Source organism: Scleropages formosus, chromosome 19 (genome assembly GCF_900964775.1).
Source record: "Scleropages formosus chromosome 19, fSclFor1.1, whole genome shotgun sequence".
Classification (NCBI taxonomy): Eukaryota; Metazoa; Chordata; class Actinopteri; order Osteoglossiformes; family Osteoglossidae; genus Scleropages; species Scleropages formosus.
The window spans coordinates 6,112,186-6,170,210 of NC_041824.1; the positions used below are offsets into that span (position 1 = coordinate 6,112,186).

The 58,025-nt window shown below is 43.8% G+C and overlaps 2 protein-coding genes across 2 annotated transcripts; one reads left to right on the forward strand and one right to left on the reverse strand.

The window, feature by feature from the left end:
* The first annotated feature begins 24,198 nt into the window (after positions 1 to 24,198).
* On the forward strand, positions 24,199 to 33,152 carry pcolce2b (procollagen C-endopeptidase enhancer 2b). Its single transcript, XM_018741033.1, has 9 exons — positions 24,199 to 24,281; positions 25,158 to 25,266; positions 25,493 to 25,748; positions 27,772 to 27,896; positions 28,085 to 28,221; positions 28,367 to 28,530; positions 29,346 to 29,429; positions 31,115 to 31,282; positions 32,584 to 33,152. The coding sequence occupies exons 1-9, from the start codon at positions 24,199 to 24,201 to the stop codon at positions 32,712 to 32,714; spliced, it is 1,257 nt and encodes a 418-aa protein (XP_018596549.1). The 3' UTR covers positions 32,715 to 33,152.
* Positions 33,153 to 34,595: 1,443 nt separating this feature from the next.
* Positions 34,596 to 55,278, reverse strand: trpc1 (transient receptor potential cation channel, subfamily C, member 1). The gene is made up of 13 exons (XM_018741368.2): positions 54,749 to 55,278; positions 52,700 to 52,854; positions 51,493 to 51,594; positions 50,596 to 50,798; positions 50,020 to 50,151; positions 48,204 to 48,399; positions 45,158 to 45,494; positions 41,895 to 42,034; positions 41,375 to 41,524; positions 38,603 to 38,787; positions 38,318 to 38,519; positions 35,573 to 35,767; positions 34,596 to 35,053 (listed from the first exon to the last, which is right to left on the reverse strand). The coding sequence occupies exons 1-13, from the start codon at positions 54,912 to 54,914 to the stop codon at positions 34,826 to 34,828; spliced, it is 2,391 nt and encodes a 796-aa protein (XP_018596884.1). The 5' UTR covers positions 54,915 to 55,278; the 3' UTR covers positions 34,596 to 34,825.
* Between the last annotated feature and the right edge of the window lie 2,747 nt (positions 55,279 to 58,025).

The window sequence follows — 58,025 nt, forward strand, 5'->3', positions numbered from 1 at the left end:
GCATGGAAAAGGGTCTCCAAGGGTCTCCAGACTCTTTTCACCAGGATCTGACACAAACGTTTTTCTGCAGACCCCCAACTGCACACGTTTCCACAGGAAACTCATTAAACGTGGAGTAATTAAGTGTCCATACCTCCATTTACATTAAAAAAGAGGTTTTGAGTGTGGTCCAAGTAAGGGCACTAAACCATATGCAAAGCATCTTCACTCCTTGTTCTCCTCCTAAGACATGAGTTGGAACATGGGAACTGTATTGTCTTCTTCTAAAAGAGTACAATTCATTCAATATATTTATTATGTATTTTTCTCAAATTAGACATTCTTTATCTTGTTTACAAAAAAGAATCACTCTCTGGGTCAATACTTCAGAGACAGGCTGTCTTATGAGCAGTTGCAGATCAGAATCTCCTGAGATATGTCTCTGTGAGTTTTGCACAGCCTTCCGGCATTTTCCGTGCGTCATGTAAACTTACTCCAACTCTGACAAGGTGGACGGAGCGTGTCCATGCGGCTGAGTCATACACTGTCAATGAGATTCAAGCTTGGGGCATTTCAGAACATTGACCTTCTGAGGTTCAAGCCATTCCATTGCAGCAATCCGCCAGTGGGTTACTGCCAACACCTTACTTGATGGTACAGATGGCGTTGCCTTGGCAATGAATCGTTTTGGATTGTAGTACTATGCTTCACTTTCATGCCAAAGTGATAAAATTCAGCTTAATAAAACTGCAAAATGTTTTTCTTGCAGGTCTCAGGACCTGTTACATGGCTTCTTGCAACCTGCAGGAATGACATCATGTTGGCATTCAGTCCAGCCATTGTCCTGAAGAAGTCAAACCTATGTATCGTAGATGAGATTTTTCATTTCTGAACCATGGTCAAGTTGGGGTTGGGCTACAGGGCTGGTGACTTGTCAGATACATCTACAATCCGTACAGCTGATGTAACCTGTGAGTCAACAGAATTCAGAGATGGTGTGAAATGAGCCTGTGACAGGAGCCGCCCATCAGTCTTCCACATGGTTGACCTTAAACTGTTTGGTATATACATCGAAGGAACGTTTACGGCTCAAAGACCGTTGAGAGGTTACAAAAACATTGCTGAAAGACCATTACTAGTCAAAAAAGCAAGAGTGCAAAGGTAAATAGAAATACGACAGTTAAGGGCGAGAGACCATGGAGAATGCAGACTGGAGGCAGATAAATATAATGTGGACCTAGATGTCAATCACACTTGTGAACCACCAGAATAGCAATAATCCACAATAACAAAAAACGAGAAGCCAAACTGGATCGTCCTTCAGAGCGGCTGTGGTCACAGCTCGCTCTAACCTCTGACCCCTGCGGGCCATCATAATTAGAGCTTTAAAAAAACTGGCCAAGGCTAAAAGAGATCGGCTGGGAAATGACTAGAAAAGGGTGCAGTTAAAGTCAATTTATCTATCTTTATTCAACCTTCAGGGGAAATGTTGCAAATGTACGACCACACCTAATCTTTTTATAACCTTGGCACCTTCATTACATCACTGAAAATTATTTTTTGAAGGAGCTTCAAGAGTTGCTATTATGGCTGCAAAATATAAAAGTTTAACTTTATAAGGTCTGCCAACTCTCATTTACACGCACATAGGACAGAGAGCGTTGTAAAATGTGTATTCTGTTCATCGGCTGTTCATCGCCTGTGTCCCGCCATGCTGTGCAGGTGAATAAGGTTTGAATTTCACTAAGTCCATCTGACTGAAACTAGTAGTAGAACAATGATGCTTTTTGGTCGCTCAAGCTTGTGTGGTTTGTCCTTGCACCAGAACTAAAGCATTCAGATAAAGGAGCCTTTTACAAATTACTTCTAAAGTTTGGGTATTTTAATCAACTTTGATTTATATTCCTTTATTTATTTAAAATGGTATTTTAAATAATTCCTCATGCCATGAAAGATGCCCGAAAGACTAGGTATATTTTTTTCAATCTTGAAACAATCAATCCTGGGGAAATTTTCTATAAACATCCCTAGAACCTGTGCAACCACCTTTGAATGTTCCCTGAAGATCAGTAAAATATTACTGCAATGTCAAGAAATCCTGGGACATCAGGAAAATGACCATTACATCTGTTATCTGTTTATTTAACAGGCAGAAAGTGTCAGAATGTTCCAAGAATTGGATAGTTAACTTGGTCAAATGTCAGAAATGTTATGTTGGAATAGTTAATATTGGTGGGACAGAACATTCATGGTTCTAGAGCTGAAAATTATTATAAGGTATTGCCCCATCACCATATATCAGCATAAGCATAACCCAAATGACACAGTTAGCAAATCAGCCAAGTCCTAAAATTCCCCAGCAGAATAACCTTGGTATCCAGATAATAACCTAACTTCAAAAAAAGCATATAAAGGTGATCTGCTCTCTTGACTGCTTCTGATTTCCATTTTATTATAACATTTGAAATTATCTGCTTATATTCAAAATCATTCTGAATACATATGAATGATTAGCTTCTTTTGCTATTTGAAGCATTTTCCAGAATAAACTTCTTAGGATCTACACAAAATTAATTATTTAAAACATTGAAATTTCATTTATCTACCACAGAAAAAAATATTGTGGAAAACTTATGAAAGGATTGCGATTGGGATTTAACTCCCACCTGACCCTGGAAATAATCAAAGTTAAATTGTGTTTTTTCTACACACACACACACACACACACACATATATATATATATATATATATATAGGGCTCAAATCATCACTTAAAAATGGTAAAAATGGTCTTACAGCTTGGCAGACCACCATGAATCCAAGAGAGAAAAGTACTGGCAGGCACTATGAAAGTCGCACTGGCAAGGAAAACTGCAACCTGGGCCCGCTGGCCGAGCGTCCTTCCAGATGCATGGTTGCCGGAGGGAAGTCGGCTCATCACCAGCAACCAAGGCAACTCAAATGTGCTGCTTTAGCCTGCTTCAGAAAGCAATGCCAAGGCACACCATGCGCATGCACATACACATCTTGAAAGTTTAGATCCCTTATTCCACGATTTAAACTAGACTAAGGACTCATGCTGAGGGCAAATCATTTTTGCAAGTTCTTGATTCCAGTTGCTCCAGCCCTCTAATCAAAATTCACACAACTGCTGAAAAAAGGGCCAGTGATACCACACTACAGTGACCATGGGAAACGAAAATCTCCCATGTTAGGGGTGCCTGAAAATTTAGAAGTAGCAAAATAGCAGAGCTGTGGACTAATAGGCATGTATTACATGATGCTCCTTTCAGAAGATGTCTGTCTCCCATCATGGAATGCTTGAAGGGGAAAATGTACTCTGTGAAGCTGGGCCTCTCTGCCAGTTACAAGTTTCCCTCACATAACCAGCATAATTTGTTCCTGAAGATTCCTTGTAAAGAAAATCCTTGTAAAAACGGCTCTTTGTTACTGTTAATTTAAATGGGAAACACAGATGCATTCCTGTGCCACAAAAGGTTCACCCTTTCTTCCAGAAAACATGTAAAATTCCTACCTTATCTTTTAAAAATGGAGAAAACATTCTTAAAAACAAAGTCCAGAATATCAGGAGTTCTCTGGGCACCTTTAAATCCAGGATCAAGACCCATGTGTTGAGAATAGCTTTTCATTTTCCTTACTATTATTTTCTCTTTTTATTTTCACAGTGGATCAGTTCTGTTGTTCTTTTATGCTTGTAATACTTTTCAGTATTGATATGTTTTGTAAATTGTTTTATGGTTGTAATCCGTATATCGTTCACACGCTCACTCATTCAGCCCTGGTAACTGCTTGTCTAAGTCTGAGTCACGGTAGTCCAGGGCTTATTAATTTAAAATTAATTCGTACAAATATTTTTTTTTTTGACGTCAAAGAGTATTTTTCTGTTACAACAATTTCACACACACACACACACACACCCACACCATCTGAAACCACTTGTCCCATACGGGGTTGCGGGGAGCTGGAGCCTAACCCAGCAACACAGGGCGTAAGGCTGGAGGGCGAGGGGACACACCCAGGACAGGACACCAGTCCATCACAAGGCAACCCAAGCAGGACTCAAATCCCAGACCCACCAGAGAGCAGGACCCGGTCCAACCCATTGCTCCACCGTACCCCTTTTCCAACAATTTCAAAATATCTAATTAAATCCACTGTGACTCAATGTTGTGAAATATGAAAAAGTTCAAAGGGAGTTGGGGGGTGAATATTTTTTGCATGTACTGTAAATCCTGACCCTAGCAGGATGCAAGGAACAAGTGAACTCATGAATGCAACTCTTGATATTTGGACGAGTTTATATTGAAAAAAATTAGGAAAGAATGAAGCCTTCCTTGACTTTCCTGGCAATTATTAAGCCCTAATTGAATTGTATTACTTTTGCTTGCAATCACTAGAATGAACTATTTTTAAAATTAGATATTAAACTCATCTAACTGTGCATGTGGGGAAAAAAATGAAGCGAGCAGGTGTTCCAGTAGCTGCAGGGCTGAAACCTGTTGTCACCTGTCAATAGCGTCACAGGCTGAACACGGCAGATCGTCAGTGTGTGACTCGCAGCGGTGATGACATAAAGTCAAATTAGACTGTCAGTGGGAAATTAAAGTGCACATTCCTCTGCTGAGGAAAGTGGTTGGAGCTGTTGTCTTTGGACTTGGCGTCACAGGTTTGAATCCCACCTCTTGCTGTAGTAACTTTTGTCAAAGTACTCAGCTTGGATTCATACAGTATAAACCACCCGATTTTAAGACTAAATTTTATGAGCAAATCCAAGTAAGTAGCTTAACAGTATAAACTGCTTTGAAGAAATGCTTCAGCTACATAAATGAACAAAAAGTTTCAGACAACAGTGAAATTGCTGGTCACAAGCCATCTATAATTCTAAGGGTATAAGAAAGAAAACCCTATGCTACTGAAGGCCAGTGTTTGATTTATGCTTAGAGAAGGCAACTACTGTTGAAATACTTTAGCAGTTATCATTATTTATTTCCCCATTAGATCCCTTCCTTCGGGGGGAAAAGAAATCTAAAAGAAGCATGCTGCTGTGCAAAGTCGAGGAACAGGTCACACACATTACTGTACACAAACAGCACATCGCTCCCTCTTTGCAATTTTTTTTTATTTGAACTGATGTGGTTTCCAGGCATTTTGAGGAGCACTGGAGGAATTTAACCCTTTACATGGCTCAGCGCCGTTGCAAGGGTCACGGACAGACCTCTCATTGTATACGAAGGGAGCTTTTTAAAGCTTGTACCCACGCGGAGAGATTTACATTGGCAGGATCTATCTCCATGGAAAAAAAAAAACAAGAAAAAAAAAAAAACAAGCTCACTGTGGACGGGGGCTGCAGGTTCAACCCAGGGTCAGGGATGATGGGGGCAGATTACACTCCTCGCTCTGTGCACAACAGTGGAAACAGTAAGAGGTTTTCAAATGTCTCAGAGTTTGTGTCGAAAATTGTACACCGCTTTGACCCTGTCTTATCATACTAGGGAGAGATTTCAGCAGTTTGACCAACAGGATTTATTCACATGAATTCAGTCTGGCAATACAGTACGAGCCTCTTCATCATAGTTTAAGAAATGAAATGCACAGTAAATATTGAAGAATATCTAACCAGTCAGATAAAGTGGGAAACTACCATATGGTGACACACTGACTATGAATGAATGCTGAGAGTTTGACAGAACAGAAGGGCTGATCCAGCTGTTTGTTTAAACCTGTCCTTATGACAAGGGACAGCTGGTGGTGTCAGCTACCCAACAGAACAGGAACATACAGTCAAGGGTTTTTCCATTCATTTCCGTTTGACAGACGAAAGGAAAAACGAGCAACTTTGTATTATGCGAAAGCTGGCGACGTAATGAAAGCAACTGAACATATTGTCAGGCTCAGTGTTTGCCAGAGAGGCAGAGATGAGCTCAGAGTTTTCATATAATTTCTCACAATTTTCACCAAAGCGCTCGTGTTCCTCGGTGAAGTCGGACGGCGTTTCCAAAGCCCCGGGTAAAATTTCAAAAGATTTTCAACATTTTCAAAACACCGATTCCATCATCATTGGGGACTTGCCCGACCCACTTGTGTGGCCACGCTTGGCTTGCTTTCGTTTCTGGGTTTGTGGATGTTTATTCCTTCATACTTTCTGCTTTTGCTGATGTTCTGAACTTGAGACGATCGACTCGCACCCGTGCCGTCAACTAGGAGGCTGAGGAAAGAGGGTTTGACATGTGAACCCAATCTCTCCCCAGCTCCATTCCCCACCCCCCACTGTGCTGCCCCCTCCTTTTATGACCCTCCGTCTGTCCCTAGGTGTTTTCGGCAATAAAGCCTCATGAGGAAGGGTTTAGGTAAAAGACAACAAGCGGGGAGCCTACAGTTATGATACACACACACACACAGGTAGAGGCGACAGGACTCAAGTGCTGTAATCAGCTGTACTTTGTGTCCCATGTTTTACCTCATTTACTGTCTCTGAAACTGTGCTAATGGATTTTACACACCTAGACACCCTTTACTTATCCTCCAATCATACGTTTGACTACGTGGAGCTGCTCAAAAGAAACCCAGACCAGAAAGGCCGGTGTCTGTGTAACTCCTTCCCCAGGTATAAAGAGGGTAAGTCACTGGCACGGCTTACACTGCAGATGAGGCGGAACACACCGTTAGGCCTGTGGCGCTGAACAAACAAACAGGACAGAGACACAAAACCCACAGATCTCACTAAGCCTGCTGTTAAAATGTGGAATTTCACGTGCAGCGAACGCACAGGTAATGGCGCAGAGGCAGGGCGGCGGGGACAAGACGGGACTTGACAAGGCGGACTGAACAAGTCCTTTCACGCCGCACCCCAGGATGTCATTTCAAGAAAAATAATGAGACAGGAACCAGGTCAACGGTATTTGGCGTCACAAAATCCGTCCTCCGCATTTTTTAGAACTGTCTTCCGGTGATTAGCGTTTGGAAATAGTTGTCAAATTTCTCTGAATTTTCCAAGATTTCCCTCTTATTTTAAAATGTGGTGTATTTCTTCACTGGAAAAACTTGAACCCTTCGAACTCAGGAGAAGACAGCTTTTACCGTCCCCATCCATAAACAAGTTGTCAATAAATAGGACACAAATAGAAGATGCCGAGTCCTTTGCACTGGAATACAGTGGATGGCACAGTGGCACAGTGAGTAGCACTGCTATTTCACAGCCCCTGGGTGGTGTGTGAGGGCATGGATTCGATCCCTGCTCAGTCTGTGTGGCGTTTGCATGCTCTCCCCAAGTCTGTGTGGGTTTCCTCTGGGTGCTCTGGTTTCCTCCCACAGTCCAAAGACATGCTGTTCAGGTTCACCCATAGCGTGCGAGTGTGTTCATCTGATGTATGGATGAGTGACCCATTGTAAGTAGTGTATCTAGCAGTGTAAGTCACCACGGTGAATAAGGTGTGTGGGCTGGTAACACTACATAGAGTTCGTTGAAAGTCGCTTTGGGAGAAAAGCATCTGCTAAATAAATTAATGTAAACGTGATGAATAAAGGCGCTCAGCGGCTACTGCACAAACACAAGTTAGCCGATGCACTTTCTATGCTCTCACCACACAAATTTGTCCATAAACTGCTGGCAGTGACAATGAGAAGAACAAAGCAAAGCTGTTCCTGAGAAAAGGATGAAAAAGCCGTTCGCTGCCACCTTCCGGAGGGATTAATGCTATAGAGGACTGTGGCTCTTTCTCAAAAGCAGCTGCATAGTGGTGCTGAAGGTTAAAAGCACGTAATCAGGCAGGTTCGAACCCGTACGCTTGCTCAGTAGGTATCCAGCAGTCCTTGCTCAGTAAAGCACCCGGTGCATGAGCAACTACTGCATCTCTCAGAGCGTTTGTATCAATTCTTCTGGAACTCTTTAAAACAGGTGTGTCTTTGGTGCTCAGATGCTAGGAAAGGTGACAGTGTGGAAAAAATACAATGATCTATCAAAGCTCTTTTTACCTTTTTTTTTTTTTTTACTTTGGATTACATTTCCTGCTGTCACAGAACCCATAATAACATATAATAAAGTGAAGAACAAGCAGACGCAGAACAATATCACACACACACACACACACACACACTTTCAGAACCGCTTGTCCCATACGGGGTCACGGGGAACCGGAGCCTACCCGGCAACACAGGGCGTAAGGCCGGAGGGGGAGGGGACATACCCAGGACGGGACGCCAGTCCATCACAAGGCACCCCAAGCGGGACTCGAACCCCAGACCCACCGGAGAGCAGGACTGCGGTCCAACCCACTGCGCCACCGCACCCCCCAGAACAATATCATTGAAGCACTTTTTCTAGACCACTTCCTCTCACTTTTCTGAATGAAATAAGTTTTCAATTTAATTTCGCATGAGAAACATTCTTCTAGATTCCGAAAAGAAAATTGCTCAGAAAAAAAACAAAAAACAATCGCACACACTCACACCCACGCTAAAGTGAAGAGGAAATCCTTGCTTACCCGTCGTGCGGGAGGCGAGCACCTCAGCCTCTGTGACAACAGAAAGAAGAAAAAGAAAAATGTTGAAGACAAAAAAATTCACAGTGATACTAAGGTGTGTTCAGCTCTGCAATCTCTCCCTTTAGACACGTCCTTCCAAAACATGACACGCGCCCAACCTCCTCCCAGTGCAGTCTCCTATTAAATTAACTTTCCATGAAATAAAACTATTACCCTCATTTAATAATAACTATGCAAGTAGCACTTTCAGTAGAGAGCAATATCACTGCAGAACATCCATAGGCTTAATATCATCTGCCATGGCTTTAAAATATCTTCCTTTGAAAGATCAGTAACTATTAATTTTACATTTTTATTTGAAATGTGTCATTTTATTGTGATTGAGATTCTTTAAATTAGGTTCTTCTATTTGAACTTCTAAACACTGGTTTGATAGTTGTACTGCTGGTTGCATGACAGTGGAATGCAAATATCTCCATGTGAATGAAGTGAAAGTACAGTTTCATAACTGTCACTATATAAGAAATCATCAGGATATGTCCTGTAGGAGATTTTAACTGTGGATTGTTCTACATTTCCTTGAAAGAAGAATAAACATTTACTTTAGTTTTTCGACTCTGAATTACAATTAAAAAGGGATTGAAACTATTACTCTTTATTACAACAAGACATCGTGTAAAAGGAATGGGATCTGACCCAGCTAATTTGAGACAAGTTGACAGTGGTTATCATGCAAGAACAGTTGCTCAGTAATGTTGAATAATAAGCTAAGGGAAGCCCAAAGTCACTTCCCTTATGATATATAATGTATATTACTATATATTATATTAATGTATATTGGAAGGTGTAAATGTTCATGCACCGTAACTTTAAGATGATGTCCGGATAAACCTTTACACAGCTACTCCTGTGATGTAACGTGAATGTTTGCATATAATGTAAAAAAAAAAAAAAAAAGTTACTAGGAAGGTGATTTGGAATCATGGATATTTGGATGAAGTTTTATGCAGGTACTCATGCGATGAACATTGGTTTCTATGGTGGAAAGAAACAAATTAACTGTATTTAGGAATTACACGTCTGCATCTAAGCGTCTCTTTCTGCTAATGTAATGAACACACTGTATTTTCTATGAGATGTACGTGGCTTCGAAGAAAAGTGCTAAATGAGTGAATGTAAATGCAAATATAATGTTTTCTTTTATAAAATTATAATAAAGTACTAGGTAGACTGTGTCTGAGAAAAGTAACAGCATATTATGAGTCATGTACTGTTCAAGACAAGGACTCAGAGCTCCTGTTGCAGATGTAACTCTGACATCACATATGAATCATGTGCTTTCTGGAGCGGTTCTGATGGGTGTGTTGGCACCCAGTCACACCTGACAAGTTTGAGCACACCTGTCAACTCAGATACAAGTGTGAGGTTCACATGGGTCTGCTGCAGGGGAGAAAGAGGGAGAGAGCTGCACAACACACCGCTTGTGAAAGGCCATCGTGGGTCATGACTGATTCCTCCAGTAATATAAAATTTAAAAAATTAAAAAAACAAACAAACAAAATCTTTCTCTGCACTTTAAAAAGCCACTATGTGTGCTTATGTGTGTTCATATGTAAGGGCCACAAAACAAGGACTGTCCATAGCAGGAACATGTTCAAGCATCTCTGCATGTTTATTAAGGACCAAATCTGTTTAATACATAAGTGACATCAGTGAAACGTGGTTTATGACTGTTTTGGTGGGTGTTACAGAATCTCCAAACAAGCTTAATGCCTCTTTACATACCAGGTTGTCACAGTTTTTGGCAGATTCAATATTCCCTCTGCAAAACCTCACAAGGAGGTGAATTTGGAATTTTTTTTATTAGTATCATGTTTATTCAAACAAGAAGAAGAGTGTGAAAGAGAGGAAGACTTATTCTACTATATAGAGCTTCTTTATGCATTGTGATGCAACAGAGGCCAGACAAAATAACTGCTATATCTGCGCTGTGATTTTTTTTTAATTGTTATTGAAAAACTGAATATCGACAGCAAATGTTATGGAAAATGTTCACCTTAAAATTGAAAAGAGTTTATATTTTGTAACAACTTTCATATATCTAGAGGACAAATTTTGAGGTTTAGAGATTTACTTTACCATTCCGTTAAACACGGACTAAAACAATCCAAACCTTCTCATGGCTGTGTCACGGTACTAATAGGAGCTGACATAATCTGTGGCGAAACAATAAACAAACATTTGTTCTACTCCAGGATTGGAGGGAAGTGCTGTTTGCAGGTCTGTGCTCTGCGCTCTGCTCAGAAGTGGAATGCGATGTTCGGTAGAATTTGTAATTAGGGGCCCAAAGGATCTTTCTGAATGCTCAGCACCCGGCAAAACAAACTGAAGCCAGTTACCATAGAAATCAATTGTGTGTCTCCATGCTGTCCACTTGAGGAAAGGAATAAAGACAGAAAGCAAAAGGCCTGCTATTGCTAGGCGATGAGAAAGACAGAATGAGAAAAATTCTTCTGAGGAAGCCTCATAACTTTGCTTTTGAATTGTTTCAAGGTTTGCATAACTCACAAGTATCTGATGAAGACTGTTAGACGTGAACCCATGACTTCTCCAGTCAAGTATTTATCCAAATAGCCTCACTTTCCCACATGAGGTCTGTTCCTCTGAGATGTAGGACTGCATGTATTTTTAAGCTTTATCCAAGGATCATCTTTGCCTAAAACAGCTTATACTGTTTGACAGTAAGTACTAGATGTATTGTGTGGGAGCCTTATTACTGCATCAGCTCAGGATAAGTGCCTTGATAGAGCAGGCATGAGATTCTACCCAAAAATCACAGCCTTAAGCAGAATGCTGCCTACTACTCCTTGCATGTAACTTTTGGCAAAAATCCATTTGAAGATCATTTTGCCAATAAGAGGCAAATTAGATGGATTCCAAAAGGTTCAACAAGTGCCTGAATTTATCTGCCTTTAATCCGCTTACCACTCAACATACACATAGATAATGGCATTGTGTTACTAAATAGAAATAAATCTGGTAAAGAAGAATAGAATAGAATAGAATAGAATAGAATAGAATAGAATAGAAAGGCTGCACTTGGCGCACGTGGTACCTGACACAGTTTGAGGACAGTCCAGCACATGATGTATGCAGACAAGGTGAACTTGGCCCCCAGGTAGGTGTCCGGCGCACAGGTGAGGCTCCCCTGCGCTCCATCCAGACCCCCCGTAGTCATGGAGACGCGGTTCTCCCCCGCATCCGCGCGCGACTCCTTTCGGTCCGCGCTGCGCTCGCGCCGCTCCATAATCCCGAGATCACTTCTCCGCATGAATGAACGGCTCCATCGGCGGGTCTCACATGCGCTCCTCCGGTTGCCCTCGGGTCCCGTTACTTCTACTTACTTGTGCTTTAACTTTAAGCTGCTGGAGCGAGCGGAAGGTCCAGCAGAGCTGTGCCCCCGGGTGCGAAGTGCCTACATGTGCAGCTGGAACCGGGCGTTGGGTGACAGATGAAGCGCGTGACAAGAAGTCCGAGAGTCGCGCGCGTCGCCTCCGGCTGCGCTGAGATCCAGCGGTCCGGGATCATGGAGCTCCGGCTCTGCAGCAAAGTCCCTCCCCGCGCTGGTGCTGAGCCAAGGGTCCGACCGACATCGCGCTCAGATCCCCGAACCGGCACCCCCACCCCCCAACCACCCCCACCCTGGGAAAGTTGCGCGAAGTTGTTTCATGAGGAGCGCGCGCTGCTCTAAGGCTCAGTTTTACCGTGATGTGTGTCACGCAAGTTAAACATCGTCATCATGTTACCTGAGGCTGAGCTGGGGTACAAACTGCGCAAAGTGTCTCCCTCCCAGCAGGGTCATCGTGTGTTACACTGTTACCATGTTCAGCAGGTATTTACCTGGTGTGTGTAATTCACTCCAGTGAACGGTGGAATACATTTAAAATGCAAAAATAAGAAAAACACTTTCGAATCACTAAGACAACTCGGATTCCCCGCATCTCCCTATGAATCATGCTATTTATGGATGTATTTGTATCCATAAATGCAAATACACATTTATTCATCTAGCTGATGCTCGTCTCCAAATCGACTTATCATTATTTACCCCTTTATACAACCTAGCAACTTTTTACTGGAACACTTTAGGGTAAGTACCTTGCACAAGGGCAGGACAGCTGGAGGGGAGGCTTGAACCCGTGACCTTTGGGTGCAAAGGCAGCAGTTCTAACCAGGACATACTAGCTGTCCCATATGCATGTAAGATTTCAATGCACATAAGATATTTTATATTTATTAGTGCATTCATTACTTAGATTTCTCACTTATGCTGATGTATTTAAAAGTGACCAAACGGAGACTTGCTTTGGTCAGCGGAGGAGCGCTTGACACATATCAGACCCACTTGAAATAAATAGTCTAAAAAGGAGGGAACACTTAAATGCAGCACAGAGATAATGATGTCCTTTATTTGCTTAATGTTTATCATCATTTTAATGCAATTTATTGCTCATTGCAGACTTGCATGGCACACAGGAAAATACTGTATTTTTCATAATTATTCGGGGTGTTAGGTTTCCAAATAATGAGCTGTGCAGTACTGCTTTGTTCGGATGCTGTGCGGCGATCACGGAAATAACAGGATATAGAGCAGGAATTCGTGACACAAGTGTGTGTCCCCGCTGGAATCCATTCCTATTGTCGAATCTCCAGACAAAATAGCTGGGAGTGTCTGCAACCTAATTCCACTCTTTCATTAACCGCCAGCTTTTGGCTGAATGTCATGCCTCTGCTGTTGGCTCTGTGTGTGTGTTTCTTCATCTGTTAATAACAGCACACACACCAGAGTCTGACACTGAGGTGTCATCTGAAAGACCCCATTAATAACAAGGGCCCTGAAAATATACAGTAACACACTGCTGAATAACAGTATAGTTCCCCCCAAAATGCATACCTAAAAATATTACATATCCCGCCCGGTCAGATCAGATTTCACTAAGAATAAAATAATTAAGCATGAATATCTGTCTGAAATGAGTGTCTGACTTCATGGTAAACATTTGCTTCTCCTTAGGAGGTCATTGGTACACAACGTTTATTGAAGAGCATATCAGTAGGAGGCTTGGAGATCTACTGCTGAACTGCTTTAGGAGCTCCTTTCCACCAATGAATATGCAATATTACTTTGTCACATTATTGTTGCAATAATAATAATAATAATAATAATAATAAGAAGAAGAAGAAGAAGAAGAAGAAGAAGAAGAATATTGTTGTTCTTCTTGATAACTGTAGTAATAGCAGTAGCAAACACACACACACACACACACACACACACACACACACACACACACACACACACACATTTTCAGAACCGCTTGTCCCATACGGGGTCACGGGGAACCGGAGCCTAACCCGAAACACTTTTATTAAAACTAACTTGCTATTTTAAGCAGTTTAAAATTATTTTATTTCTATTTGACACAATGACATGAATCTGTAAGTTTCCAGTTCATGATGAAAGAAACTAGGACTGATGCTCCTCATCTGCACATGCACACACAAGCACACACACACTCAAGCTCAGTGACGCTTAGGGTTCTTGTGCTGCATGTGAGTTGTCCCTCACATCATGGGAGAGCCCACTGGAGAGCTGTAGACACAGGCATTCTGGGAAACAGGACACAAATTATTTGGTCGAGATACATAGAAATCAAACTATCTGTCAGTCAGCATGGATTTTGGCAGAAATAAAGATCAGTTTAAGGTTATTTCTTTTAAGTTATTCAGAGACACAGATTATTAATTCCACAGCTGGGGAAGACAAATGTAGTCCTGTTTCCTTTTGGTTTAATGTTTCTCTTGTGCACTGGGACTTATAAAACAAGTCCAAGAAAACATTTACTGTTGCCTTGACACTGAAGAACAGGGAGAACAGATTTATTGCGCAATGGATGCAAAATACTGTACTGACTTCATACAGAACATGGTAACTGACACCTCATGGGGTCAGTAATTAAAACTATGATGGCACAGTGAGTAGTGCTGGTACCTCACAGGTTTTTGGTTCGGACATGGGTTCAGATCTGACTCTGTCCGTGTGGAGTCTGCAGTTTCTCCGTGTTTTTGAGTGGGTTTCCCCCAGGTGCTCTGGTTTCCTCCCATAGATGTGTCTCAGACGAAATGGTTTCTCTGGATTACCCTTAGCGTGTGTGTGTGAGATCGCCCTGTGATGGACTTGTATCCTGTCCAGGGTGCAGCCTGCCTTATGCCCTATGCCTCCAGGATAGGATGTGGACCACCATGACCCTGCACTGGATAAGCAGTTACGGATAATGAAATTATAACATTTAGTCACAAAGAGCAAGAGTGTAAACACATACTGCCACCTTCTGGCTATAGAGTCAAGTACAGACAGAATCATGTAAATTCTGCTTATTGCTGAGATTATTTCCGTATCAATGTCTGTGAATAATGTATATGTTTACTTCAAAAGGTGAAAGAAATGCTGAAAGATGAAATGAAGCCATCCTGAGGCTGTATTAGTGAGGAAGGCCTTTAGATAGAATAAATGCAATACATATTTCCAGCTGAAGAAGCAGACGAAGTAAAATGTAAGTAACGGGTGCGTTTTTCGTATAATATTTTATTGTCTTCCACAGAATGGATATAATAACGAAACTATTTATGACAGCTGCTCCCCACAGCTACAGATTACCGTTACAGCTAAAGAACAGCAGAGGGAAGGTCCTCCCCTTTCAGGCAGAAGATGAAGATGCCCAAGTATGGGAAGCCTCCAATAAGATCCAGATGTGGAAACAGCTGTTTTCCAGTAAGGAATCCAGAGGACGACCCATGTCAGTGAATGCCAGGAGACACGCCGGAGCTGCTTGAAGTAATAGGAGAAGGATGTTGGTTCTGTAACCTAAATAAATTTGGACTACAGGAGATAATCCTTAGTCTCTAACCTGAACCCCAACCCGTAGCCCTAACCATAGCCCTAATCATAACCCTAACCCTAAGCTAACCTTAACCCTAACCCTACATCCTAGCCCCTAACTCTAATCATAACCGTAACACTAACCTCTAACTCCAACAATAAGCTTAACCCATAAGAGACTTTCTTAGTCTCTAACCCTTATCTAAATCCTAAATATGGCTCTTAACCCTAACCCTAACCCTTAGTCTCTAACCCTAACCTCTAACCCTAATCTTGATCCTAACCTCTAACCCCAACCCTTAAGAGCCATCTTTAGTCGCTAACCCTTACCAAAATCCTAACACTAACTCTAACCCTAAAAATAATACTAGTCCTAACCCTAACTTCACCAAAGGCCAAGCAGTCTTAGTGCTCGTTATGAGATGATTCACAGTGCCTGCAGTTCTGTGCCTGAATCGTGCTGTAAAACCACAGGTATTATAATGTTAATTTTCACCATTGAGGCGGTAGGCAGGAATGAGTGAAACTGTGTTGACCCTCCTGTTTTCATTCAGAGCATCTAAAAACAGAGTAACTGAACTGGCATTTTCAAAGTTCCCTTGAGGGATGAACTCCCTAAACCGTCCCTCAACCGTTGTGTCGGTTTCCTCCCACCCATTTGGACACCCAGAGAGGCAACCGCAGCCTCTCCCACAGTAATTACTTCACCGCTACACAACTTTCAATCAGCTGTTACACAAACCCTTTCAAGAGAACCTCCAGTTATTCCGTTGTGGCTGTTGCTATTTTTGTTCACACAAGAGGAAGAGGGAGAAAAAAGAAAACAGCGAGAAGCAGTACAGGATTTGTTCTTGGCAAAGCGAGCTGTCAAACGCTTGTGTTGGCCCACACTGAGAGTCTTTCAAAGCACAGATTAATGTGCCGGAACAATCCGCAGAGGGCGGAGCTGCATGGGGGTTCCGCACAGTTAGGTTTCGAAAATAGTTCTGCAACAGACTCAGCAGATCTTAATTCTGCTACCTGCATTTTACTTCATTGCAGCCCCGGGGTTTACCGTGATTGTCTTTAATAGCTGGCCGCAGGCGTATTGATAAATGCAGTAAATTTATGTCTGATGTCAGCATATATAAAAGGAGATCAAAAGGCACAATGAAATCGGATGTCTGAGATTGTTGTCACAAGTGAAATCCCAGTTAATATGTTCTAGCTGATAGTTATGCAGAATAATGGAATAAACTGAACATGACACAGCTCACACGTGTAGTTATGTGTTAATTAATGCTGTACTGCTACTGTGTACTTTATAGAGGTCTGCAAGTCCTGTTGAGTCATGTCACCCCCAATTCTAACTCCAACCCGAATCCCTACCCTAACCCTAACCCAACTCTAACCCCAACCCTTATACTAACCCTACCCCTAATCCTATCTCCAACCCTAACCCTAATCCTATCCTATCCTCCAACTACATCCACAAGAGAGAGACATAACCCCAAAAGAGATAAAAAAAACAATTCTCCAACAACACGGGGAATCTTGGTCCACCTCTCTCCCACAACCGGATACCCCATACGCAAACCCACACACACAACGCTTTTACGCATCTTCCAGCAACACTTCTTCTACCAGCATCACTCCACCACATACAAACATACTTAAAACAAAAGAGACACGTTACAAACTGAAGGAGAACACAGTGTTGCCAGAGTAAACCCATAATTTTCCTCAACCCAGTCCTAACCCTATCTCCAATCCTAATCCTAACCACATCACTAATCCTAAAACTAATTCCATCACTAACCCCAACCCTAACCTTAACCCTATCGCTATCCCTAACCCAAACCCCAACCCTCACTCTAACCCCTTCCTATCCCCAACTCTAACACTAACCCTAACCCCAACTGCAACCCTAATCCCAACACTAATCCTTTCCCCATCTTTAACCTCTATCCCTATCCCCAACCCCCAAGGTTAGCCTTAACCCCAATTTTATCCCTAACCCTAACCATAACTCAACCCCAACTGCAACTCTAACTCTTCTACAGCTCAAATAATTTCTGCCTAGTCCGGTTCAGTCAAGTCGCCCCAATCATAACCCTGATCCTAACTCTAACCCCAACCGTGACATTAACTGCAGCCCTAACCCACATTCAGAAGTGTGTTTGTCATTATGCCAGGGAGGATACAACTCTCTCTTATATTTAAAATACAACACCAAAAGATCGAAAACCATATCTTCTCAAAATGAAGAAGGGAGTCTTTTTCTGCTCATTCATTGAATACTTTTCTGCTGCTTTATTGAAACAGCCTACCCAGCAGTATTCACTTGTTCCTTGATTCTCTGTCCGAATTTTCTGGATTTGTTCTCTGAGTCAATCTCACCCTAAACCTTAATTTCTGAGTATGTGACTTGTGGCCGAAGGCAGATTTGCTTGTTTATTGTGTGTAGGTGTGTGTCGGAATATTAAATATAATCAGATCTGAGTCTTCAACTCACCATGACGACAGGGATCAGATGATGTCTCCTGCTAGAAAGAACCTATGCAGTCACTTGCATACATGCATACATACTGTGTATGACATAATTAATGTGGGGCGTAAAGACGATAATCACTCAGTTTCTTCAACATATTACAGGATATTTTTCCGTAAACTTGCACTTTGGGTAAAAAGGGGAAAATAAAAAATGTTAAAAAGTACAATTCAAATGAGTTGTGGGCATCTAGACACTAAAAATTTCCCCACTCGCCCCCTTTTTTGCGGGCGGTCTTACTCCTTTAAGCTCGGGTCCTCTGCCAGAGGCCTGGGAGCTTGAGGGTTCTGCGCAGTATCTTAGCTGTTCGTAGGACCACGCTCTTCTGGACAGAGATCTCAGATGTTGTTCCCGGGATCTACTGGAGCCACTCTCCCAGCTGAGGGGTCACAGCCCCAAGCGTTCCGATTACCACGGGGACCACTGTTGCCTTCACCTTCCACATCTTTTCTAGCTCCTCTCTCAGTCCTTGGTATTTCTCAAGCTTCTCATGTTCTTTCTGATGTTGCCATCGCTTGGGATGGCGACATCTATCACTACGGCTTTCTTCTTCTGTTTGTCCACCACTACTATGTCCGGTTGGTTAGCCATTACCAGTTTGTCGTCTGGATCTGGAAGTCCCACAGGATCTTAGCTTGGTCATTCTCGACCACCCTTGCGGGTGTATCCCACTTTGATCCTGGGACTTCCAGCCCATACTCGGCACAGATGTTCCTGTACACTATGCCAGCCACTTGGTTATGGCGTTCCATGTATGCCTTGCCTGCTAGCATCTTACACCCTGCAGTTATGTGCTGGATTGTCTCAGGGGCATCTTTGCACAGCCTGCACCTGGGGTCCTGCCTGGTGCGGTAGACCCCGGCCTCTATTGGTCTTGTACTTAAAGCTTGTTCCTGTGCTGCTATGATTAGTGCCTCTGCGCTGTCTTTCAGTCCAGCTTTGTCCAGCCACTGGTATGATTTTTCGATATCAGCCACTTCTTCAATCTGCCGATGGTACATACCGTGTAGGGGTTTGTCCTTCCATGACGGTTCCTGTTCTTCCTCGCCCTCCTTCTCGGGTTTCTGCTGCCTGAGGTGTTCACTAAGCATCTCATCAGTCGGGGCCATCTTCCTGATGTAGTCAAGGATCTTTGTTGTTTCATCCTGGATAGTGGCTCTGACGCTCACTAGTCCTCGGCCTCCTTCTTTCCGCTTAGTGTACAGCCTCAGGGTGCTGGATTTGAGGTAAAACCCTCTATGCATTGTCAGGAGCTTCCTTGTCTTGATGTCAGTGGCTTTCATCTCCTCTTTTGGCCAGCTTATTATGCCAGCGGGGTATCTGATGACCGGCAGGGCGTAGGTGTTGACAGCCCGGACCTTGTTCTTCCCATTCAGCTGACTTCTCAGGACTTGCCTTACTCTCTGCAGGTATTTGGCGGTTGCTGCTTTCCTTGTGGCCTCTTCATGATTCCCATGCGCCTGCGGGATTCCAAGGTACTTGTAGCTGTCCTCAACATCTGCTGTGTTGCCTTCTGGTAGTACAATCCCCTCAGTTCTGACTATCCCTCTCTTTGTTACCATCCGACTACACTTATCCAATCCGAATGACATTTCGATGTCCTTGCTGTAGATCCTGGTGGTGTGGATCAGGGAATCGGTGTCCCGTTCACTCCTGCCATACAGCTTGATGTCATCCATGTAGAGGAGGTGACTGATGTTTACTCCATTCCATAGTCGGTATCCGTAGCCAGTCTTGGTGATGATCTGGCTGAGGGGGTTCAGGCCTGTGCAGAACAGCAGTGGGGACAACGCATCTTCTTGGTAGATGCTGCACTTGATGGTGACTTGCACAGTTTACTTGGAGTTGGCCTCTAGGGTTGTTTTCCACTGCCCCATTGAGTTCCTGATGAAGGCTCTTAGTGTCCTGTTGATCTTGTATAGTTCTAAGCATTCCAGGATCCATGAGTGAGGCATCGAGTCATAGGCTTTCTTGTAGTCAATCCAGGCACTGCACAGGTTGGTCTGTCTGGTCTTGCAGTCTCGACTGACTGTTCTGTCTACCAGTAGCTGGTGTTTCTACCAATTCCTTTCTGGACCCCACTCATGTATTGAGCCATATGCCTGTTCATCTTAGCCGCTATGATACCCGAGAGCAGCTTCCATGTTGTGCAGAGGCAGGTTATCGGGCGATAGTTGGATGGGACTGCTCCTCTCTGGGGGTCCTTCAGGATCAGGACTGTCCGGCCTTCTGTTAACCATTCAGGGTGGGTCCCATCCATTAGCAGCTGGTTCATTTGTGTTGCCAAGTGCTCATGGAGTGCAGTTAGCTTCTTTAGCCAGAAGGCATGGATCCTGTCAGGGCCTGGTGCTGTCCAGTTCTTCATACTTGAGACTCTTTCTTGGATGTCTGCCACTGTGATGGTTACTGGATCCTGTTCAGGGAGGTTGCTGTGGTCTGCTCTTAGATCCACTAGCCACTAGGCTTTGTTGTTATGTGATGCCTCCTTCTCCCATATGTTTTTCCAGTATTGCTCAGTCTCCAACCTTGGTGGGTCTGCTCTCATGTTATTACCCTGCCACTGAGAGTACACTTTGGATGGTTCTGTGGAGAACATCTGGTTTATTTTTCTGCCCTCTATCTCTCTTGTGTACCTCTTCAGGCAGGTAGCTAAGGCTATGAGTCTTTGCTTGGCAGTTTCTAAGGCCTCAGGTATAGACAGCTTGCTGTACTTCTTAGGCAGGGTCTTCATCACACCTTTCTACAGTTCCAATAGCTGGCTAACTTCCCTTCATGCTGCCTTCATCTTGGCCTCTAGCCTTCTTTTCTATGGTATTCATCTTATATCCAATCATCTCACGGATCACTGTTGCTGTGTTGTACATCAGCTGGTTGGTCTCAGTAGAGATTGTTCATAGTGCTACATTCACATCTTCTAGTAGACTTTTAGTAGGTACTTCACTTGGTCTTGGTAATCAGCCACAGGAGCTCCAGGTGTCCTTCTTAGCCATGATCTTATCTCTTAGGTCAGCTGCTCTTGCATTCAGCTTACAAGGGCTCATTGTTCTTGGGGCTTGGTACCTAATCTTGGAGTGTGAGGATGATGACATCTCCCCCCAACCTGTTGTCCTGGCTCCCTCTTGCCATAACATTTGTGTTGTACCTCATCAGTCTCTAGTTGTGATAGCAGTTGTTGTAACACTGAACTACTAGTTGTTTAGGCATTAGTCTTGATGTTGGGTTTCAAAGTATCCATAGGTCCCACATCTTCTTCATGTAACCTCTTTCACTGGGGTTACTTGTGTAGTAGCATTCCAGCAGTTCCCTATTCTCATCTCTTGTCCATGCATGCCTTGTTCTAGTTCCAGCAGCCCACTTATCATCAGTATGTCCTGGTTCCCCAACATCTGGCACAGACCTTGTTAATCCAGGCAACATCTGAGCCAGCATGACTCTCTTTGTTTCATTCTCATATCCAAGGTAGGCAGAGCCAAGCATAAGGAGGTCTTGCCTAACCCCAGTTTCCCAGGTGAAAGGCAGCAATCTTACCACTACACTATCCAGCCACTGTACATACATACATATAGGTACACTCTATATATATATATACAGCGCTACCCTCTTTTTATATATATATGTATAAAAAACTAATTCAATATAATTCCAATATATACATAGAAAGGGGGGGAGTCATGCGGTATATCCGAGACCTCATAAATAAAACAGGCGTTAAATGCGTCTATATGGGAAAAAAAAAAACAAATGTTAAATTTTTCCACTAGATGGAGACATTTACAACTAAATAGTCTTCTGTATAAAACGGGTGACTCATTATTATATTTATTAAATATAAATAACATTACCTTTACATTAATTCATTTAGCGGATGCTATTTTCCAGTGTTGAGATATTCGCAATGATTTACCCAATTATATAGCTGGGTGACTTACTGCACTTTCCTCAAGACTACTACAGCTGGAGATGAAACTCAAACCTATAACCATTGGGTTCAAAGGCAGCAGCTTTAATCACTACTCTACCAATTGCCTCGCAAAAAAAAAAAAAAAACTGTTCGGGGCAGCACATCTGTCCGACGCAACATATTAAATCGTTCAGTTGACACATTTCTTTGAAGAAACTTACAATGTGAAGTTACTAACAGTGGTTGAACCATTTAGCTGGGCAATTTTTACTGGACACCTTTAAATCCAAGCTTAATGCCCACATGTTCACAATTACTTATAATTGACTCATTAGTACATTTACTTCCTTTGTTTCTCTTACAGTCTCATACGTTCACCTGTATTATTATCTGTTTGTTTTAGGGCAGCGGTGGCGCAGTGGGTTGGACCGGGTCCTGCTCTCCAGTGGGTTTCGGGTTTGAGTCCCGCTTGGGGTGCCTTGCGACAGACTGGCATCACGTCCTGGGTGTGTCCCCTCCCCCTCCAGCCTTTCGCCTGGTGTTGCTGGGTTAGGCTCCGGCTTGCCGTGTCCCCGTTTGGGCCAAGTGGTGTGTGTGTGTGTGTGTGTGTGTGTTCTACGGTAAGTACCATGCTCAAGAGTGCTATTCGGTGGGAATTGCATCTGTGACCTTTAGCGCTAAAGGCAAGTAGCTTAAATCACTACACTACTAGCTGACTAGTAGTTAGTGACGAGCTTTACTGACCTGTAAAAATCAGACGTTTACACATGATAAAATATTTCAATTCCTTTTTAGTGCTGTGTTTCCTTTCACAACCAGTACGTAAATATGTCAATTGTCTGTGTGTCATTTTAAGCACGAAACCGGATGGAATAAAGCGAAACATCTTACTTAACCAGGTGCTACAGCATCTCCCGCAGATGTAAGCGCAAAGTAACCGAGGACACGCTGAAAATGTGTCCCAAACGGACAGAGTCAGTGTGGTAAAAGCAGCCTTGGGGGGTGGGGGGCATCACTACATCAGGGTGAGGAAACCACAGGAGACAGGGAGGGAGAAGGTGTCTTATTACCATTTCTTTAGCGGGCCATCTAAGGTAACTTAGAGTGCAAAGTAGACACAGAAACAGTAAGTGGGGTTCAAACCCAAGTCCGATCGCGCGACTGGGGGGGGGGCGGTACGGTGGCAAAGCGAGTAGCGCTGCTGTCTCGCAGCGTTTGGGTGCTGTGAGAGGATGTGGGTTTGACCCCCGCTCACTCTGTGTGGAGTTCGCATGTTCTCCCGTGTCTTTGTGGGTTTCCTCCAGGTGCTCCGGTTTCCTCCCACAGTCCAAAGAGATGCTGTTCAGGCTCTTCCACAGTGTGTGAGTGACAGAGAGAGAGTGCGTTCCACTGGTGTATGGATGAGTGACCCATTGTAAGTAGTGTATCTAGCACTGTAAGTCACCCTGCGTGTGTGGGCTGATAACACTACATAGAGTTCTTTGGAAGTCGCTTTGGAGAAAAGTGGGGCACCAGCGCTACCCTCTTTTTGTGGGCTCTGACGTGAAAAACTCCCGCTAAAAACACAAATCATGTAAACGCAGTTTCATATTTGCCCTTTTGTATATTTGTGATATTTACACTCTTAATGTAAATATTATATGCCCCAGCTGTCCGTTGATATAAATAATATCCATCCATCACCAAGAGCCGCTTGTCCTGAGCGGGGGTCGCGGCAGGCCAGGGTACACACCCAGGTCTTGGCACTTGTCCGCCGCAGGGCACCCCAAGCAGGGCTCGAACCCAACACCACCCACACTCAGCAGGCACCAGCTGAACCCACCGCGCCCCCCCGAATATATAATATATAATGTTTAAACACTGTAAACTTAAAATTGGAGAAAAGCGTCAGCTCAATGAATAAATAATATTGATTTATTATACAATGCGATATTTACACAGATATTAATGCGACATTTATTCTCGTCGTTATGATCTATATTTTACTGTGTCTTTATATGCGATATTGATTTATTCCGGTGTCTGCTGTCACGTGCGCTCTTCTGCACTTTCCGCGGGGCCCAGTAAACTTGCTGTCCTTTACACGGTTTCTTTCTACCGAGTCAGGTGTGGGAGGGCGAAGCCCCGCAGCGCCCCCCCCCCCCGGCCGCGCGCCTCCCACTCCTCGACGACTCATATTCATGATCCAGTGCAGCTGCGCTCCGGTTTTCCCCCGCTCCACCGCCGACAACCGGGACTTGAACCCGCGCACAGCCGGAGCCGCCGCCGTTGGTTGCTGGAAGGACTGGAGGACTGGAAGGAAGGGGCGCTCCGAACTCCCGCAGCAACCCCCGCAACCGACGCTGCCGCCATGCGGAGTGCGAACGTGGCGCTCTGCGCTCTGTCTCTGTTCGCGCTCGTGCTCGCGGCGGTCCGCGCGCACTCCCAGCGCAGGTACCGCGCTCTCTTACACCTTTTCTACACAGCGCAAAAAGAACACGGGGGCGCGCCGATACGGGGGTGTGAGGGACGGGTGACAGGTGTCATAATTGGGGGTTTTAGAATATGGAGCGGCAACAGCGCAGAAACTATAGATTACGGTACAGTTTATGGTACAGATCACGGTGCATGATCATATTGCGCTACAGTTTTAGGTATAGATTATGGTACAAATTACGGTATAGATGCCATGGTACAGTTTATGGAACAGATTATGGTACAGATTAGGCAGATAGTACGACGTCCCGATACGATCTTTCGCAGATACATCGCTCCTTTCCTCGTGTCTCGATATACAGACTCCCAGAAGGGCACATTTTATACTTTGAAATATACAAAAACTTAAAATATTTTTGTGCGACCCCAATTTCAAAAGCAACACTGTTGTTTGTCTGAAATATTTATGCTTATTTGGGGGACCCACTGATTACACCGTTTAGGGCCAGAGTAAAGTATTAAAGCCACAAAGAATAACAAGTGTTAAAAGTTACAAAACAAATAAAAAAATGTTGTATTTGTTATTGAAAAACTGTTCACTATTGTTGTTGTTATTCTTCTTATTATTATATATTTGACTTTGGCGGAAAATATTTTACATATCTTTTACAGTAGAGTACTATATGTGCAGTAACTCCCTGCTACTCCTGTCGGTAAAAAACCTTCTTATTTGTGTAAAATATTTATGTTTTTTTTGGGTACCCACTGATAACACTGTACAGTGCCATACTGGGATACTCAGTCTGCATAAACAACATTTTCCATAACTGTTCCTCAACATGTGCCCTTATGTTACATATAAGGATGTATAAGACTAATAACAATTTTTTTCAGGCCTGTATTCACTTGTGGTGGAAACATCACGGGGGATTCCGGGGTCATTGGTAGTCAGGGCTATCCAGGCGTGTACCCCCCAAATACCAAGTGTGTTTGGAGAATCACGGTAAGGAGAAAAACATCCTTGTTGAGTGTTTTTAAATCCTTTATGTAATTAGAATTATTAAAGATGAAATACTGTAGATACATTTAAGGAATTAATAATGACAAAGTGAAATCTCCGATGTGTTTGGTCCATGGGGTTAGATGAAGGTTGTTGTGTCCTAATATGTAAAACCATAGGAGTGGAAAGGGCTGAATCTCCCTTTAACAGCACTGTATGTGAACTGCAGGTTCCCGAAGGAAAAGTGGTCATCCTGTCGTTTCGCTCCATCGACCTGGAAAACGACAACCTTTGCAGGTATGACTTTGTGGACGTCTACAGCGGGCACACGCACGGCCACCGGCTCGGCCGCTTCTGTGGGACCTACAGACCGGGTGCCCTCGTGTCCACCAGCAACAAGATGATGGTGCAGATGGTGTCCGATGCCAACACGGCTGGGAGCGGCTTCATGGCCGTTTTCTCCGCTGGCAAGCCCCATGAACGAGGTGAGGACACCTCTGTACCTCTCTGACCTTCTTCCAGTCCGTTTCCCTCCTCACAACCTGCATTTGTCTCACTCCCATCATTTTCATGCTGGAATTGCTTCCCCGGGAACATCTGGGCATCTGCTCCACTGGACACCTTTAAATCCGGGCTTAAAGCCCACATGTTCAGAATTCCTTACAATAGATTCACTAGTACATTTACTTCCTTTCTTTCCATCTCAATGTCATACGTTTCCTACTCTCAGCTGTATTATTATCTCTTTGTTTTGTGTATGCTGTTTCATTTTGTTGACGCTTTGTTGCAGTTTTCTTGCCAGCTCAATGTGAATTTGTTCTCGTAATTTTATTATTGAACCGTTTATTTTCTTTCTAGTGTGAAGTGCTTTGAGAAGCTGCTTTTAAAGGTGCTATATAAAATATGACATTATTTTTATTATTACTGTTGTTGTTGTTGTATGGGGATTGATGTTCTTTCTTTACATCTCCTTGTCATGTGGCAAACATGGTTTCCATTAAATGAACTAATGCTAGGTAGACAGGCTTAGACAGTGGTCCTCCGTGTGTTATGATTTTGACATAACCAGCATTTTTTAATATAATACAGAGCAGTTAGTTCTGCTCTGTGTTAAAATATTGACTTTATTGTTATGATGTTACATTTTAGGTGTATAGTACTGTATGTAAGATACATGAGGTCGTTCATTTATGTAATATAGCAAAAAGAAGGGAAAAACTGAGGGGGCAGGTGGTAACTTTGGGCTAGCTAGTAGCATAGTGGTAAGAGTTACTATCTTTGGGTCCAAAGGTTGCAGGTTTAATCCCCACATCGGGCTGTAGTACCTTTGAGCAACATACTTATCCTAAAAATTACCCAGCTATGTGAATAGTTGTAATAATTGTAGTCTTAACATTGTAAGTTGCTTTGGAAGAAAGTGTCAGCTAAACGTGTAGATGTGAAAAGGCCTATTAACATCTGAAGAATTGATCTTATCTTGGTCCGGAAAGCAGGAGTCTGAAAGCCCCAGTGTGGCAAAATGGATTTGGTGAAGTCATCAGTGTGTCAATTTAAAAATAAAAGTGCTAATTTGGGAAGTCTGTTAAGTTTCAGCAGTAAGAGTCTAGGAGCAGCATGTCAGGGTGCGATGTGGAACTTCTCATAACTATTTTCATGGTTTCCTGGTGAGAAGACAGAGCCGTGTACCATGATCTACCAGCGTGGCGTTTCGGACACAGATTTCCTGAAATTTTTGCGGTCTAATTTACCTTCTATTTATACATCGCAGCACAGCCTGTGTGAATACAACCACTTTGTTATTCATACTCTGCGTTCCTTTATTCTTCAGGTTCATAATGTTCTGCTCATGTAGATGTTCCTCGCCGCTTTCTGCTGTGTTTGTGTCTCGGACGATGCCGCTATTTCAGGCTTCAAATGACTGCTTTGGTTATGAGAAACAGCCGTGATTTAGTCGTCCCTCTGCGGTTGCCGAGTGCCGTGTGCTGGCCAACACGTGTGCTCCCTCTTCCAAACGTGCCCTGCGCCGGGCTACCACGAGAAGCTCTTTACGAGAGGGATTAATTACAGGGGCCGCTTGAGAGCACAAATTAAAAGTTCGCCCTTCAGAAGTACAGAGCGATACCGTGTCTAATCGCTGGGCCTTTAATTACAACCAACACAGTAAATGTGATGTAATGTGAGTTACTGCGGTTCTCAGGAATGTTTCACTAGACAGGAAGGTTCTCGGGACTCACTCCTCTGTTGCAGTTATGCATACGTATTCATGTATCTGACACCTTTCTCTAAAGCAATTTACACCGTAAAGCTGCTTAAAGTGACTTACTCATTTGTACAGCGTGGTAATTTTTACTATTGATTCAGGGTAAGTACCTTAATCAAGGCTGCTACAGCAGGAGCTGGGTTTCAAACCTGGATCTTTCAAGTGACAAGCAGAAGCTGTAGCCAGTATGCCACCTGCTGGCCCCTTGGAAATGGTCTGTCAATTGGAAGTGTGAATGTGTGTAACAGGGGACCAGTACTGCGGTGGCCGTCTGCAGAAGCCATCGGGGTCCTTCAAGACACCTAACTGGCCAGAGAAGGACTACCCAGCAGGTGTCACCTGCTCCTGGCACATTGTGGCTCCTAAAAACCAGGTGATCAGTTGAGCTAAAACATGGAAAGTAATTATGTAGTCTTCAGTGCAGTAATGTAGGCGATCTCGAAGAAGAGTATTTATTGCACAAGTTATTTATTATTAATACTTATTGTTTACTGGGATTGATATAATACACCAGCTGCCTGGTCACTACTCTTCAGTTAAACTGTTTTCCCTCCTGAACAGATCATTGAAGTGAAGTTTGAGAAGTTTGACGTGGAGCGAGATAACTACTGCCGATACGACTACGTGGCGATTTTCAACGGGGCAGAAGTAAACGACGCGAAAAGAATCGGCAAATATTGCGGGGATAGTCCTCCGACGTAAGCTGCAGTTTCTCGCCACGAGGCGGTGGCCGGTGGCACCAGGCCGTGATGATTAGATTGCGACCCATCTGCCAGCGCACTTTTTGGGTGCTTCATTCATTACATTGTTTCTTGAATGTTACTGATGTTAAGTTCTTCTCAGGCCAGTGTTCTCTGATGGGAACCAGCTCTTCATTCAGTTCCTCTCGGATCTGAGTCTGACAGCGGATGGTTTTATTGGCCATTACAAGTTCAGGCCCAAGAAGTTCCCCACCACAACCGCGCCTCCAGCCACCACAACCGCATCGGCTGCAACGAGAACGACAAGTAAGAGGCGTCTGCTCATTCTCCGCGACTCTCTGATGCATCTCAGTCAGCTGTGGTTGTTTGCGGTTTGCACGCCATTGTATTTTTCCATGTCGAACATAGTGAAGTGAGTGAAACTTGGTTGATCGCATCTGTTGTGCACAGCAAACATGGTCCCTTTTACCTTTTGTAGATTTAATGTTTGCTTTGGCCACACTGCTGCTACATAACTGGCTTCTGATTCTGGAGCCAAGTGAGGTTGTACACAAAAACGGGGGGGGGGGGGGGGGGGGGTCATGTGACTGCTCTATAACCAATGAGAAAGCTGAAAAAAAAAACAGACCAATGGCAAAGCAGTAAAGGAGAGGTGGAAGAAATGGCTGCCCATATAACACACGGTCTTCTTCTTTCTTCCCCTCTTGGGGAACTGTACCTCACTGCACCCAAACCAAATGAAAGTCATTGCTTGGGAAGTGTTTTAAATGGGGTGTTTAACTTTTGTTTAGTAAAAAATAGCAAAAGATTTTGAATTATTTGGCCACCAGTAAAAGCGCCGTACAATGTAATCCTACACGAACGTACGGGGTGCCGGGTCCTCGGCTGACAGTGGGGTTCCGTTCCTACAACCCTTTTGAAATTCGACTTCGCTGCAAGTCGAAAATCTTCTGTACGTTACATGAACCATAAAGGTGTAGAAACAATTAACATGAATTAAATTCTAAACTCTATATTAAGGCTTTGCTCCTCCTCTGACCACTCTTAGCGTTGAGCGTCACCTCACTGGTTAAAAAAAAAAAAAAAGCGCTGCCACATTGCGGCACTGTGTCTTTCCCCAGCGTTGAAGTACTCGGCTGCGCTCTGTCAGCAGAAGTGCAAGAGAAATGGGACCCTGGAAAGCCATTACTGCGCCAGCAACTTTGGTAAGAACTCCTCCGGCTTCTTCGGCCCAGAGCGTGCGGCCATGGGTGAGAGGGGCAACCGGGCTCTCGCTCACGTCGGCCCCAGACTGCCCTCGCAGCTTGAACAAGACCCTGTTTTTACGCTTCCCGCACCACCGCTATCTATGGCTCTTCTGGTTTATCTCAGCACTCCTCAAAAGATTCCTTGAGGATGCGGAAAGGGAGCGGAGAGAAGGGGGTTGTGTACGGTACACAGCTCCCTTAGTGTGAGGCAGTCCGGTCAAACTGTAAGCAAACTGTTGGTAAATGAAAGTGTTGATTCAGTGAGCTTTCGGCTTGGTTTCTAATCCCGGGGCAAATTTATATGTTTGTCTCAAGCAGAAGTTTGCGCAATGAAGCTTCATTGAGATTCTGTTTTGCTTGAACTTACGAATGGAAGAAAAGAGTTATAAATAGCGTTTAGTGTCTCTCGCTACTTCTGAACTGAGTGTTGTTTTATGAACCTGGATTAAAGTCTTTAGAAGTCATCCAGTTTTCAGGTTGAAATTTTTATGTTATTTTGTTGTTTTTCTACCTAAAAACACCGTCAGAAGCCCAAACTGGGGTCGCGGCAAACCGGAGCCTAATCCGGCAACACAGGGCGCAAGGCTGGAGGGGGAGGGGACACACCCAGGACGGAACGCCAGTCCATCACAAGGCACCCCAAGCAGGACTTGAACCCCAGACCCACCGGAGAGCAGGACCCGGCCAAACCTGCTGCACCCCCACACACCTAAACACCTGACACCTAAAACATAATTTTTTGCAGATACAGTGTAATGTTGGGGGTTATGTGACAGGGGGAGCTGGTAGTGTATTGGTTAGAGCTGCTGCCTTTGGACCCAAAGGTTGCAGATTTGATTCCTACCTGTGGCTGTAGTACCCTTGAGCAAGGCACTTACCATAAATTGCTCCAGAGAAAATTGCCCAGTTGTATAAATGGGTAGTTGTGAATACCTTAACATTGTATGGGGGGGGGGGTGCGGTGGCGCAATGGATTTTGGCGTGTATCTGCTCTTAGGTGGATTTGGGGTTCAAGTCCTGCTTGGGGTGTCTTGCAATTGACTGGCATCCTGTCCTGGGTGTGCCCCTCCCCCCCCAGCCTTATGCCCTGTGTTGCTGGGTTTAGGCTCTGGCTTCCCCGACCCCATTGGGACAAGCAGTTTCAGTCAGTGTGTGTGTGTGTTAACATTGTATGTTGCTTTGGAGAAAAGTGTCAACTAATTGAATAAATGTATATGGAAAATAAGGTTGTGACTTATTGTTCTATTGTCTGGAAAAAAAAAGGTCTCTGTTTGACTCCATTGTAGTGGAATGAACTCACTCTGTCCCACAGAGCTACTGAATCCCTCTCAATGTTCAAGAGGGTCTCAAAACACATCTCTCGTATGCACTTCTCTCCAGACTTTGGAAATGATCCAAAAACTTCCATTGCATCACCTTTCATGATTGCATTTTAATTCAAGAATCTGTCAGTTTCTATATGCTGCTTATTTCATTAATGAGCACCGGCAAAAAGCACAAAAATGGCGTATCACTTGGTGATGGACACTTTTGTTAACTCTGAGTTTTACATTGCTTTGGAGAAAAGCACCTGCCAAATGAACGCATCTTCATGTAAATTCTGAGGTCAGCATAACATGTTTTACTCCTGTTTCCTTTGCCAGTGATAACGGGCACAGCCATCACCGCAGTCACACGTGGTGGGAGCACTTACGCCACCATCTCCATCATCACCATCTACAAACAGGGTGGTCTTGCCATCCAGCAGGCAGGCAAGACCATGATCACCAAAATTATCGTTTTGTGCAAGAAATGCCCCTTCATCAGACGAGGTAGGCTGCCGCTCTGTGACGATTCCTTTTGGGCCTTGTTGGGCTGTCGTGGGTCTGCACACAACTGTAGGATGTCTGAACAAAGCAGGAGGACCTTGGTTCCAGACTCAGCAAGCAGGACACACCAGAAAAAGGTGCCCGATAACATTGAAGGTGTGTCTTGGCAGATACATGTCCGAACATCATATTTTAATACTTTTTTGGAGAGATTGTTTGAAAGTATTAGCATCTTGTATAAATGTACCCTTCTGATTATAAATGAGTTATAAAATGTTCAAAGGTAGCTTATAAAACATCAGACGTGCTGTACTTTCTGTAGGATAAGCTAGCATGTATCAAAATTTTTATAGAATGTGTGTAGAATTTGTAAGAAAAATTGCAAAGAGTCTTCACTGGGACTGATGGAACATGCATTTGTGTTCAGAAGGCCTTCATGCCGTCATATATTCGTTGTATATGTCATCAATGGACATGTCACACATGAATAAAGAGTTGACTTCAGAGTAGAAATGAATGCCTGCATCTTACAGTAAACTAGAATTGGTAGGAGCTCTCGCTCGGTTGGATTTTCCCTTTATCCAGTTAGCTGTGTGGTACTTTTCACAGCCTCATTGTGCGCTCATTTGTGTGGTTTCCATAGATTCAGACAGGCACACTGCTGATCATACAGGGATCGAGTGTTTTCCCCATCCCAGTGCATGGGTCACTGATGGGGTTCTGCTCTGAAGACTATATACAAACATGAGGTTTATATTCCCTCAGTTAAATCAATACAGTTAACATAACCCTAAACTTAACCCTAACCCTGTCCCCTAACACTAACCCTCTTCTCTAATCCTAACCTTGTCCAGTAACCTTGAATCTAGCCCTCAACCATATTCCTATCCTCTAACCCCAAACCCAACTCTAACCCTATCCCCTATCCCTAGACTTAAAGATAACCTTATCCCTAAACCTAAGGCTAATCCTAACTGTAACCCCTAACCCTAATCTTTATCCCTAAACTGAAACCTAACCCTAACCCAAACCTAAACTCTAAGTCTGAAATGCACTTATACCTGTGGGTTTGTGTCCATGACCGTTCTATGGAATATTACAACAAATGCTGTATTGGTCCAAAAGTTGCTTATATCTGTGTCATTTGTGCTGCGCTGTGTGTGTTTACACGCTCCCGTTTCAGACGAGGTGCGCTAAACACAACAGAGCAGCGGTGATCTATTCCTAGACTTTGACATTACCCCCCGTGATGTTTCTGCTGTCCCAGCGACTGAATTCACACTCCGTTTGTGTTATTTCCCCAGGTCTGAGCTACATCCTCATGGGCCAGGCAGATGAGGACGGTCGCGGGAGGGTGGCCCCGCACCACTTTACGACTCCTCTCAGGGCCAAGAGTCAGAAAAGCCTGAACGTGCTGAAGAACAAGCGCTGCTGAGCTGACCACCCACGGGCTCTTCCGTCTGTCCCGGCGCACTTCAGAAACACGTCTCCTCTCCTCTCCTTTCCTTCAGCCGCCTCTGAGGAGACTCCCTGCAGAATAGTGCCTGCGCCACTAGGGTAACTAAAACATGTCATCCGATGGGTATAAGCAGTTTGGGTGGCATTAGAAATTAGGCTCATCGTTACGAGCAGAACAGATCATGTTAGTCAGCTTGGAATCCGTCTCTGTGCTGTATGTCCTGTAGCGCTTCTTCAGGACGCAGTGTCTAAAAGCGACGTTCTGAATACTAAAGAGTGTGTGTTCATGCCGTGCTGAGTGAAAGGAATGGAAATCCTTCCATGTGGTTCCTTAAAGTGCAATAACTGAAAAACAGTCCTTTGTGCATAGCATTTTGGTGTTTTGGTATGATTCAGTTCCCTGGCAGAGTTACTCTTCTTCATACCCTTTTCCATGAATCATACAAGAAGCCAGTCATTTTTCTTTTTACGAATACTTTATTTAATTTTTAAGTCAAATTAAAATGTTTGTTTTAAAATTGGAACGATAAAATTCATAAAGTTATTTTCATATAAATTGTTTTGATACTGGTAAATGTTTATTTATACTGTATTTTATTATTGTGTTTTACAGTGAGTACTTTTATTGTCTATGAAAGCCTGCTATGAAATCTGCTTCTTCGCATCTACTGGAAAAAAAAAAAAAAGAGCGGATAATTATAAACACGTACATTATGAATGAGTGCTTTGAAGCCACATTAAATCAGAGCTTTGAACCATGCAGCCGCACTGTAAATTACAGGCCAAATGTAATCGCTGGCTTTTTTAGCTCACAAATGCAACCGCAGCACACTCATCCAGAGCTGGGCTTTTAATTTTTAGTTAAAAGGTGGGATGCGGCCGAGACAAATTTTGATCTCTCCATAGTGTGTTCAGTATGATGGCGATATGAAGCTCCTCAGAGTGACATACCATGATACAGCAGGAAGCCAACAGCCACCTCACGATCACTGTGGTTCTCCAGTACAACTGATCATAATTAACATTAGGTGGCACAGCGAGTAGCGCTGATCTCTCACAGTGCCTGGGTGGTGTGAGAGAATGTAGGTTTGATCCCTACTCAGTCTGTGTGGAGTTCGCATGTTCTCCCCATGTCTGTGTGGGTTTCCTCTGGATGCTCTGGTTTCGTCCAAAGGCATGCTGTTCAGGTTCACCCATAGCGTGTGAGTGATAGAGAGAGAGAGAGTGTGTGTTCCACTGACGTATGGATGAGGGACCCAGTGTAAGTAGTGTATCTAGCAGTGAAAGTCACTTTGGGTGAAGAAGATGTGTGAGATAACACTACATAGAGTTTGTTGGAAATTGCTTTGGAGAAAAGCGTCTCTAAATGAAGTAATGCAATCTGTTTACACAACTTGGTAATTTTTACCTTATCTATTCAGGGTAAGTAACTTGTGCAAAGGTACTGGACTAGGAGTTGGATTCAAACCCAGGTCATTCATGTAGATGGCAGCAGCTCCAACCACTATGCCACCTGCTGACATCACTTCGTTGTTTAGCTGACAATTTTATCCAGTAATATTATTTTGTGTAATTTCTTCCCTGCTTTCCTTTCTTCAAAAATATAGACTGTATGTAGAAATATAAAGAGAAGTGAGTGAGTGAGTTGTCAGTTTATCGATTTATACACATGGGTATGTTATTGGAATGACTTGAGGTTAAGTATCTCACCCAAAGGTACAACAGCAGCGCTGCGATAAAATTCATGAAGTTATTTACTTGAACCTACAAATTTTGGGTTTCAAAACTGAGCCCTTCACTGGTATATTACCTGCAACCCACTTTTTCACACACTTCCCAAAGCAGAAACATGTGATTCTTTTTTGTTGCAAATATTTATTTGACTTTTGTTGTAAAGAACAGCACTTTTAGAAAACAAGACTTAATGGGAGCATATTTGTACAAGGTCTTGAGCATCGGCAAGGGGGATATTTCAATATCATATTTCTGATGAAATTCAAAGTCCTTTTGTGGTATAAAGCAAGGAAGGAGAGCTTCTGAGCATGCTGGGTCACACCTGACTGCAGACGCAGTGGCTGGACAGTGGGTTTAGCTCCTAGGGTAAAACATAGCGTACTTTGAAGTACGGAAGCCCAGGAGGTCCCTCATCTCATTACGGAATTTGGAAAGGTCCTGCCTCAGGTCGTTGAGGTTCTCCACGGTGGCCTGGTCCATACTCTGCATCTTCTGCCGGGTGGAGGTCAGGTAGCGGTGAACCAGGCAGCACATGATCTTTTGGTAGTTTTCATCACGCTTCTGTTTAAGGTTCCTCCACTCCTGGGCACCAAAAAAAAAAGGGTTCCTACACTGACATGCTTTGGGCTCCCAGAGGTCATGCAGAATAACCTTAAAAATATTTCACTGCTGTTTAAATTGCTGAATCAATGCTCTTTTCTTAAACAAGACGGTTTTTTTTTTTTTTTTAAAACGAGTTTGCATGAGAAAAAGATCATCTGGTAAAAAAAAATGTGGTTTCCAGCTGCTTCATATCAGTTACTGAAAAATCGTTTTCTATTTTCTATAGACTGTAAAATACCCTTCTGTGTAAGTTTATGTATATGAAAAATTTCTCTGCATAGCTATTCACTAATTTATGTAGCAGGGTAATTTTCACTCTGTCAGAGTAAGTACCTTTATCAAGGGAACTACAGAAGGAGCAGGGATTTGAATGTGGGTAATTCAACTTCAAAGGCAGTGGCTCTAGCCAGTACGCCACCTGCTGGCCCAGGTTGTAAATGTTTAGTTAATGTTGCAGTAATATGGGGACATAACTGAGACGCAGAAAGGCAGACTCACCTTGAGGCTGTTCTGCCGCTTGACTTTGCCCGTAGAAGTGTGGGAGCAGATCCATTTGCTCAGGCTGGTCACCAAGTAGCACACTGTCTTGGGGGACGGTACGATGTTGAATGGGGGTGGGAGGGTGCACTTGTCATCAAAGTAGCTTAGCCAGAGCTTGGCCCGCGCGAACTTCCACTCCTTGTCCTCGTGGTTCTGCGAGGTGTCGAGAGGATGGATTACAAGCTCCGCCCAAACACCGTGTAACGCTGCCATCGGACTACTGTACAGCAAAACACCGAAGGTTTTCACATTTCCATACAATGCTACTCTTCTTTAAGTTGATTAAAATGCCACTCCTCATTTTTGAGACTTCTGCCATCCTATTGCTAAGGTCTTCTCAGCAGCTGGTCCACTGACCACATTACCCAATAGCCGGTCACAGATGTATGTGACCAAAATACACACACACACACACACATTTTCAGAACTGCTTGTCCCATACGGGGTCACGGGGAACCGGAGCCTACCCGGCAACACAGGGCGTCGTGACCAAAATACTCACAGCTATTCATTGTACTTTATAAACTAATCTTCTGATGTTTTACTGAGGCAATCACCTTGTCGTTGGCACCATGGAATTATTAATTTTTCGATCATTAGCAGCATGTGTTTTCTTTTATTCCCCTTAATGAATGAACTGTAAAGTTTTGTTGTGATGACTGTTGGTAAAAATGCAGTATGTAAACAGGTAAATTTTAGATTAAAAAAACATTTACTTTCATATGCATTTTAATTCACTGCAGCTGTCTGACCTTTGGCCCACAGTAGCATTGTCTTTACACATTGGATATATCTTTGTCCTGACAGCGATGCGCCAGAGTTAACCGCAACAAATCAAAAATTGGCACAAAATCCATGAACAATCATAAATGAAAAAGACAAAAGTCTTGATTTAACTGTCTGCCAAAATTCTGAAGACAGAAACACTATATAGACAAGCCAAACATGGTGAAAGGTGTATGAGCTGCACCCTTAACTCATGTAGCAGGGTCCTGTACAGTGAAAAACTGCTACAGCAGCTTATAAAACATAGTTTTTTCATGCAAATGGCTTACTAGTCATTGTAACTGAATATTTTCCCAGTAATGTGGTAATGTCACATTCACAATAAATATTTTATCCAGTAACTACAACTACTGTTTCATTCTGCAAAGTATGCAGTGCTGTGAAAAAGTATTTGCCCCCTCCCTGATTTTTTTTTTTTTTTTTGCATATTTGTCACGAATGATTTAGATCATCAAAAAAAAAGTTTAATATTACACAAAGATAACCCGAGTAAATACAAAATGCAGTTTTTAAATGATGATTTCATTTATTAAGGGAAAAAAGCGCTGTCCAAACCTACCTGGCCCTATGTGGAAAAAGTAATTGCCCCCCCCAAAATATTCTGTGGACTGATGAGACAAAAGTTGAACTTTTTGGAAGGTGTGCGGCCCATTACATCTGGCGTAAAACTAACACAGCATTTTATAAAAAGAACATTATACCAACAGCCAAACATGGTGGTGGTACTGTGATGGTCTGGGGCTGCTTTGCAGCTTCAGGACCTGGACGACTTGCCATAATTGATGGAACCATGAATTCTGCGCTCTACCAGAAAATCCTGAAGGAGAATGTCCAGCCATCAGTTCATGACCTCAAGCTGAAGCACACTTGGGTTATGCAGCAGGACAATGATCCGAAACACACCAGCAAGTCCACCTCTGAATGGCTCAAAAAAAAACAAAATTAAGCTTTCGGAGTGGCCTAGTCGAAGTCTGGACTTAAATCCGATTGAGATGCTGTGGCATGACCTTACACGGGCCGTTCATGCTCGAAAACCCTCCAGTGTGGCTGAATTAAAACAATTCTGCAAAGAACAGTGGGCCAAAATTCCTCCAAAGCGATGTGAAAGATTCATTGCCCGTTATCGCAAACGCTTGATTGCAGTTGTTGCCGCCAAGGGTGGCACAACCAGTTATTAGGTTTAGGGGGCAATTACTTTTTCACACAGGGCCAGGTAGGTTTGGACAGCTTTTTTCCCCTTAATAAATGAAATCATCATTTAAGAACTGCATTTTGTATTTACTTGGATTATCTTTGTGTAATATTAAAATTTGTTTGATGATCGCAATCATTCAACTGTGACAAAAATGAAAAAATAAAAATCAGGGAGGGGGCAAATACTTTTTCACAGCACTGTAATATGCATCTGGGGGAAAAAAAGATAATTAGTGCATAAACTTCCTGTCATATCGAGCCTCAACCAATCACAGCAATTATTATGGTAAACCTAACTCTCAGCTAAAACAGCAGATTCAAAGTAAACTTTTTATAAATTACACTGTATAAACATGAAAATATCACCTCAATTATTTAAATCACATAAACAGTGTTTATAACATGAATACCCTGATGTTATCGTAAAGCAGTTCCCTAGCGGTTTCAGTCGACCAACGTAACACTGATGGCTCAAAAAGTATTCACTCTCCTGCACAGTTCATGGTACCATAATAAATTGGATAGTGGCAGAACTGTATAATTTTTGGTTGCAAATATTGTAAAATATGCTGGTGTACTCATTGTCATGAATAAAAAACATACCCTTTATTTTGGTTGGACTACCGGTGTGACTTCAGGGAAGGAATGCATTCATTAGGCAAAGTATTGCTGTAAATTGCTGACTATAAAATGGTGTATAAAATGATTTCATCTGCCACTCACAGCAATCTGTCGGAAGCTCTTGTGCAGCATTGCCACTAGAAGCTTGGTGAGGACGATGACCACCACGATGTTGTAGGTGCCCACTATGAGCGCGCCCACAAAGGAGCGCAGCTCCTCCGTGTAGCTGATCCTTGTGACGAAGAGTGGCACGTGGGCCAAGGAGAAGATATACCAGAAGAGGGCATAGCATGTGCCCATGAACCTGGAGATAAAAGCATGGAATGGAATCCTGCAGACTCCCGTGGACACCAGGTTCACTGGAGACAGAAACCGAGCTCTACATACGTGTGGAAGGTCTCATTGCTCTGCTGCTGGCAGAAAATCCCCTCACAGTCCTTCTCAATGCTCTGGACAGGGTCCTTCTCCTCTTTTCCATAGAGCTGTGTGAGCCCAATGGTGAAGGAGATGAGCACCAGCAGGAAAAGGCCCAAGAACTTGCCAAACTCCTGCAGCATCTGACCCATGGAGATCTAAGAACAAATCAAACCATCAGAGTCAGTCAGACTGTAAGCTGTCTTGGTTATAAGGACTTTAGGAAGACGCGTCTGCAGAGACCGCAAATATATACGTTACAGTATAATCAGAGTAAACTACTGCACAGCATTGCTACCTTTAAATGGAAGGAACCTCTTCAGAATTAACAGGTGGTCTAGAGACACTAGGTAATGAGTAGACAACAAATAAATATGCACGCAAACTGTAATATTAAGTGCATCCATGCTGTATATAAAAGTACCTCTAATTTTGCTAATTTAATGATTTTAGGTGTCATATTTTTAATTCAGGAACAGATTATATTTCCTTCTGTAAAAATTGGTTGTAACTCAACCCGCCAGCATCAGGAATTTGCATAACGGGGTGATCTTGTGGAACAAATGAATCCCTTTATGTGAGGAATGGGTGCATCTACTTACAATCCAGACAAAATTCTGTATTGAGGTAATATTATTTTGTTTCAATTTCTTGCCTCTGCTCCTTTCTTCACAAAATAGACTGTATGTCGCAATATAAACAGAATATATATACACACAGTCTATAACCACTGGTTCTGAGTGGAGTCGCGGCGAACTGGAGCCTAACTTGGCAACACAGGGTGTAAGGCTGGAGGGGGAGGGGACACAACCAGGGCGGGACGCCAGTCCACCGCAAGGCACCCCAAACAGGACTCGAGCCCCAGACCCACCAGAGAGTGGGACCCGACCAAACCCGCTACGCCATATATATATATATACGTATAATGAAATGTCACATATCGAGAACACTTAGGAAAGACACACAGAGAGCTGTACGTGTCCCTGGCTCAGACTCCCGGTGGAAATAGTGGCTAAGCTGACGTGGGTCTGGACAAGGAGCCTGTTTTGGACTCGTTGGACACAGCGCTATAAATCGCACGCTGGGACTGTGTCTATGACTTGGCCTCTGTTTACGGAAGAACCCCGGAGGCACTCCGCCACGGCACAGGCACCGCTGTGAAGATACAGGGTGGGCTGTGTGGGCCACTGAAAGCAGGGATTTACCTTCTTCATCCCTGGGAAGATGGACCGAGGGACCGGTGACCACCGCCCGTGTTTGTGTTGGAACACATCAGCCCTGCTTTCAGAAAAATATATTTGTGATTGTTACCTATTTCTAGCAGTCTGACGCAGCTCTGCCTGAGTGTGGGTCCACTTTGTTTTTGTTTATTGGCCTATTGCGTTGTGTTTGCGTCTGTATATTTAGCCGAGACTTTTCTCCAACTCGGGGTAAACAAAAGTGCTTCAGTATATGAGCCTGGCCAACGACGTACTTAGATTCCACGTATCATCTTTATTTACGCTTACATTTACTCATTCAGGGGACGCTTTTCTCCAAAGTGAAGTACAGCTCAATTGGCATTTAGTGGCAGTCATGGGTCTCAGTAAGACGGTTTGCTGCCTGCTTCCTCTACAATCGTGTCCTGGTTACAAAGCCCTGATGCCGACTGCAGAAGAGCCCGGTGATTCTGTCTCGCTCTTTTCGCACAATCCATGATGTCGTGGGTTATAGATCCCATCTGCTCAATTCCTGCATTTGGAAAGACAGAACCTTTGCTCTTCCTATTACCCCCAACGGGGAAGGTCCGCAAGATGTCGAAAGGGCATGTTCTCCATAGAGGGCTGGCGGTCAAGCTTTGGCAACCCTTCACTTTTCTGTCTAAATAAAGGTACATATATGTATGACAAATATATTTTTATTTTAAATATTCTAAATGCTGACACATTTTATTATATTATATATTACATTTATTATAGTATTTACTATTCAGCTTTTACTGATTTCTATTAGTGACTAGCGGCAGAAGTGACATTGCAGTTAGAAACAAATCAAATTACAAAGAGACTTCTGGTCCCAGTTGTGTTTGTAAGTTGAGGATCAAAGAGATATTTTATGTTATACTATAATTTTGAACATGTTTGTCCTGCCTCTGCAATTATTAGTGCTCCTGATATGTGATTTGTTCTTTTTTGTTATAATAAAAGGTAGACACAACCTGATTAAATAAAACAATGTCGATATTCTGCTCCTGGACACGGACTCCCACGGGTCCGTTCCCAATCAAGGCTTCGACCCTCAACTACTACGCCGGCACTCAGCTTCTTGTAGCGAGCACCTCCACGAGCCACATCCTTACCTTCTGTCCTCCCGTTTCTAGCTTAGGTTCCAGTTTCACTCCAATACACTCTGTGTTTGGTTGCAGCCCCAATCTGCCTTCACGTAAATCCATGACTTTGGTTTTATTTCCATCACTTTAGTGTTCCTTCATGATGAGGTGACTTTTTTGGGGATGTTGGAAAAAATTCTCCCACAAGAGTAATATAAATAATATATTTGGCTTCTATAAAATTTAACTCTTACTATTGACATAACTGACATAGATATTAAATATATTCTATAACTTAATATTTTATAATACATTTAATAAAATGTGATAATTTAATATATTGAATAATACTTAATTTTTAAAATATATTACATTTTTCCCATGTGGCAACAGGTGGAAACAGGCAAGGGCAACAATGCTGGAGCAGAGCACGCTACCTGCAAGGGCCCAAGGATCGAGCTAGTGGTGTACATAAAGAAGAGACGCAGGTAACTCAGCACGTTGGCGAAGGCAAACAGCCCCTCCGCCACCAGGATGGGATGGAATGCGTCCCAGTTCTTCCTCTCAGTATCCTCCACGTTTTTGAACTGAAATCAGAGCTCAGTGGGTCAATGGACGAAAAGAACACTTGTGCCACTGCTTCAGCTATATAGTGTATGATCAACATATCAAAATAATATGCATTAGTTATACAGCGTGACTGAAAAAGAATTGAACACTATCAAAAATTTATTACTCACTAAGTAAGTACTGTATATAGTAATAATAATCGTTTTATAGTATTAATAATACCAATAATGGATCTTTCTCAAAATTCAAGGGAAAATATAAAAGATACTGTGCTGAGAGAAAAAGACCTGCGGATTTACTTTAGGAAAAAGACGTTTGTGCAATACTTTGCTGCTGCTATGCAAGGGAGACATCAGGTGTACAGAATGGACCTGGCTCTGTACTCACCTTGCTGTGAGCCACCACTTTCAGCGTGAAAGTGGCCAGGTACAGGGAGTTCATGACGAAACTGAGCTGATTGCGGGACTCCTCCAGGAAGTCCTCCAGCCCCTCGTACCACAGGCGCTTGATGTCCGACCACACCATTCCTTGGGAAGAGAGGCACAGCTGTCTCAGCACAGCAAACGAACACGGCATTCTCATCAGCAACGACCCATCTCGCTACTAGATCACCATAAAATGCTTAGACCATCACAGTCACTGAGGCATCGATGAGCAGGACCTCTTGGATCTGTCCAGCCACCTTTTTACATTTATTGTCAGCAACTTACGGCTGTTAAGTCCATCAATAACACAATGTAACAGAAATTTTACGATTTTTTTTTTTTGCATTTTTCATTCATATATTAGGAGATTCTTTTCTCCAAAGCAACTTCCAATGAAATCTATGTAGTGTTATCAGCCCACACACCTTATTCACCAACATGACTTACACTACTAGATGTTTACAATGGGTCACTCATCCATACATCAGAAGATGAACACACTCCCCCTGTCACTCAGACACGCACTACGGGTGACCCTCAACAGCACGTCTTTGGAAGGAAACCCACACAGGCATGTGGAGAACATGCAAACTCCACACAGACTGAGCAGGGATCAAACCTACATCCTCTCGCACCACAGAGGACCTGTGAGGCAGCAGCACTACTCCATGCCACCATGCCGCCAAGGAACCAGAACATTCTAGAAAATACTAAACGTTACAGAAAGCATCAGATCCTAAAAAGTACTGGAATATTCGGTGCTTGGAACTCAGTGCCAAAATTCGCCAAAAAATTTGCTGATTTCAAGAATGTGGAATATTTTTCAAAAAACGAACAGGAAAAGTATGTGTGTCTTTGATTTTTGAAAAATGTTGTGTATGCATATACTGCAGCATCCAAACCCATGCTGAGAACAGAACCTCGCCCTACCCCAATCCTAAACTCCAACAGCTTCCCCACTCACTGCCCTCCCTCCATAAGTGCAGCACACCCTCCTCCCTTCTCAGTGAATGAGCTGTGGGATCTCTCAACACTAAGAACAAAAGTCATAACTGTATCCCCAATGGTCTCAGCGGGGCCTCCTCCATGTATGTATAGCTCATAGTAGCTCATAATTACACTATTTTCAAAAAGTGAAATATATTGTGTACATAATGAGAGGCTTTTGGCTCCTGGGGTTAAACTGAATTAAATAAAAAAAATGAAATTGAGAGAACACTATGAAGGACTTATAGCGATCGATACAGATCAACTATATTCTCACTAAGAACTGCGTGTAGAATAGATTTCTCAGACTTCCTACATTAAAGCAGAGGACTGAAGATTCATATCGATCTTTCTGTTCTTTAAACACACTTGCTGCCTTCAGACTGACATCCGCCCACAGACCAAACACACAGCGATGGAATGACATCGAGCTAAAATATTTAGAAACTGCAGAAGTGTTTGTTTCATTGTCCTCTAGTCCCTCCAGTGTGAAACTTGTATTGAAGGAAATGTCACGCAGTCCACATGATCACCAGGCCAATCTAATTATTCAATAAAATTAGACGCACACGTAAATATGCATAAAATGCTCACATTTCCAAACCACAAGGCTTTAGCAAATTAATAGAAGTCTCTGATTCCCGAAAGTCAGATCTACATTTAACAGCCAATCATTTACTATGTACTGAAGGTAAAAGAAAGGAATACTCATGTTAAGTAGGACATAAATTCTATGAATTTTACTATGAGACATTACTGTGGGAAGCATTCACTTCAATTTGTTATTAGACAATATTTCAGCTCCTACTTAAGTACAGAGTTGAGGGCTGAATTTTCAAGTTCTAGGAGGTATGTGCCTAAAACCCAGGCATATTAATATGAAAAAAATCCTAATTTCCCTGTGATAGAAGCATCAATTAAGAAATAAACCTGCTTGGCCTCTCTCTTTATGATGATACACAGGAAACTACGCAACAAATAGGGTGATTTCGCAACAGGAATTACCCATTGTGAAAATATCAAATTGCCGTTATTTCTTCTGGAAAAACTACAATCAATGCTCAACTGAAAAACGTTAACCTAAATGAAAAAATAACTTAAACGGCATCGTTATATGCACCAATGATAACAACAGGGCGCACAAAACCTTCGACTCCAACACTAGTAAGCCAATAATTGCGTTCGACTCTGACTCCACGACTCCGACTCCGCAGCACTGCCCAAAAGTTGCATATTATTATGGGGGTCGACTTATCCGGTGAATGTAGCCCTAAACCTATGTTACACCTCTAATTTTTGGGGGTCGATTTATATGCCACATCGACTTACATGCCAGCAAATACGGTACATTTAGCCGGAGTCTGTACATTTTTACCAACTGAGATTCCAGTAACCCAATAACTGCTTCTGACTCCGACTCCACAGCACTGGATAACACCAACGTATTATATACTCTTTGAAAAACTACTGAATCCCAATAAAAGCAGTCTGTATGATTTATATAAAGGATGATATTTGTATGTTAATACAATTTATTTCTCAAAGTTTCTATTCAATCTGCAATTTTAGTTGGGCTTATAGAGTTGGGTTTACCGTAATTAGCAGGACGTACATACTGTACAGTTAGTGAATTAGTTTCCTTACGTTAGAAGCGCGGTGTCCGTGTGCACTGCAGAGTGAAACACAGAGTAGGCAGCAAATGAATCATGTATTGTTCTTTGAGACGTAAGTCACTTTGGAGAAACGTGTCGGCTAAACGAATAAATGTAAATGTAAATGTAAATGAAACCCCTGCGGTGAAAATTACCTGTGAAAATATGCTGTTGTCCTGGATCATAAGCCATTCAATGAAACAGTGCTACATCCAGGGCTTGACACTAACACCCGCCCACCTGCCAAATACGGTTAGAAAACGGCGATGGCGGGTAACTCCATCACCACTACCAGCCACTTTGGTGGGTGACGTTTTGGTGGCGTGAAAAAAAAATTAAGTTCACAAAACTCTCCCTGGATGATCAAATCAAGTCAACGATTTGATCAAGTCAATATCAATTTTGGTTAGTGAAAATGCTGAGCGGCTAGTGACTTCGGAAACTCACTAGCCACGGTGGCCGGTGAGCCAAAAAGTCAATGTCAAGCCCTGGGTACGTCCGTCAATGTACGTGCGTTTCCATAAGATGCCGGAGAAGCTTTTCACTGTACAGGATGCTGTTACGTGAGGGTAGGGTGGGGTCTCACCAAATATCCATAGGATGAGCAGGTAGTCGATCATCTCCAGGGCGGGGCCCATGGTGTTCTTCTTGCCCTCGTTGTAGACCAGCGAGTACAGGTTGAGCAGCAGCAGGAAGGTGAAGTACGAGGCACTGTGGATTATGAACTTCACGAAGGGAGTGTGGATGATGCGGCCAACCCGCGAGCGAGGCACCAGCAGGTAGCACACGGACAGCGCAGGCCACAGCAGCACGACGCTTAAAACCGTTAAGATCTTCAGGAAGGTGTGTTTGCGCCGGTAGCTCGCCGTCTCCCCGAACCACACCGTGTTGAGGAACTGCTGGCAGTTGGACTGGGCCACAAACTGGAGGCAGACAGAGCAGAACAATGGGGGTGAGGAGCGGTACACAGAGACACGCACAGTTCATTGGAGTCATACCCTAAAAATTCGACCTAATGAGGTGTTTCATAGAGGGGCATGGTGGTGCAGCGGGTTCAGCTGGTGGCTGCTGTGTGGTGGGTCTGGGGCTTGAGTCCTGCTTGGGGTGCCCTGTGACGGACTGGCGTCTCGCCCTGGGTGTGTCCCCTCCCCCCTTGGCCCTGCGTCCCGTGTTGCCAGGGAAGGCTTCGGTGTGCCATAACCCTGCTTGGGATAAGTGGTTATTGACAATGGATGGATGGATGGATGGATGGATGAAGGTGTTTAACTTAACACCCATACTTCAGCTTACAAGGCATTTCTTTTCTTTTACATGAACTGAACTTGGATTTTCCACCTCCCAGCAGCTGAGCGCCGAGAGACCAGAATGACCACATGGTTTACTTATCAGTCGGCGCGTTTTGCATTAAGTTCACCTCTGAGCACTTGCAGTTACTAAAACTAAATTGAAAATATTCCCATTGTTTTTATTGATTGTTTTTGTCTTTATGCTGGTCTTTGATTTTTTGCATTAAAGTTTGAATTAATACATGAACACTGATTTTCACATGTGTGTTGAGCAGGTTTTTAATATAGCTCTTTCAGACTTCAATTATGGAATCCAGCCCAGATGCTTCGAGTGTAAGGCTGCAGCTCTAACCACCACCCCACCTGCTAGTCAGTCAGTGTAAACAATAAGTATCATAGTATCTTATGTTTGTGAGTTGGTATGAAAGAGCTGAATGAGTACAAAACTCCAAAGCAACTTACAATGTCAAGGTACTTATTGTTTTGCCCATTTATATAGCTGAGTAATTTTACTGGAGGAATTTAAGGTAAGTAAGTAGGATCTGACGCTTTCTGGAATGTTTAGTATTTTCTAGAATGTTCTGGCTCCTTGCTGGCACGGTGGCACAGTAAATAGTGCTGTTGGCTCACAGCATCTGGGTGGCATGAGAGGACATGGGTTTGATCCCCACTCAGTCTGTGGGGAGTTTGCATGTTCTCCCTGTGTCTGTGTGGGTTTCCTCTAGGTGCTCTGGTTTCTTCCCACAGTCCAAAAACATGTTGTTCAGGTTCACCCATAGTGTGTGAGTGACAGAGTGTGTGTTCCACTGATGTATGGATGAGTGACCCATTGTAAGTAGTGTATCTAGCAGTGTAAGTTACCATGCTGAATAAGGTGTGTGGGCTGATAACACTACATAGAGCCAGTTGGAAGCTGCTTTGGAGAAAAGTGTCTGCTAAAATGGGGGTGCGGTGGTGCAGTGGGTTGGACTGCAGTCCTGCTCTCCGGTGGGTCTGGGGTTCAAGTCCTGCTTGGGGTGCCTTGCGATGGACTGGCATCCCATCCTGGGTGTGTCCCCTCCCCTTCCGGTCCTACGCCCTCTGTTACCGGGTAGGCTCCGTGACCCCGTATGGGACAAGCGGTTCTGAAAGTGTGTGTGTGTGTGTCTGCTAAAATGTAAATGTAAATGTAAGTATTTTGCTCATGGGTTTCCCAACCAGACTGGGGGGGATAGAACCTGCAACCTTCTGGTCTGAAGGGAGGAGGTCTAATCACTATGCTACCAGCTGTCCTGTCTAAGATTAAAGAGTAATTAATGAAGGGAAACTGCGCTGCCGTATTACTATAACTAACATTACCTACTGAAATAACTGTCCACTTTAATGGGATTGGTGATAGTTTATCATTAATGGATGTTGATTTTGGGGGTCAAGAAGGAATAGAAAATTTTCCCATTTAAATTAATAGTAATTACACATTTGACTTTGGACAGTTCATCCTGTGAGGGTTTTTTTTAACAAATTACCCTCATTAAGTCACGGGAAGACTGTACTGAACTTCACCCTGGCTCACCGTAGGGTTCGCATTAATATCATCATGATTTGGCTTCGGCTGCTCGAGTGCCTTCCAGCTGTGGACTTTCAAGCCATAACTTCATTTGTCATTTTATGCAACACAACATCACTGCTAATGAATCTAAACCTGGTCAAAGTCATAAAGTAAACATCCTCAACTGCAATCATAAATGTTTATGATGGTGATAAGGTAAAAAGAGAACAGAAGGAGTATGTTTAGCTGCACAGACAAATGGCAGAAATTAAGACCAGTAAAACCTGCACTTGAAGCACAATGTTGTAAATATCCTTTAAATTCAGCTGCACATCAAGGACCACAAGTCTTTTTTTTATTGCTCTCTTGGCACAAAGATAGAAGGACTACGTTTTCCGCACTTGCTTTCGCAGGTCCAGGACATTCACTATGGATAATAAAAATTCCCATTAAGCATATGTGAGATTTAAATCACCTCCACTGTCAGCAAACGTGTCACTGTCCACAATTTCAGCAAACGTGAGATTTACCATACTGCTTAAATGATCACTGCACCATAGCGTCAGCTTCAATAGCAATTATTGTACCAGCAGGTGGGGTGGTGGTTAGGGTTGCAGCCTTACACTTGAAGGATCGGGGCCAGATTCCATAATTGTGCTCCAAAAGACTGAATTAAAAAGCAGCAGAACTAAGAGAGGTTCACTGGAGTTCAGTCTGTGCAGAAAAGCTGATCTTGGTTTAGGTGTTTTTTACAGGGACACGCTGGCTTTTGCGGTTCTGCCAGTGAGTCCAGTGTTTTCATTCTTTGTGCTCCTCACCTCTTTCTGGTTGTACTTAATGGCCAGTTTGAGACGGCTAAGATTCATGCGTTCTTCCAGCAGCCCCCTCTTGTCCACGTGGTCCTCGCTGGATGTGTGGTTGAGGATGACCTCCAGCTCCCGCGAGTTGCGTGCCTGGGCCAGCAGGTCCTTGGCGAACATCTTGCACTGCTTGGCCAGCTCCTCATAGTCGGTTCTGTGCAATCGCAAAAACGGCTCCGTAAAAATCTTGCACGGGCCGGAGCACGCGCTTAGACCCGAGAAGAAAGCATGTTTCGTGGTTTTGCATACATCTCGGTTTTTGCATGTATGACAACTCTGTGTGGTTTGTAGACACTTCCATTTCTAGATTCACACTGTATTACGCAGAAATAAAGGAAGTACAGTTCTCCCCTGCCTTATGAAGGCAGCATGTTCCCAAAAAAAAACCTTCGTAAAGAGAATTCTCATATACTGAAGGTGTAATTACCGTTAGTTTTCATGGTAAAATTTCGAATGCGTTCCCCAGCCCCAAAATTGACACCTGTCTAACTGTGCTCATTGAGCCGTTCTGTAGCTGTAACATATCATGCAAACGCTCACAAAATATACGTACATACGATACTCAATGTTTATGTATTAATTCAGCATTTAATGCAAAAAACTGTATAAAACAGCGTTAGCGAGAAAAGAAATCAATGAAAACAATGCTAATGAACTCACACTCAGTGGACAAGTGGACATGGTTTGGACAGTTCAGATGGATGATGATCCATAATTACTGACATTATAACAGGTGGAACTAGTCGACAAGCGCTGATGGAGAATGGGGGGGGGTGTAGCGGGTTTGGCCGGGGCCTGCTCTGCGGTGGGTCTGGGGCTCAAGCTCTGCTCGGGGTGCCCTGCGGTGTCCCGTCCTGGGTGTGTCCCCCCCCCGAGCCTTGTGTCCCGTGTTAGGTTCTGGCTTGTCGTGACACCGCTCGGAACAAGCGGTTTCAGTCAGTGTGTGTGTGTGTGTGTGTGTGTGTGTGTTTTTTTTTTTTTTAGGAAGGATAAGACATAAAAGGCTTTAATTCAGAAACACCAAGCAAGTTCTGGAAAGTATATATCAGAAAGGCAGACAAGCAGGATTACCATCGGGTTTTATCAGTTTTGTAAAACACTAGATAAACAGTCTCAACAAGAGTTACTTTGTCCTGTAAAAATGTTCTGTATACTCATCCAAAATGCAAGCATTTGATTTATAAGAAATTGATGCTACAAATAGTTGCATTTAACACTTCAATTTACAGAAAATTTTTTCATATTTAAGAGGACCGAATTTGGATGTTGCTTGTTTACCAACAGCTGAGTGGCATAAGACCAGAGGCCCCATGAGCTCTACTTCTCAGTTACAGCTGTAGTCATTCTGCCAATTTCTCTTCCTCCATCACACACACACACACAAGGTCTACAACTGCTTGTCCCGGGTGGAGCCCAACCCCGCAATGAGGGCACGGGACACACACCCTGGACGGGATGCCAGTCCGTTGCAAGGCACCCCAAGCGGGACTCAAACCCCAGACCCACCAGAGAACAGGACCCACCCAAACCTGTTGTGCCGCTGCGCCACCACGTTCCCCCTTCCTAAAAAACCTAATGGAAAATATTGTCCATGTATTCAGAATTGATATCTTCAGTTGACAGAGATTCAAGAAGCTCCTCTGTAAGGTTGTGGATTATATATTGCTGTAGTTTTAAGAGTCTTGTGAAGAGTCACCTGGAAATGAGCAGTTCATCTCAACTCAAAACAATCCCCCGTGCACCTCAACCACCTGTTCACGCTTCCATCCCCTACCTGAACTCCACCTCTACCAGGCTGAGCTCTTTTAAGTCAGCACTCAGCTCAAATGCCCTCAGGATGGGGTCTTCTTCTGTCAGCATGATCAAGGATGGGCTGGCAAGGCAGCGGTAGATGTCAAGGCGGAACCTGAAGATTGAGAAGCAAGGGGGTTGGGGGAAGAGTAGAACTGAGTTTAGAGCCATGGTATCCTGTTACCATGGACACTATCACTGACTTGGGATTAATAGATGTCCAGACATAGGAATGATGGATGGTATTGGGGGGATGGGGTGGAAGGCTAATTCTGAGTACTAAGCAATGACTCATAGGGTCTGAACACATCTTAATCTGAACAAGACTCAGCATGAGGGTGACACCAACCGTACCCATTCCTTCATAAGACACCTGGTACAACCAACTGTCGTACTGCAAAAGTGAAGAGGGGAACCTGTGGATTCCTGATCTCATTAGAAGTAATCTGGGAACTGAACCCAACCCTAAATCAATAACTGAGTGCAGCGCTCAATAACTGAATAAATCAGCCACACGGAAAAAGCCATGTAAGGTGCGCCACGGAACAGGTGGCCATGCCTTGAGTGTCGCAGGCTGTCTTTCTTGTTCTTGGCGTTGCACAGGGTACACTCGCAGCCCACCGCGTGTGGCCGTGGCAGCGAGACATCCTGCTTCAGGAGCATTGTCAAGATCTCGTAGTTGTTACGGTGCGCAGCCAGAATCACCGGCACCACATCCATGGTCGTGGAGTATTCAGGGTTCTGGATGCGCTGCATCAGTTTCTGGGTGTGAACACAGAGGTAAAAGTGTCACAATGTCACAGTCACAATGTACAATTGAATCTTATATTGCAAAATGTTGTCTTGGTTCAACGGATGCAGGTTACCTTAAAGTGCCGATGATTAATGAGGCTTCAGTAGGAGAGCGCACCTTTAGCTATGGCACCAAAACTTGCCAGATGTCAGTAATGCTCGGTTAGTTTCAGCCTTTAAATCCAGGCTTAACGCTCATCTGTTTGCTTTGACGTATCTATCATAACCGATGTAATTTGCTGTATCTGTATGTGACACCTGTTTTACGTATCTCTATCTGTTGTCTTTGAGTATAAAACTCTCGGCTCTCGTTATGTCATCAGTTGCTAACCTTTTCTTTTTTGATGAGTATCGTTTCCCCTCTGACGGGACCAGCCATGATACCAGCACTCCATACTGATGGAAGCTGATGACTAGGGGTCATGGTGGACAGACTAGCATATCTTAATCTGAACATCAACTCATAAACTTGGCTTCTAGTGACTGTAGTAATGTTCATAAATAGCTTTACGAGTTTGCTTTAAGTCGTTTTTTATGCAGAATGCCCAGGAGGCATGGGCAGCCATTGGCACTTGGACAAGTACATAATCACATTACTCAGTGAAGGATGAGTAATCCTATAGATTCTGTCTTTAAAACAGTAATGTGCGTGGCTCGGACTTACTGCGATGGATGGCTTTGAGGACCTGCGGGGCCGGTGATTCAGCAAGATGTCCACAGCACCCACTACCTCGGAGTCAATGGCCACCAGCAGGGCGTCAGTGGACTGTGCAAAAGCAAAGTGGAACAAGTATTAGCTACGCAGTAAAGGAGCACTGAAAGGGCCTCCAAGAGGGCAGCAGGTGGCACAGAAATTAGAGTTACCACCTTTGGTTTTGCAGGACCCAGATTTGAATCTCATCTTTTGATGTAGCTCCTTTGCTCAAAGTACTTGGCCTAAATTGATACAGCAGAAAAATTACACATCAGTTGACTAAATAATGTGAATTTATTTAATGTAAGCAAATGGACTTCACCATGCATGTGGTACAAGGGGTCACTTCTCAGTGTTGGTACTGTGGTTAGAACTGCTGCCTTCTGTTTTAAGGACATGAGTTTGAGTCCCTGCTCCTGTTTTAGTACCCTTGACTGATACAGTAAAAATTACATTGCTGTGTAAATAAATCATTCAAAATCATGTTGGAGGAAAGTATTAGATAATTAATGTAAATGTCTAAGGCCAGCAGGTGGCGTAGTGGTTAGAGCCACCACCTTTAAAATTAAAGTACCCTGGTTCTAATCTCACCTCCTGCTGTAGTGCACTTAAGCATGGTGCTTATTCTGAACTGATATAGTAAAAATAACCCAACTGTATAAACAGGCAAATGAGTGTAAGCCGCTCTAGAGAAAAGTGTCGGCTACATAAGAAAACGTAGAAGGAGAACACAGGCAGGATAAGCAGACTCATTGAGAACAATGTTTCTGTCACTGGCTGAGATCACCAGAATGAACTGACAATCTCATTCTATCATTTAATAAGGAAAATAAATCAGTGCATTTTATTTATAATATTTCAGCAGTTTGCCACAAGGATTTCTTTCAGCAGGAGCTCTCCAATGACAGCCGATTAGCAACGCGTCTTATTGATCATATTGTCCCCAAAAGATATTTAACTTTTTTTGGGAATGCAGAGTTAAAGACCTGAGAAAGATGATAGAAAGGGTAAAGTTCAGGAGGGAAATCTCTGGTTGTCCAGTGTCCGGCGCCACACAAAAACACCACCATACTTCTACCTTGTAAGGCTTCATGTGAGGCTTCACAGTCCAGCTGACATGCTGCCACCAACCCCCCCCCTCGACCCCCGGAGGGGGGCGCAGCTGTGTTTACAGTACCTGACAGCCGTGCTCCAGAAGCAGCTGCAGGATGTCCAGGTTCTCGTTCTCGATGGCGATGGTGACCGCGTCTCGGCCCAGCACGTCCACGCAGTTGATGTTCAGCTCGCCGCGGCTCTTCTCCTCCAGCAGCTTCTTCACCATGTAGTAATCGCCTACACACACGCGCGCGCGCACAGATGCACACAGGGAAGTGCGCGCACACGGCAACCGCCATGAAAAAAGTGGGCCGGTGACCCGGTAGTGGCCTTCTTTTCCATGGCGACCGCAACAATAACATTTCCCAGCAAGGCCAAGAGTGTGTAGGGACACACCTTTAGGGTGCCTTTATATGGTAACAGCTGCTGCTTCCATGCCTTCACTTTTACAGTTAAAGGCCACTGTAAATTTTCAGAGCTTGTACCTTGTCATTTTCTGTGCTCATAAAAAACAAAAGGCTACACTATTTACATTTAAAATTTATTTATTTAGCAGACACTTTTCTCCAAAGCGACTTCCAGCGAACTCTGTGTAGTGTTATCAGCCCACACACCTTATTCACCGTGGTGACTTACACTGCTGGATACACTACTTACACTGGGTCACTCATCCATACATCAGTGGAACACACTCTCTCTGTCACTCACACACTATGGGGGAACCTGAACAGCATGTCTTTGGAGTGTGGGAGGAAACCAGAGCACCCAAAGACTTACACTGCTGGATACACTACTTACACTGGGTCACTCATTCATACACCATTATAATCCACTATTTTAACCAAATCCCCTCCTCATATTCGTAACTCTTCGTATTTCCCGCGTTTCGCTTTCCACCTGCCCGTGTAATGTTACATTTTATTTCCATGATATAAAAATATACAACACTGGAGAAATATTGTAACAAAATTTCCGGTGAGTGATCACATATTCGGGGTTCAGTTTCAGAGGCCAAAGGAGAAATGTGCAAAAAATAATATTGTTGGACAAGAAGGTCTTTTAATCACTTCATTATCTGTCTCAGAACATTATCTTACATAACCTGACCAGATGGTAACAGTAAAATGCATAAACTGACCTGAAATGGCTGGACAGATAGATAGATAGATAGATAGATAGATAGATAGATAGATAGATAGATAGATAGAATATGAAATATGACTGCATGTGAATAACTTACCCCGTGGGCTACACCACATATACAAAGCAGCTGTATGCAGGAATTTGGCCCCCAAAGGTAAACTTATACACTAAAAGGTAGTGACTTGTGCTATGTTATTTTCAAATATTTAATGTCCCGTTTACGTGTATGCACACCATAAAAGGGAACATATTTCAGAAATCGTCTGCTAAACTGTGCAGTTTCCCCGGAAGCAGAAATAGTCCTGCAAACCATCAGTAAATTTACTTGGTAAAATTAGGGACATGAGCATCATCCAGAAGCAGCACAGCGGTGGCTCTCGGGGCCTGGGCTGCGCGTGCGGGCGTAGGTTCGAATCCGGCTCAGTCTCTGTTCAGTCTGTGTGTACTCGCTGCGTTTGGGTGGGCTGGTGACTGTAAATGGCCCTTTGTGTGTGTGCGTGTGTGTGTGCGGCCACCTGGAGTTAGCCATGAACCATGTCCCATCCAGGGTGTACCTTAACTATGCTGCGCCCTATGTTTCCCAGATTGACGCTGGACCATTTCGACCCTGACCGAGACAAACAGTTATCGATAGTGAGGGAGCATCAGAATAACTTGTACTTAAATTGAATAAATGCAATTACTTTATTTATTGCAGCTGAAACATGTGTTTTAAATATTCCCATTTATTTAGTTGGATTTCATTCATGTGCTGCATTTGCTGCGTGTTTATATGTCCTGGTCCCCCTGAGCATGGGGATGGGGGACAGCGGGATGGGGATGGGGGACAGGGGGATGGAGACAGGAGGATGGGGATGGGGGACAGGGGGATGGAGACGGGGGATGGGGATGGGAAGGGGACAGAGGGACAGGATGGGGACGGGGGATGGGGGACACAGGGACAGGATGGGAATGGGGAACAGGGGACACCTGCGTGCGCCCGCCTCACCTTTCTCGCAGGCCAGCAGGAAGAGCTTCTCGTCCAGCGTGGTCTCCTCCTTCACCTCGCGCACGTCCTTCAGCGCCAGGTGTTTGTCCGGGGAGGACGCGTCCGTACCCTGGTACAGAGCGGCCATTACGACGGACAGCGAGTACGGCAGCACACTGATGTGCATCCCACCGGCGCGGCTCCGCGGCGGGGACGCGCGCTCCGCAGCGCGCCCTTACACATATATATACCGTATATATATATGTGTGTGTGTGCGCGCGCGCGTTGTTTAAAATTATGTCCTGAAAAAAGTCAAAGCGCCATCATCATCGCTCATCCGTGCCTCCGATTCACTGAAGAGCGGCTTCTGTCACGGGGACGCCGTGCGCGAGCGCGCTCTCTCTCTCTCTCTCTCGCTCTCTCTCTCTCTCCGATCTGTCTCTCTCACACACACATTAAATCACATACACGCACTGATATAACCCGTATTCCCAGCGCTCTTCTTGTCACCGCTGGACTCGACGGACGCGGTCCTGATGATTGGCCGTGATGATAATGATGATGATGATGATGATGATGCCGCCGATGCCGAGGCGCTCTGCGCGTGCGCGGCCCTCCACCTGCGCGCGTTGCGCGGCCCCGCGGACGCTGGCGCTCAGCTCCGAGGGCGTTGCGTAACCGAAGCGGCTTCCATAAATACAATGAAATCCTCCAAAATCGTCCCCCACGCGCCGCTTCCGCGCGCATCTTCCGCAGCAGTCGGATTAAAATCGGTGCTTCATCGTCTGAGTGCTTTGACAGATCAATAACTATGTACATAATTTTCAGTCAATAATGCTACAGTCTCCTTTGCAGCTAAACGCAGTATAGATATATATGAAAAGAGAGACATATTCAACAGTGCAGGACTCTGTACTTGTCTTATATTGTACACACACACACACACACATTTTCAGAACCGCTTGTCCCATACGGGGTCACGGGGAACCGGAGCCTACCCGGTAACACAGGGCGTAAGGCCGGAGGGGGAGGGGACACACCCAGGACGGGACGCCAGCCCGTCGCAAAGCACCCCAAGCGGGACTCGAACCCCAGACCCCCCGGAGAGCAGGACTGTGGTTCAACCCACTGCGACACCGCACCCCCTATTATATTGTACATTTTATTTCAATATTTCATGAAAAATATGGCTTACTTTTAATTTAAAAAATGTATACATCTTTGACGAAAGCCTGGTTACTTTATTAGACTCAAAAGCATCAAAATATAAAACAGGAGGAAATGTTTTGAAAATTTATTAGCATCAGTCAAGTTATATATATATATCATATGGTGCTACTTGAACGTATGTGAACCCTATAGTGATGGTCATTATTCTTGCATGATATTTTAAAATAAACCAATAAAATATAAGTCTTAAGTCTTAGTTATAAAATGAATAAATTATTTTGATTTACACAACTGGCTATACTGACCTACTTAGTTTAACTAATGCAACTTGGGGTTCACTTATTTTTACACCTGCACAACTTTTTTTTTTTTAATCTATACTGCATATATAGACAGAAACACTTTAAAAATATTCCGCTTAATAATAAGTCACCGGTTTGTTTAACTTACGGCAGCGCCCGACGGATACAGTGCATATCATACATACTATTATACAGTATATATATATACTCTGTATATATAACATACTGTTTTATATATATATCATGCTTATAACAAGGGAGTGGGGTATGTATAATCACACAATATTCATATTCATAATTCCACTGAACATTATTGCTATTATTTCTCCCCCTCAATGCCTAAACAATTGTTACACCCCCACGAGAGAAAAAGACAGATAAAATAGAAATAATGAGCTGTGATACAGGGAAGTGCAGTGGAGCAGCAGGTTTGGTGAGGTCCTGCTCTCTGGTGGGTCTGGGGTTCGAGACCTGCTTGCGGTGCCTTGTGACAGGCTGGCATCCTGTCCTGGCTGTGTCCCCTCCCCTCCCCCCTTTGGCCTTACACACTGTGTTCCTGGGTTAGGCTCCAGCTCGCCATGACCCCAGTCGTGATAAGCAGCTTCAGATTGCGTGTGTGTCTGTGTGAGCTATAATAGAGGTGTTGCTCTTCTTCAAGGAAGTGGAGGAAAAATTCAGCCTTTCAAAGCAAACCAAAAATTAGAGAATAAAGCTGTTTTTACTGCTCTTCTTGGACAGCCAGCCTTTGTTTCTTCTTCACGAAATATTAGTGTGGCTCCCTACGAAAGGGACAAGAAGCATAAGCTGTAAATTAACTGCCAGTGTCGATTTTTAAGTGTTCAGACGTCCATCTCTGGCTCCTCTCTGGCTGTGGACTGTAGAGCAGTTGCCATGGGAACCTGGCAATGTGCAGCTGCCAGCATTTACTGTGGGACACCTTCTCCCCAGGCACATAAACACTGCTGTCACCCCACGTAGCCATCAGGCACAATGTCCATCCCACGCCTTGGCATCGTCCATCGTGAAGGAAGCGGCCTGCCTGCTGCCTGCACAAAATGTTTCACGTTACTAAGGAAGTGCGAGAGGCATTTTTATGCATACATACATGCATAAATGTATAAAGTTTTAACCATTTCTGTTGTATCTCAGTGTGAATGCATGAAAATTATGAAAAAAATCCCCTTATCAATTACACTATACATTTTGATTCTGTGTGTGCGTGTGTGTGTGTGTGTGTGTGTGTGTGTCTTTTTACCACTCTCCAAAATAAAAGCTGTTTTGTCTGTGAAGAACAAATAAATGTCACTGGGTAAATATATAATTAAGTGCATTCCTTGGTTCTGTTGCAATGATAAAGCTGTGTGCAAACGTTTATACAGATTAACCTGTACATACTTTAATGGGGGGTGCAGTGGCGCAGTGGGTTGGACCAGGTCCTGCTCTCCGGTGGGGCCAGGGGTCGAGTCCTGCTTGGGGTGCCTTGCAACAGACTGGCATCCTGTCCTGGATATGTCCTCTCCCCCTCCTGCCTTGCGCCCTGTGTTGCCAGGTTAGGCTCTGGCTCCCCGCAACCCTGAATGGGACAAGCGGTTCAGAAATGTACCTTAACAGGTATGATGATCAGTCTCAGTCATGTTTGCTTTTTTAACTGGGTAAAATGTTTTGTAGAGTAGTTACCTGTTTTTGGTTTCAGGCAAACCCCCATGAACAAACTCAGTATTTCTCAACTGTATCGCAAAATCCTGAAACAGCCAATTTAGGCAAACCGTGATTTCCTTTGTATTCTTTTTACCTTCCAAACACGCAACAAAAGCAAAATTTACAAT

Excerpts from the sequence above, each read along its gene's own strand:
- trpc1 (XM_018741368.2), bottom strand. The coding sequence starts at position 54,914 with ATGCACATCAGTGTGCTGCCGTACTCGCTGTCCGTCGTAATGGCCGCT. Across the intron at positions 45,495-48,203 it reads TTAAGTACAACCAGAAAGAG|TTTGTGGCCCAGTCCAACTG; the intron begins GTGAGGAGCACA and ends GTCTGCCTCCAG. Across the intron at positions 42,035-45,157 it reads GCTCATCCTATGGATATTTG|GAATGGTGTGGTCGGACATC; the intron begins GTGAGACCCCAC and ends TCTCTTCCCAAG.
- pcolce2b (XM_018741033.1), top strand. The coding sequence starts at position 24,199 with ATGCGGAGTGCGAACGTGGCGCTCTGCGCTCTGTCTCTGTTCGCGCTC. Across the intron at positions 25,267-25,492 it reads AGTGTGTTTGGAGAATCACG|GTTCCCGAAGGAAAAGTGGT; the intron begins GTAAGGAGAAAA and ends TGTGAACTGCAG. Across the intron at positions 25,749-27,771 it reads TGGCAAGCCCCATGAACGAG|GGGACCAGTACTGCGGTGGC; the intron begins GTGAGGACACCT and ends TGTGTGTAACAG.